This window comes from Setaria italica, chromosome IX (genome assembly GCF_000263155.2).
Source record: "Setaria italica strain Yugu1 chromosome IX, Setaria_italica_v2.0, whole genome shotgun sequence".
NCBI classification, from domain to species: Eukaryota; Viridiplantae; Streptophyta; class Magnoliopsida; order Poales; family Poaceae; genus Setaria; species Setaria italica.
The window spans coordinates 46,297,130-46,353,772 of record NC_028458.1 but is presented as its reverse complement, the minus strand read 5'-3'; the positions used below and the strand labels follow the sequence as shown (position 1 = coordinate 46,353,772).

At 47.0% G+C, this 56,643-nt stretch overlaps 4 protein-coding genes across 6 annotated transcripts; all 4 read right to left on the bottom strand.

The window, feature by feature from the left end:
- Window positions 1-18,160: 18,160 nt before the first annotated feature.
- LOC101756758 (putative F-box/FBD/LRR-repeat protein At4g03220) lies at window positions 18,161-21,914 on the bottom strand. Of its 2 annotated transcripts, none has more exons than XM_004984313.3 (5): window positions 21,477-21,914; window positions 20,898-21,004; window positions 19,057-19,896; window positions 18,814-18,966; window positions 18,161-18,733 (listed from the first exon to the last, which is right to left on the bottom strand). In XM_004984313.3, the coding sequence occupies exons 1-5, from the start codon at window positions 21,526-21,528 to the stop codon at window positions 18,338-18,340; spliced, it is 1,548 nt and encodes a 515-aa protein (XP_004984370.1). In that variant the 5' UTR covers window positions 21,529-21,914; the 3' UTR covers window positions 18,161-18,337. The 2 variants fall into 2 exon arrangements, with proteins under 2 accessions (XP_004984370.1, XP_022679158.1); XM_022823423.1 differs by lacking the exon at window positions 18,161-18,733 and having other exon boundaries at window positions 18,899-18,966; window positions 19,057-19,130; window positions 19,276-19,896.
- Window positions 21,915-31,588: 9,674 nt separating this feature from the next.
- On the bottom strand, window positions 31,589-34,189 carry LOC105913587 (vegetative cell wall protein gp1-like). Its single transcript, XM_022822972.1, has 3 exons — window positions 32,722-34,189; window positions 32,584-32,633; window positions 31,589-31,670 (listed from the first exon to the last, which is right to left on the bottom strand). Exon 1 carries the CDS (start codon window positions 33,854-33,856, stop codon window positions 32,942-32,944), a length of 915 nt encoding a protein of 304 aa, XP_022678707.1. The 5' UTR covers window positions 33,857-34,189; the 3' UTR covers window positions 31,589-31,670; window positions 32,584-32,633; window positions 32,722-32,941.
- Window positions 34,190-34,849: 660 nt separating this feature from the next.
- Window positions 34,850-37,988, bottom strand: LOC101781357 (putative pentatricopeptide repeat-containing protein At3g49142). Its single transcript, XM_022823008.1, has one exon. It carries the CDS (start codon window positions 37,828-37,830, stop codon window positions 36,574-36,576), a length of 1,257 nt encoding a protein of 418 aa, XP_022678743.1. The 5' UTR covers window positions 37,831-37,988; the 3' UTR covers window positions 34,850-36,573.
- Window positions 37,989-44,511: 6,523 nt separating this feature from the next.
- LOC101756082 (putative F-box/FBD/LRR-repeat protein At4g03220) lies at window positions 44,512-48,348 on the bottom strand. 2 transcript variants are annotated; one of them, XM_004984311.4, is made up of 5 exons: window positions 47,828-48,335; window positions 47,246-47,352; window positions 45,408-46,244; window positions 45,165-45,317; window positions 44,512-45,084 (listed from the first exon to the last, which is right to left on the bottom strand). In XM_004984311.4, the coding sequence occupies exons 1-5, from the start codon at window positions 47,877-47,879 to the stop codon at window positions 44,689-44,691; spliced, it is 1,545 nt and encodes a 514-aa protein (XP_004984368.1). In that variant the 5' UTR covers window positions 47,880-48,335; the 3' UTR covers window positions 44,512-44,688. The 2 variants fall into 2 exon arrangements, with proteins under 2 accessions (XP_004984368.1, XP_014660089.1); XM_014804603.2 differs by lacking the exon at window positions 44,512-45,084 and having other exon boundaries at window positions 45,253-45,317; window positions 45,408-45,481; window positions 45,627-46,244; window positions 47,828-48,348.
- Window positions 48,349-56,643: the final 8,295 nt, after the last annotated feature.

The following is a 56,643-nucleotide window of genomic DNA, read 5'->3' as shown; positions in this document are numbered from 1 at the left end:
GGTAATCAGAGAGACCGACCAGCCTCTGCATTCGCATCTGTCGCGTAGACCGGGCCAAACTTGAGCCGGGCATGAAGGTATTGTAGTGGCATAGAGTGCGGCCCTCGTATCAGCATGGCCCGGCATAGCGACCCACTTACTCTAGCGGTCTTCGCCCCCGTTACATAAACCGGGCCCACTCGATTCTTAGCATCAAACAGAATTCCGACACCCTGTGCTACAGTGCTGTAACAGTAATTTGGCACCTCCCAAATTCCCCAACTAAACAAGGCCGAAGATTGATTTCTCTGCATGCAGTTGGGCAGTGTGAGGGAAGTGTTGCTGTCATGCAGCACCAACTGTGCACCTGCTGCATGCAGCCCTGTTTCTGTTCACAGCATGAAACTCTTGTCTGGCCAGGATGTGAGGTGAAATGTTGCTGTCAGTCAGTCACCCTGGATCACTTGCGTATTTGCGCCTGGTGAATTGACAGGACGGGGAGGTTATCTCCTTTGTATGCTAAACTTTGGCAGTATCACGTAGCATGTTCGGATGCTAATTAGGAGGACTACACATGAACTAATTATAAAACTAATTGTAGAATCCTTGTGCTAATTCGCGAGACGAATCTATTAAGCCTAATTAATCCATCATTAGCAAATGGTTACTGTAGCACCATATTATCAAATCATGGACAATTAGGCTTAATAGATTCGTCTCGCGAATTAGACTCCATCTGTGCAGTTAGTTTTGTAATTAGCCTATATTTAATACTCCTAATTTGCATCTAAACACCTAATGTGACAGGTGCTAAACTTTAACAGGGGCTATCCAAACACCCCCTAATCAGGTGAAATCAAATCACAAATGGGGTTATGTCTCCTTACGCTTATTTTAGGCTTTTTACCATTTGCTGCTGGTGCTTCATTGTTCATTTAGCAGCCGGCACCAAACAGTGGGGAGTGGAGCATCATGCGTCCTCACAAGCATGGGGCGTTGTGGGTGGGGCTGCGCACGACTTGGGGAGAGCGTGGGACATCTTCCCGCCGAAGATTGGGCGTGCGCGGGGCCACCCTAGGTTCAGTCGAACCCCTGGTTCGGCCGAGCCCAAAGTAGAGCCTCACTGCTTCCGCCTTTCGTCAGTTGAATGCCAATGATTCCTTGGGTGATTCCCGCGGGGATTGAGTGGATTTGCTCTGATATGCGGGCCCTTCAATCCTAGTGCTTTGCTCTGATTGGTCAAGGGTCCAAGGGGAGGTATCTTCCAAGGAATCTTCCTCCACCGCCTCCAGGAGTCAACCATAGGGCGCCACGTGGAACATAGGATCGAGGAGGCTCAGCCATGGTTCGGCCAACCCCTGGTTGGCCCACCTTAGCACCGCCTTTGGTTGGTGGGCTGCCTAGTGGGCCTTGGCCTTAGTCCTTGAGGGCTTCACCTGATTTGGCCTGTTTTGCCCTGGTGTGTGGGCCCCTTGATGTTCGTGCTTTGCGTAGCGTGTTCTTCAGTGTGTTTCTCTCACGCTTGTGCACATTTTCTCCCATATGCAAGTTTGGGTTCCTGAAAGTAATAATTCACCGAAACTTGTGGAAATGGTTAGGGTAACACCTATCTCTATGTTGGTAAATGTTATTTTAGTCGCTTTGATACAAACGTTGATGGTTAGATTTGGTTTTAAGGACCGTCACCAACACCCCCACACTTAGCCCTTTGCTTGTCCTCGAGGGAAGGTTGAAGGACTAAGATGTATTTCAAGCTTTTCCAATGCCATGTGAACTTTTGAGTGGCTACCAAGCATATCTTGGGTGATTGAAAGATGGAACAATACAAACTTCAGGCTTCATTTCCTCCTGCTTAGAAACTTGTTTTTTTTGAAAAAAAGAATAGACTTGCTCCTCAAATTATTCCCTCAAATCTCTTTTTGTATTTTTGTATCCTCACCAAGGCAAAGGTGTTGCCATCTTTTCTCCTAACATCTATCAGGCTTATGAGGAGCTCAGGATAAGAGTAAAGAGGCATACTTGCTTTGCATATATTGCTAAGTCAAAAACTGGATCCAAGAAGAAACAAGTCATGCAATCCGATCAAGATGTGCAAGTGTGTGGAAATTGTGTGACTTTGGATGAACTCCTCTTTTGTATGACTCTCTCCTTTTGACATTTTAGGCATGGGCTATCTTTCTTTTCTTCTCTCTCTCTCTATTTTTCTTTTTTCTTGGACTTGCATATGTCCAAATCATGCTTTGGGGCATGCTTTTATTTCTCCGTCATCATTCTTTTCTTTTCTTTTTTTTTCTTTTGCGTAGCCCATACCTTTCCTTTGTAAGATACTTGGAGAGAGCCATATTGCACATGGAGTCTTTATTCAAGGGATGGATGGATGGCATATTTTTGCGCGACTTCCAGTGTAGAAGTCGGCATATATCTGTAGGGTGTATGTGATCTTGATCTTGACCATGAATGAAACAGACCCGAATTCCTATTTCTGAGAATCCTAGCCTACGCACCTCCATGATAGTCTCACGTGCGAATCTCTATCTCAGATAGTACAAATCCATACCAACATAGAAATATAAAGTAACAACAGAGTACAAATATCATCGATAACATGAACAACGAGTATATTTCATCGGCACGTGCTGGTACAAGTCCATCTGGACTGAATCAAGAAAGGTAAAACATCTACGCAGTGGAAACAAAAGCTATGGTGAACTCCATCTCCAGAGGTGACTCCAGCGAAGAACCATCCCTAGTCTTCCCATCTGTCGTTGTCGAAGTCGTAGTCGCACTCCGAGCCTGAAAAGCCACCATCTACCCAAGAAGCAGGTATAACATCTGTAAAATTCACCAATCTAAAACACTCGCTAAAAATTGTTTTCAAAATCTTTCGACCGTTGAACTCCCGGAAAATCTAATCTTCCCGGCGATTTTGCCGTCCCGGCATGCACGCCGATCGCCATCATTTCCATCCTCCACTTCCTCCGCCGCGTGCCCGACAAAAGTCTCGCGCGTGCTCCGACCATTTTCCACAATCACCGCCGACTCTCCTTTTCTTTTCTTTCCCTTTTTCCCTTCTCCTTTTCTCTTTTTCTTTTTTTTCCTTCCTTTCTTCTTTCTTCCTTCCTTATTCTTCTTCTTCTTCCTCCTCCTCCTCCTTCTCTCCTCCTCCTCCTTTTCCTGGTTGGTCACGCACGGCCCTTGGCTGTGGCTTCCTTCGGCGCCTGGCCCCCCTCCCCTGCCACGTATTGCGCCTCAGGGCCCCCTTCCCTGCTCCTCCTAGCGTGCAGGGGCCCACCACCAGCGCTCAGCCCCTCCCTGCCGTTGCCTGCCCGCACAACACGCCCGATGCTAGCGCCGGCGTGCCTGCCTGCGACGCCGCCCTCCAGCGCCCCGTCTCCCACCACACAACGCCGCACACCTCCGTCCCCTTCCCCGCCGCAACTCGACCCCTACTCCACCACCGCGCGTCGCTCACCGGCCCCGGCCCCCACACTGCTAGCCGCTCCCCTCCCGTCGGCTATATAAGGGGCGACACCCCCGGCCACCGTCGCCACCACCTCGCCCTCACCTCCCAGACCCCCAGCGCCGCCTCCTCCCGTGCCAAACCGCGACCGTCCCCAACGCCTGAAATGCCGCACCGCCTCCCCTAAGAGCCGCTGGTGCCCTCTTCGCCACAAGCTGCCCCTGCCCAAGGTAAGGGGCAAAACGGGTTCCCCTCGCCCTCCTCTACCTCCCCCACCACTCGGCTCGCCGTCGGCGAGGCTCGGCCGGTCGGTCGCCGCCGTCCATCTCCTCCTCCACCCTCTGTTCCTGAACCAAGGAAGGAGAAGGGAAAAATACCCCCCAATTTTGATCTAACCCCCTGCTATTTCAGGAAGGAGAAGGGAAAAATACCCCCCTCGCCGGTCGGTCGCCGCCGTCCATCTCCTCCCCCACCCTCTGTTCCTGAACCAAGGAAGGAGAAGGGAAAAATACCCCCCAATTTTGATCTAACCCCCTGCTATCTCCTATTCGCAAAATAATCCTCCCACCTCTCTTAAACTCTTTTCACAGATCAGCCCTTCCACCTCCCAAAAATCTTTACAAATAGGTCCCTGGTTCCTCGTAGTTAATCCCCTAAGCCCTGTTTTACCCCCTAAACACACAGTTATCTCGTTATTTTATGCGTCAAACTTCCTCCAATTAATCCCAAATTCAACCCAAGGCATCCTCCAATATACTTCCGCTGAGTCATCTCCAAATTTCATGAAAATACTCATTCCTTCTATTTTCCGTTGGCGTTCTCGGGTCGAGCTCAACGTGTAAAGCGTTAATTTTCTTTTATTTATTGTGTGCCCGATTGCGTGTGCTGTAGATCATGGAGTACCCGAGGAGGAGCACGAGGAGGAGTTTGACCGCGAGCCTGAGCTCGAGAACTGGCACCACGAGCAAGAACTCCCGGCCAACTACAAGGACAACAAGTCCAATCTCACCCTTTGATGCATATTTATTCCAGTTTTTCAAACACAACCTATAGGCTGGTTTGACAAAATTGTATATTGTTTTACTGCTGAAAACACGGTTGGATAGCCACCCCTTGATTGCTATGAACATTCCTTGATTGTCCTATAATTATCTCTAAATATGATTGCTCTGTTTGGATGATAATTACTGCTAGAATGCTTAGGACCTTGTTACTCAATGCAATCATGACTACAATGGTTTATTTAAAGAATAAATGTGTGAGTGTTTTCAAATGAGAAAAATGGGTTTTTGGAAATAAAGAAAAGGAATGCTTACATGAGATGGATGGGTGTTTCTTGTGTGAAATTCCAATAAGTTAGGCTCGTACCTTTATGGTTGAGCAAGGTTGGGAGATATCCATCTTATCACAGTTAAGGACCGAGTTGATGTGCCATCTTGCCTAACCCACTATCGTGCAACCACTCGACCGTTGTGTGGGCGATGACTTAACATAAATCCCACTAGCTGGTCTGTTAGCCATCAGAAGAGCTGGTGAGCAACGGGAGACCATGGAGAAGGACTAAAAACTTTGTGAACTTAGATCCCGGTTAAGACCTCGTTGGAAGGTCATTAACCCCTTGATTGCTTCCGTGTTGGCTAGTCAGTGTTAGCTAAGGTGGGTAATGGCTTTGATAGGATTTGCATGGACACTAAGGTAATCGTGCTGCGGTACCCTACTTGTGGGTAAAGTGTACAACCTCTATAGAGTTAAAACCTATCCGGATAGCTGCGTCCACGACATTGGACGAGTTACGGCTTGGACACATAACTAGTGTTTGGGTGATGGATGGATTTCATGGTGTGAGTTGGATTTTGAAAGGTGTCCGGCAGTTGTGCCGTGAGCTACCGTGGATGGGGAGTCCAGTAGCATTAAAACTTAGATCCTTTGTGTAGGATCAACCCCTCTTATTGATTTGGTTACTAAAGAAAATGTTTTGTAAAAACCCTTTTGAAAATGAACCCTTGCATGTGTTGAAAAATCTAGCTTTGTGGCAAATAAACCTTAGCCTTATCCTTGATATATCATGTGCATACTCTTGATTGTATCCCCCTCCGTGGATGGGGTTGGACTTGTTGAGTACTTTTGTACTCACCCTTGCTTTGTTGCTTCAGAGGAAGACCCGGACTTCGTCGCCGAGGATTTCGAGTAGAAGGTCGCTTCCGCACCCAACGCTGCCTATGGTGGTGGCCTTTGCAGAATGCTTCCGCTATTGTGTAGTCCCGAGTGCTGTCTCTTGACAGTAGCTTGGCTCACTGTTGTTGTTTATTTACTTCTCATTTCGGCGTGGCTTTCACACCCACTCCCTCGGGAGTTGTATGGTTTGTGAATCATCCGTTGAATAAATGTGTTATCAGCCTCCTGGGACTGATGTTTGTATCACATTTAGTCTTCGCTGATGTGGGGATGCTTCGGCGGGTAGGCCATGTCAACTCCCAAAAGCAGCAAGCTAAGAAAATTAGGAAATATACTATATGCATGGGTAAAACCTATATATGGCTGTAGAGGTTTATGCAGCAGCAACATCAATCAAGGAAGCAGCAATGCAACACACCTCCAAGGACAACACCTCAAACAAGGAAGTCGGCACAAATCACTAAATCCTCCACCCAAGGGTCCAGCACCCAAACACACTAGGCGATATGAGAGCTCCATCCCGTCACATCGCACTTTCTGATGATGAGGAGGTTGCTTCACGTCAAGTTACCTTGAGCTCAGTCCCTGATGATGACCGTGCCAAACTTGAGAGCATACGGACCCTCCTCCAAGAAGACATCGGCCGATTGGTGGAGGATGCTTCGCCGATTCGGCAGCTGTTTAGTGACATCAGCGGCCGACTCCCAGAGGAGGCGGAAGAAGCCCTGGTGCCAGCTGCATACATCGAATCGATGCGGATCCCCATATTCAGAGCCTTGCGTCATATGGCCGATCGTGCTAATCTGGCTAAAGCTCGTGAGGAGGAAGACTCTTACAAGCACCGAGCCCAAGAAGTACACCACCGGATTCATTTCCTTGAAAATTCCTGACCGGAAATCGTTGGTGCTATAGATCGCCTCAAGCGTCGAAGGATGGAACTCGCTAAGGAGATGGAGCAGGTGACCAAAGACTTAGCCATTGAAGAGAAGAAACTTCAAGTCCTCCCCTCTGTCATCGCCGATCTGAAGCAAGAAAGGCAACACCTAGCCCACGAGGCAATCAGACTTCATCGCCACATGCCAGAAGTCCCAAGATCGGCCGATGATGACCATTGAGTTCTAAACCTGGCCGATCAAGTTAGGCAACGAGCGATTGCGGCCATAAATGCCCTCCTTGGATGAACTGTAAAAGTGCTGGCTGCTCTTGTAAAAACATTAATGTCTTTTGACCGTTTGACGTACGAATTCAATCTTGACCCGTCCTTCGTGGTGGCCTTTCATTCATTACCCTTTTTACTCCGATGGGACGTGTCTTACCAAGCCTTCGCCCCTCTTCTTTCTATAAGTACAAGACTCCCTGTCGTTTCCAAAGGCATTCGCCTCGCTCATCCTTTTCCCCTCTGGTAGTTCATCCCATCAGGTTATTTGCCAAGATGTCTTCTTCGTCCTCCTCCTTTTCTTCCCCTTCCGTCAACTAGGTACGCGATCTTCCTATGTTCTCCCTTCTCCGGTCTGATCTTTTAACCAGTCTAACGTTGAGCGGTTACATGTTAATCTTTCAGCCGAGACACCTTAGCCCTGAACTAGAACGGGCGATCAAAATCATGCACTCCGATGAACCATTGTTGTAGGAAGACAAAGACTTGATCAGAGCCCATCGTGAAGAACTCAGAGATCATATCCCTACTGAATTCCAGCGGATATGGGATCACATTGATGGCAACTGCCATAGGCGGCCGCCAATCGACAGGAATCATCCACTTCCTCGCCCGGTCGTCCTTGAAGACGCCGCGGCAGGAACGTCTCGATCGCTGCTGGATCGGAGCCATCCTCTTCCATGCCAAATTGAGGCTGAAGCCGCGATGAAAGATCTGGAGGAAAGAAGCACCCACCTCCTGATAGAATTAGGTCGAGTTGAGAGGGAACTTAAGAAAAAGCGTGGTTAATAGATGTACTGGTATTTTTTGTTCTAAGGGCGACTTGTACCGTGTCGGCCATGTACCCTATCGTTCGTACCGAATAATAAATCGGTCGACTTGAACGAATATGTTTTCCTCGAGGCGATTTTGTTTTTGCATCGGCTACATGATTTACCAGGAGCTGGCCGTATCACCTTGATATGCTCCGCGACCACTTATGCATCGACCCATATACTAGGATATTATCTTTTCAGGTATCTCTCGTTCAAAGCTCTTGTGAATTCTTCTCCTTTGATCGTCTCCAGAATGTATGCGCTTCCTGGAGCGCATCGGCCGATTTTATACGACCCTTCCCAAGTGGGCGACCATTTACCGAACTTAGGATCTTTAGACCCAATTAGCAGCACCAACTTCCATACCAGATCCCCTTGGAAGAATTGCTTGACTTTAACCTTCTTGTCGTACCACCTGGCCACTCTCGTTTTATTTTCCTCAATGCTGATCAGGGCCCTCAGTCACTGACCTGCCAAATCGTCAAGTTCCCTTTTCATGAGTGAGGAGTAATCATCGGCCGTCAGCTGATCCTAAAGCGATGTATGTCTTGACCCCGTTCTCAACTCCTAAGGCAATACTGCTTCATGACCATACACCAATTGATAAGGGGATATCTTGGTAGCCCCATGGCAGGCCATCCTGTACGCCCATAAAGCTTCGGTCAAACACAAGTGCCACTTTTTAGGCTGTTGCTCAATCTTTCTTTTGATCAACTTTATTGTCCCCTTATTGGACGATTCTGCCTAGCCATTAGCTTGAGCATAATATGGAGAAGAATTTAGCAATTTGGTTCCCATATTGGCGGTGAATTCCTTGAACTCTCCCGAAGTGAACATCATCCCCTGGTCGGTCGTGATGGTTTGAGGGATACCGAAGCGATAGACAATGTGGTCTCTCACGAAATCGACCATAACGGCCGACGTTACGACCTTTAATGGGATCGCCTCCACCCATTTGGTGAAATAGTCCATGGCTACTAAAATGAACTTATGTCCCTTGCTTGATGGAGGATAAATTTGTCCGATGAGGTCTATTCCCCAACCTCTGAACGGCCATGGCTAGATTATCGGATTCATGGCCGATGCGGGCGCACGTTGCACATTTTTGAATTTCTAACAATCCTGACACCCTTTATAATATTTGAAGCAGTGTTCAAGAACCGTTGGCCAATAATACCCGTTATTCCTAATCATCCACTTCATCTTATGGGCCGATTGGTGAGCTCCGCACACGCCTTTGTGGATTTCCCCTATCAGGATCTTTGCCTCCTCTGTTCCCATGCATTGGAGCAGAACCCCATCAATTGTTCAGTAGAACAAATCATCTTCTAGTAGTACATACTTTGTGGCTTGAAAACGCACTCGCCGATCCACTTTTTTGGATGGATCCTTCAAGTAATCGACAATCTCTTTTCGTCAATCGTTGGCTGCGAGTTCCAGAGTCATGACGCCTTGAATCGGCCGATACCAAGATGCGTGTTGGGCAAGCCTATTAGCCTCCTCGTTATAGTTTCTGGGAATATGCTCAATAACTGCGGACTTGAATTCCTTCAAAAGTTGGAGGCAATCTTCGTAGTAAATTCTCAAAACATCATCTTTACATTCGGACCTCCGTGTCAATTGGTCTACGATGAGCATGGAATCCCCAAAAATTTCTACGGTGTCGGCCTTGATTTCTCTCAATAATTGTATCCCTTTTAGGATGGCTCGGTATTCCGCCTGATTATTGGTCGCTGATGCTTCTATCGGCAGAGAGAAATCATAACTTGCCCCCGCGAGGCGATATGAGAACGATACCGATTCCTGATCCGGCCCCACATGACGAACCATCAAAGTATAGAGTCCACGGAACCGGTTCAACGACAGCGATTTCTGGTCCGCAGTGTTGGGCCACGAAATCGGCCATGAGTTGACCTTTGACTGCTTTAGCCGACTCATATCTTAGGTCGAATTCTGACAAAGCCAAGATCCATTTTCCGATCCGCCCTTTCAAAATCAGCAATGACAGCATGTACTTCACCACATCATCCTTGCATACGACTATGCACTCTGCCGATAACAGGTAGTGCCTGAGTTTGGTACATGATAAGTAAAGACATAGGCACAGTCGCTCTACCGGGGAATATCTTGTCTCGGCGTCCAGAAGTCTTCTGCTAACATAATATATCACCCGTTCCTTTCCTTCGAACTCCTGTACCAGTGCCGATCCGATAGCTCATTTATCAGCCGATAAGTATAGCTTGAACGGCTTGTCAGCTTGCGATGGGACCAGTACAGGTGGCGAGATCAGGTATTGCTTGATGTCTTCCAGTGCCTTTCGTTGTTCTTCTCCCCATACGACCTCTTGGTCGGGTTTCAACATTAGTAATGGCGTGAAGGCTTGAATACGTCCGGACAGGTTGGATATGAATCTTCTGATGAAGTTGACTTTGTCGATTAAGGATTGCAACTCAGTTTTATTCCGTGGGGCCACGACTTTATTGATAGCCGCTATGATTTTCCTGATGACCTCTATCCCATGCTCATGAACCATGAATCCCAAAAACTGCCCGGCGGACACGCCGAATGCGAACTTGTTCGGGTTCATTTTCAACCCATGCTTCCTTATGCATTCCAATACCTCCTGCAAATCGGCCAGATGTTCCTGGTGTCCTTTTGACTTGACCACGACGTCGTCAATGTAGATCTCTACCAGCACACCGATAAGCTTGTGAAATATATAATTCATGGCCCGTTGATATGTAGCACCGGCGTTCTTTAATCCAAAGGTCATTACTACCCACTCGAATAAACCAAGGTGGCCCGGACACCTGAAAGCCGTTTTCAAAATGTCTTCTTCGGCCATTAATATTTGATTGTACCCGGCGTTTCCATCCATAAAACTGATGACTTTATGTCCTGCGGCGGCATCTATTAACACATCGACTATTGGCTTTGGATACCCATCCATCGGTGTAGCCTGATTAAGCTTCCTGAAGTCAATGCACACACGTAGCTTTCCATTTTTCTTATATACATGTACAATATTGGAGATCCACTCGGCATAACGGCACTGCCGAATAAATTTTGCTTCAATTAGTCTTGTAATCTCGGCCTTTATATCAGGTAGAATTTTAGGATTGCACCGTCACGCAGGCTGCTGATATGGCCGATATCCCGACTTTATGGGCAACCGGTGTTCAACAATGGACCGGTCTAAACCAGGCATCTCATGATATTCCTAGGCAAAACAATCTTTAAATTCTTTCAATAAATTTGTCAATTTACACTTGTGTTCTGAATCCAAGCTAGCACTAATATGCGTCGGCCTTGGTTTGGTGCCATCACCTAAATCTATCATTTCTAATGAATCGGCCCACGTAAACCCGTGCCCCAGCTTCCCATCTTCTCGGACGAACTGATCCATCTAATCTGAATCTTCAGAGCCGACTGCTCGGATCGGCTGTAGGCCAAAATCAGACACTTTCAGGAAATCGGTGTCCCAAGTTCTTCCGGATATGCACTTGACGTGTTCGCAGCCCCATTGTTGCGTATCAGACGTGGCAACGCTGTAGGCAGAATCGGCGGTGACTATCTCGATGTTGTCGCCGACCCATTGTACGAGGCATTGATGCATTGTAGACGGGATGCAGCAATTTGCGTGTATCCAATCGCGACCGAGTAACATATTGTAGGACCCTTTGCCATTAATAATAAAGAAAGTAGTAGGGAGGATCTTACTATCGATGGCGAGGTCGACGCAAAGCGCACCGCGGGCGGGAGACACGTTGCCTTTGAAGTCTTTGAGCATCATGTCCGTCTTGGTCAGATCTTCATCGCTTTTACCCAGCTTCTGGAACATGGCGTACGGCATGATGTTGACTGCAGCGCCTCCATCTACTAATAGCCTGGTGACAGGTCAACCGTTGACGTGCCCTTTGAGGAACAGTGCCTTGAGGTGTTGTCGTTTTTCATCTTCGGGTTTCTCAAAAGTGGCTGTCATTGGCTCCAAAGCCAATTGTGCCATCTGCTCCTCCGTCTCCGACGTGTCATAACGATCGGTGGGAGCCATGAACTCCATCGGCAAGATGAACACCATGCTGACGTCGGCTGCCGATTCCTTGTTGCCGTCTTCTTGCTTGTCGTTCCTTTTATGGCGCCAAACCCGAGGTCCGTCATTTTTCTTATCCACCATCTGTTGCTGGTCTTCTTCCTGTTGTTCCCATTGGCGCAGACATTGGATCCTTCATTTTTGGGATTTGGTCAATCCATCAGGGCACCACCTGGGGTTCACCGGTTTGGCCGGCGGTCTGGCGCGCTCCCATTCTGGCTCCCGTCCTTGGGAATTTTCGTCTGACACGCGAACATCGACCATCTCTTCTAGCCGATCGTGTGCGTTTATTCTGCCCCCAGGTCGGCTGTGCTGGTCAGTCCTGCTCCCCAACCTATCGTATCGCTCGCATCTGTCCTTTGGCCGATCATATCAGTCACTTCTGCCCGCCAGCCGATCACGCACTGAAAGGCGCCGATCCTCTTGCTCGCGCCAGTTTCTGCTGATTGGCTCTGACCTTCCGTCTCTGGAGCGAGACCTTCTGAACGGGCGATCGTTGCGATATGGACCGTTGCACTCTGGGCAATTATCAGCCGATGGCAACCTGAGGTTATTTTTCCAGCAATGGATGAAGAACGGGCATCGCCAATGATCTTCGTGTCGTCGCATCATTTCTTCGCGAAATCTTGAACTCTCCTGTTGCCGTTGATATTTGTTGAGCAAGAATTGGGAAGTGATGGGTCTGCGTAGTCCCTCCGATCCTTCGCCTTCATCATCCATCCATCTCTTCCCCTTGACGTCTTTGGCTGTGGCTTGATTTCTGAGGTCCACAACGCCGCTCTTTCTAGCCGATTCTGACGTCAGCACTTTGGTTTGAAGCGCGTTTGTTCCCGTGTCAACCATGTTGGTGGGGAAAGGATGCTGATCAATCTTCATTGGCTTTGCTGGCTTCGTCGGGATGTCGAACTTGAGCCTGCCTTGCTCGATGGCCGATTGTATTTGCTGACGGAAGATTTTGCACTCATTTGTATCGTGGGACGTGGCGTTGTGCCATTTGCAATAGATCTTTTTCAGCTGCTCGGCTGATGGGATCGTATGATAGGGTGAGAGCTTGATCTGCCCTTCTTGGAGGAGTAGGTCGAAAATTTTGTCGGCCTTTGACGTGTCAAAACCGAATGCCTCTGGTTCCTTTTTCCCGAAAGGACACGATATCGGCTTTTTCCCCTTAACCCACTCTGCTAGGCCAATTTTCGCCTCCTCCTCGGACTCAGATCCCTCCAGATATGCCACCTTCTTCTGGAAATTTCTCCACTGATCAAAGGGGCGCGCTTCCTGACCGGACAATCGGTGAACGATTTGACTCATGCTTTCGAACTCCTGGTAAGCGTACTTCTCTTTGATGTGCGGCAGGAGCCCTTGAAGGCAATATCGGCCAGCTACGCATCAGTCAGGACTAGGGTGTAGCACTTGTTTCGGACCTCTCTGAACCTCTGCACATAAGTGGACACTGGCTCGTCGCTTCTCTGCCTGAGGCTGGTCAGATCTGAGAGCTTCATCTCATGCACTCCCGCGTAGAAGTACTTATGGAACTGCTTCTCCAAATCGGCCCAAGTAACTATTGAGTTGGGTGGCAGCGTAGTGAACCACTGGAAAGCCGACTCGGATAGGGATGATGAGAAAAGACGCACTCGCAGGGCATCTTTTGTAGCCGCCTCTCCGTATTGGATGATGAATCTGTTCACGTGCTCCACACTTGAGGTGTCATCGAGCCCCGAGAACTTGGTGAAGTCGGGAACTTTGTACCGATGAGGAAACGGCAGTAGATCGTAGGCTGGCGGGTACGGCGTTCTATACGTGTAATTTTGTACCTTCGTCTTCAACCCGAATTGATCTTGAATCACTTCTGCTATCCTCGCCGTCCAGTCTACTTGCTGCTGATGAATTACTAGCTGGGGAGCCGGCACATGTTGGTAGATCGGCGAGATGACCGGGTGATGAACGAAGGCGTGCGGCGGGTTCTGCGGTAACATGGCCGGCTGAGTGGTTGACATATGGTGTCTCAGCGAACCGGCCGCCTCATCGTATAGTATTATCGGCACAACACCCTGGAGCGCCTCGATAGTATCTGCCCTCCTGCCGACTTCTAACGTGGCCGGTTGATACTGTGGGATTGTCGGCCGAACGGCCGATTGGAAGGGTGCCTGAATCGGAGAGTCTCCATAACTGGCCGATTGATTTTGGACGGCCGCCATCGATGGTGCCCCCCAAGGCACTGAATTTAATGGTAATGATTGCACGGAGGAAATCTGAACAGTTTGAGGTGGTGCTTGTGACTGGAGGCACGGCGCACCGTTGTATCCTAGGTGCACTGGCGGCAAAGAAGTGTCGGATCCTCCATGTTGAGCTTGGATCGGCTGAGGAACCGAGTGAGATGTGCTTGGAAAACTCCTGACCAGGGCCGTAATGGGTGGGGCGTACGCTGGTCCCTGATATCCTTGATATACGCCATTGGCTAGGGAGTTGATGACGGCATTGTATACCATGTTGGTTATCACCGGGGATTGATCGATGAAAGCCTGGTAAACAGATTGTTGAACCATCTCAGACATCTTACCCGAGTCCTCGGCGATTGTGATCTGGCGGGGAGTTGGAAAAGGAGCCTTCTTGATGGTCTCCCCGCTCTTGGTACGATTGAAAGATTGCAGGCATGTTTTCCGGTATTGTTCTATCCGCCTTTCCAACTATTCTTTCTGGTCGTCCTTGAGATCTGCTTCCGTCACTTCGATGACGTTGTCATCGAAGATTTCGGCAGCCTTTGACATGTTGGAGGTTGAAGTGTCCCACCAGGCGTGCCAAAAGTGTGTTGGTGCTAAAAGTCAGTCGATTGACTTTCAGCGTCGGACACACGACCCGGGAGAATCTACTTAGCTCCTGTTCGGGTGATCGCCCTGGTGCGGTTCATGCGGCGTGCCAGCCAATCTGACCTGTTCATTAGCAAGGGAGAAACGTGTCAAATTCCAGGGGTTGCGATCGGCTAAGATTCCGATCTCGAGGAAGCGTATCAGCGAATCGGCCGATTTGCTATAAAAAAGATAATCAGCTATGATACAGCCGACAACCACGTAGCGATTATAAAGAGAACTACTAGAGTAAACTAGATAACGCTACAGGAGCAACACTTGAAATAGATCTAATCGGCTATGTGAAGATAGTGGATGAAAACAACGATAATCAAGCTGACAGTTCTAATCCCAAGCTGGATAACTGGTGATAAAACTAGAACAACAGGTAAAACCTAAAATTCTAGTAAATGTCGATAACTGGTGAATAAATCTAAATGAAACGATAACGATGCGCCCGAAGTTAAAGCTTAGATATTACTCGATAATCGGAACTTACAGAATCGGTCGGAGATCGTGTCGATGCAGCCCTGCCAACCCGTACGAACTCGTGAAAGAAGAAAAGTATTGGCGAAGTCGCCGACTTGAAAGTAAAGTATAACGAAATAGTAGATTGTTGTATTGATTGATGTGTTGTTTATATATCTCTAAAGATGGCTATTTATAGCCTGTTACAACCAATTTCCTAACCGACGAGGGTCTATCTCTAATTTTAAACGAAAACGAATATTTACAAGTACAACTCGTATTGGAGTTGGTTACTACACTCCTACGGGCCAATCCCCCTTTGTCTTCTCTTTCAGATCCACTTTAAGCCCACATTGGCCCAATGGCTCCAGTCTTCCAATCGGCCGATCTCTACCAACTCTGTCCGCAAAAACCCTGCAACACCAATCGGCCGATCTCCAACTGTAGCATCAATCGGCCGATTCCCAACCGTGATTTCTGAACTTGCCGTATCAGCCAATCCTTTCCTCCTTGACGCCGATTCCATACGTGTCAAAATCTGACGTCAACATAGGTAAACAAGAAAAACAGGATAAACAATTATCAAGGCATGGCTAAAACCATTGGCTATTGAATCCATCATCATCAAGCATCATAAATAAAGCGCTAGCAACTATGCATGTATAGGATCTATATAATTAGGAGTGACATGATACCTTGTCCGTAGTCGTTGGGATCTTCCTTGGCATAGTCGGGGTCTTGCGGGTGTTCCGGGTCGTAGCTCGGGTCTGAAAAGAATGAGATATGATGAAACATAAATTAAACAACATTACGTCTAGGCAAAGACTCCAAGGAAGCTAAATTTAGAAAATCCAAGTAAGTCCAAACTAGGTACAAACAGCACAAGCTCGATTTTATGAATTTAATGCAACTGGTTTCATATTTTTGGAGTTAAAATGACTTAATTATGAATTTTTAAAGATTAAAAGATTTATTTCATTATTGAATAATTTCATAAAACATTTATTATTATATTGACATGTGTGCCACATGGTAGCACAAGGGTGTGCCACGTGTCGGCTGATGTCAACGATGACCGGTCAACGATCAGCGTTGACTTGGTCAACATTGATCGGTCAACTATCAACGAGGCCTCACCGGTCAGTCGGTGGGTCCCACAAGTCAGTGGGCCCCTTGGGGCCGGCCCTTTCCACATCAGCGAAGCAGGCGGCGAGGTGGCGTGCGGGGCCCTAGCATCCCGAGCCTGCAGCAGTTGGCAGCCAGGCAAGTGGCGGCGCACACCTGCAAGCGACTTGAAGGCCGGGCACAATGGCAAGGTAGTAAGAGAAATGAGAGGGGGCGAGAAGCCTCACGAGGAAGAGGCGAACACAGCGGTGGCGTCCCACTGGCGGCCTTCCTTCTTCTTCCCCCTTTTCTCTTGCTCTTCTCCCCTGCTCCTGCTCCTCCTCCTCCCACTCTTCTTCCCCTCCTTCTTCCTTCTTTCCTCTGCTCCCCTTTCTCACTGGCGGCAGTGGCGGGAAGAGCCCTAGGTAGCTTGCGGATGGCTTGAAGGGGGCGCCAGGGTCCTATTTATAGCCCGAAGCCGTCTAGGGTTCGCGCGGCGCGGCACCACCGCCGAGCGCAGTCGATCCTCAGCAGGCGCGTTCGAGGTGGCATGGCGCCGTACTAGAGTTTTGGGGCACGGCATCAAGGGAAGCGTGGGCGGAAGCCTCCGAAAGCTCATGGGCGCGATAATGCGCGCTCATGTGGCTGGTAGGCATTGATAATTGGAAGCTGCTACTGGGCCGCGAGGATGCACCATGGTTAGGAAGCCCAACTCCCATGTCGCCGGCCCAAAATGAGTTCACCACTCCTCCCTCCATGTGGGGCTAAACTTGATTTATGTGTTGCTTATTGGGGAACTTTAACATTGACCAAGCGTGTGGGATTTCTACTAAACTCGGAGTGGGATTTCTAAAGCGATCGCAAACCCCTCAGATAGATCTATCTGAGAATAAGGGTGCGTTTGGTTGGGAGACAATGTAGAACGGGACGGTCTCGTTCCAGTTTTTGGGGATGGGATGATCCCATTTCTTGTTTGGTTGAATGGGATGGGTCCGTCCTAATTTTTTGTTTGGTTGGAGAGATCGCTATAGACGGGACGAGCACCGTTTTCTTCTTCTGTTAACACCATTTGTGGGGCCCACCTGTCATACTAACAGGTATCTTCTTCCTCCACCGGCCGGCCGCGGTGGAGCTCGCGCCCGCCGGCCCCGCTCGCCCGCGCCCACCGGCCGCTCGCCCGCGCCAGCCGCTGCCGTGCATGCCCCCGCCCGCCGGCCCTGCTCGCCTGCGCTGGCTGCGGCCGCGCTCGCCCGCGCCGGTCCCTCCGCGCCCGCTGGCTGCGCTCGCCCGCGCCGGCCTCGGTGGAGCTCCCGCCCGCCGGCCGCGGCGGAGCTCGCCCGCGCCGGCCCCTCCGCCGGCGGCTCCCGCCGCCCAAACTCGCCCCCTCCACCGGTGCGGACGGACGGCGCGTGACGGGGGCGAAGTGGGATGCCCCCGTCCGCTCGTTTTGGTGGGATAGGGGCATCCCGCATCTGGAGGGTATATTCCCTCATAGGGATGTCCCCGTCCCACCTGTCCTCCAACCAAACGCGGGATGAAGTGGGATCATCCCGTCCCGTCCCACTTCGTCCTCGCAACCAAACGCACCCTAAAAGTCAGAATTAACTGGAACTGTTGTTTGATGCAATTCATGAGCCTTTTTCTTCGATGGACATGAGCAATCTGAAAGTAAAAAAAGGCTCAAAATCTTTCATATCAGTCCAAATTCTCCCCTGATACTGGAACTCCACTGATACTTATCTAAGTTCCAAAACTCAGAGCCCAGTTCATACAACGAGCTTCCATCAGCTCAAATTCTGTGGTAACTTCTGAGCACAGGTAAGTAGGCGCCATCAGCAGGAAAAAAAAAAGAAACAACCGGAAGCACCGTACCTGCAGCATAATAATTCATCAGAAATGAGCAATTCCTGCAGCAATCTCAGTCTCGAAATCTGACAGTTGTCACAGAGCTGTGACCTTCGTCAGGCCCATGCGCCTGAACAACAATGGCTTCAACCAAGGTCTCATCCAACCTGTTCATGTCCTGTGTCATTATTCTCTCTTATAAAGAGAGAAGGGGACAGCACTCGCAAATTTGCAAACAAAAAAGGTACTCCACTACCGAATTGTGAGAATATAATGTTATAGTACAGAGCTAAACACCGAACAGCACGATGAAGCAGAGATAACAGCACAAGTCGCTGAGGAAACTTATGACAATGTATTTAAGGAGCCATGGCACGTCTAAAAACAAAAACTAATGGTAATCAATTATCCTAAACGTGCAAGTTCAGCAGCATGGCATTGGCGGCAAGGCTCCACAATATTCAACTTTACTTTGGAGGAAACTTTAGGCTCGATGAATGCCCTGATGGCGAAGAGTGCCCGTTCAGCTTCCATGAGAACATCAATGGGCAGTGGAGAGCACTTGCGACAGTTGTGAGCAGGCACAGAACACCTAACAGTACTCTGATGGGCCTCCAATGTAAGTAGCTCAAGAGATGTAATATTCTCAACAACATGGCATGTTAGCTCAACCAGGCTCTTTGAAGACGTGAATCCAAGTATCTTCACACTCTTGATTTTGTGGTGGTGCTGTCCTCGCAAATGTCTCAGACCTGATGGATCTCCAAGAATTGAGACGTGCTCCATCTTTCGCTGTGAGACCTAGGATTAAAAAAAAATTATAGTCATTGTTTCACTGTGATAGCTATTAATATCATGCAATATGAATCACGACAACTTACATCCAACAAGAAAATCTCCAACGAGGGACAGGCATCAAAAAAGGAGGCCAGAGAAAAATAATCATAGGTCGGAGGAAATGTAAAAGCTCTGAGAGCAATACTTAGATTCTTGAGGTGGGCGTATTTGCTATGCAGCATTGGTGTATCAACTATCTGCATAAAGATGCCAAATTATTTAATACTCCAAGGTATGACTCCTGTAGTGTATGGACATCGGTAGTCAACTCAAAATTAAGAGTATACCTCACTTCCCGAATATATGGTAGCAGTTTCAAGGTTTGGCATGCTGGATGGAAGTTCAACACGAGCGTAATGGACTGCGCCAGAGAAGTACATGTGTAGGTTATTCATTTGCAATGCTTCTCCAAGTGATAATTTAACTCTATGATCTCCAGTAAAGGAAAATCTTGATATATTTGGAGCTTTGCTGTCTATCACTCGAAGCGTGCGGCATTCAAATACCTTTAGGTCGCTGAGACGCTGCAGCAAGCAAGGTACCTTCAGGCAAACAATCCCATCACAATACATGATTTCCAATTGCTCCAAAGTCAAAGAACTAGAAAGAAGGGACCCTAACTCGCCCCCCTTGATACAGACATCACGAAGATGCAGTCTTGTTAGGGTCCTTAACCCACCAAGTTCAGATGTGGGACGGAAGGAACAACCGGCAAGATGAAGAGATCGTATTGAGTCTCCACTCCCATTAGATAAGAGTGAGTATGGGAAGTTATATTTTGCTCTCCATGACAGTGCTAGTACAAGATCTTCAATTCCTGGTATAACAGCAATCTGAAGCCAACTGTCCAGATAACATGAATCCTTTGCATTGCAAAATTTGGGCATATGAATCTTGAGTTTCTTCACACCAATGCCTGAGTGCTTTCTCAGAATGTGGTCAACTTTACTAGAGAAATCTCTGGCGACCTCACCATTTCCATATGTTTTTTTATTCGATCCCAATGTTTTCTTACTGAAATCAAGGTTGGGATGGCTTCTCCAGGAATGTAGAAAAGCGCGAGACACACAGGCAGCTTGGGCAGCATCTCTCATTGGCATCAGGGAGTGTATATGGCACAAGATATCCTGCAGGCAGAGGCCATGAGAGAGAAGCTCAGTATTAGTTAGAACTGTAAAGGCAAACGATTATTTCAGATGCAAGAGGGAAAGAACAAAATATGAAGAAACAATGTAACTCACCTGATATGTGCATTGTTACATAAAGTGTTTTTGGTGGTTACTTAAAAAACACTATCGGCAACCAGAGCTGATTAGCTGCTACAAAATTCATTCACACCTCATTTTTACTACTAGAATGTGTTACTACCCAAATCAGACATGTAATGCCCAACAATACTGATTTCTTTGCATTTGTGCCAACTAAGATGGATGGGATGATGTTTCGTTGTACACTACCATGCTAGTTGATGGTAGATTGGACAGAAAGAGCATGCACTTCTGGACAGGGTAACAATGCATCTGAATATTTGAACAGCAAATGCAGTCGTATAGTAGAGTTGAACAGCTTTGAAAGCTAAAAGAATGTGCCATAAATCTTAATAAACTGATCAGATGGAAACATGCCGTTCTCCTAGGATATGCAGCCCTAAGTTACAATGTATTGTCTGCAATGGTTGAATGCAGATATAAAAAAGTCACTTAATAGACTTCATGGGAAGTAGCACTACAAAGACATGACCTATGACCAGCCTAGAAATCAATATTTTTTTGTAGTTATACATTCAAAGGAACTTATAGATGATATGGAGATTAACTGTAAGTCCTCATCATTGATGGTAATTTTACAAACTCTAAGTTTAAGAAATTCAAGCTTTTATGTGCATTGAAGGACAGAAGAGGGTTGCAACATTATTATGCTTAGGAGAACCATGTGCACTGGAAAATTAATTATGCACAGTTGGAAAAAAGTGAAGTTATCGATGCAGCAGGACTGAAGGAGATCACAGAACTAAAATATCAGACCATAATCAATTTAGTGAGCATGGGTTAAGTGATTTGTCAGTTCAAGCAGTAATCACTAAATATACTTGTAGAAGGTCTCCCATTATCAAAATGTCATGTCATACCTCTGGAAGGCTTGGTCCTGAATATATTTGTATTTCACCACTCTGAGAATCATCATCTTGCAAGCAGGGTGAGCCCTTACTTTTAGCCCGTGAAGTAATCAACCCATCTACAGGATAACATGCATGGTTATGAAAGGCACAAAGCAGCATAACAAGCACACCTACGTATGAACCCCCCGACCTTGTCAATCTAGTTCAAGCCAAGGGAACAAAGCGGTGGAAACCATCAGTCAAAGCGATCAACACACCCTAGATAATCGCCTCTGATCTTGTCGCTCCCAAGGCTCATCTCAGGTCTTACTTACATGACGGCAAAAGGAAGACCTTTTTTTTCAGATTCACATTGAAACAACAAGGAGATTGGTAGATAGCTTTAGCCACTCAAACAATTAGTAATTATCATTGGCTAATCCATCCATCCAAACCGCTAGAGACACCCGTTAAAAAAGACTTCCTTTTGGTTCTCCATATGGATTGATTGTTGGCTAAGAGATTAAGACTGCAACAAGCCGCTGCGGCTGGGCATGCACAGAAATAACACATGCTAAGGAGGAGGAGGAGGAGGACGAGGCTGCTAACCAGGGGCTTGGACTTGCCGACGCCAGCGGTCCGGCTGCCGCTCCATGGACATGTGGCGGATGAGATCCAGGAGGCCGATGCCTGTCTTAGGTCAAGGGGGCAGAAACGAGACGATAAATCAAGCAAGCATACCTCCCTAGTCCTTCCGGAATCAGATCTGCTCTTGCAACAATCAATCTCCCGGTGTTCTCTCCGCCTCCCCCTCCGTATATTTGTTGGGGGTGGAGGGTGAGGCCGTGAGGGTTTCAGGGGATTGATTTGGGATTTGGAAACCTAAACGAGCTCAGTTCATCCCTTCCTGAATTTCGACTGGAATCCAATCCAAATTCCAACACGGTTGAACGGCTGAACGCGGAAGAGAGGGAGGAAGAAACCGCGTCGGCACTGCCAGCAAACTCCACGAAACAGCTACCATTATCATTATTGGTATTATTATTACCAAACATCTAGGCTTTGACCCTGGTTACCCCTCCTAAAAACAAACTTTAGGAGCTAAAATCTAGATAAAATTTGCCTAAAAAACCAAACACACCCCTAAAAGCTTCTAAGGGCCTGTTTGGATGCAGGCACGTGTCATGTCGGATGTTTGGATGCTAATTAGGAGTATTAAACATAGTCTAATTACAAAACTAACTGTACAGATGGAGTTTAATTCGTGAGACGAATCTATTAAATCTAATTAGTCCATATTTTGACAATGTGGTGCTACAGTAACCATTTGCTAAAGATGGATTAATTAGGTTTAATAGATTCGTATCACGAATTAGCACAAGGTTATGCAATTAGTTTTATAATTACCTTATGTTTAGTCCTCCTAATTAGCATCGGAACATTCGATGTGACACTACTAAACTTTAGCACATGGTATCCAAACGTCCCCTAAAGACTTTAAAAGGGGTCAAAAAATTTAGGAGCTCCACCCTCTCCTAAAGGCTCCTAAAGTCCTTCACTACCCCTCCTTTATTGCCCTGCCCTTTCTCTCTTTCCCACCCTCCCTCCCGCCCAGCCGCTCGCCGCCATTCCACCCGCTACCGGCGCACTTCCGCCCAGCCCCCACCGCACTTCCGCCCCACTCCCGCCACCCACCGCCGCACCAGTGGAGGACTCAGCCGCGACCGGATCCCCGCCGCCGCTCGCTCCGCCAGCGGTGGAGGACTCAGCCGCGGTCCGATCCGCCGCCCCCAGCCCCAGGCCGCCCTCCCGCTCCCCCGACGCTGGCAACCGCTTGCTCCCCCGGACGCCGCCCGCTGCTCCCCACCCCGATCCCGGAGCTCCGCCCCGTCCCCACGCGACTCACTGTGATGACCACTAGTTTCTGTTTGCCTACACATTGCTTGGGGGTTTGAGGGATATGGGTACCCCATGAGCCCCCACCGACCATGATACTAGCCGGACCTAACAAGTGGGCCCGCCTGACCAGGACGTGTGGGCTGAGGACATGGAGTTACTTGAAGTATACGTCAAGGCAACTAGATAGTACAAATTTACCCGGATATTATGGGACGCGTGTTGTAAGTCGACTTAGATTACCTTCCATGTAGCTACCAAGTAGATTAAGTTCAAACGGACTTGTAACTTTTGATCGTCAGCAGCGACCAAGGAGTCTCCCGAGGCAATCGAACCATTGAGCAATATAAATCATCAAGCATACATGACGTAGGGTATTACTCTCCGGAGGCATGTCCCCTTAGTGTTCTCACGATCACCTTCGAGTTCTTGTTTCGCAATCGTCCTCACCTACAAATCAACCACTTGGGTAACCCCGTGGTGGACTGTCGAGCTTATAAATCCGACACTAAGTTTATTCTAGCTTCTTTTTTCTACAGAGTGCCAAAATTGTTAAATGATGCAAAATTCTTCTTTCTGAGGATTTTTTTTAATTATCCCATGTTTAGACTGAGTATTGATATTTTGGAGGATAACAATACTGTTGGCACATTGGCTGCTAGGAGACATGGACAACGATGTAGGGCACTGATACAAAAACAGCATATGTGGAGTAGAAGAGCACCACCAGTTATAATCACGGTGGATGTAAGTGGTAAGGTGTTGGCCACTTTAGTTGGCAACAAGCTCAGAGGAATCCTGATCGCTACAGGTAAGACTACTATCCGTTGAGGTTACTTGGACCCTGGTCGGTGTACTCATGATTTGTAGACTAAAAACCCTATCCTATGTGTTGATTATTTGATTCCATGCTATTATCACCGATATAAATCTTTAGGTTTTCTTTTCATTTCCTGTTTAAATTTGCACACCTTTCCTTCATCTCTACTAGAATATGGGCAAGATAAATGTATTATGTGCTCTCTAGCCAGCAAACTATGTAACAGTGAGTTCTAATTGAAATCGAACTGATTGAAGGTAGTAAAAGCACATACATAGATTCTAACTTGAACCTGAAAGTTTAGTCCAATGGTTTTATGATGTGTTACCGACTATTTGTCTTTTCCTGTCTTCTATTCAGATGCTGAGTATCAACCAAAGATCTTGCTTGACGGGCCGCAAGGTTGTGCTTCTTCCTGTTTCAGTGATTGTGGTGTATGTAATTAATGTGTGTTTTGAGATGCTCGAAAACAGCAGTAAAGATGGTTTGCATTATTCCACTATTGAGTTGCTATGGTCCGAAGATAATGCGATCCGCATATTCTGTATTCCCTATTGCTTTCTGCCTTAACTGTGATGTATCTTTACCCCACAGTTGAGAATGTGGATAAGCTGGGAGTATTATATATATATATATATATATATATATATATATATATATATATATATATCTTCTAATAGATGATGAGACGGTTGGTAGGTCGAGCATGCTAAATTTTCTAGTATATAAAAAGAGTAAATATCTTAGGAAAATTCTGCCATGCATCATAGTAAGTTGTAACACGACACTTTTGTTTTCAATATGCATCGCAGCCTAAAATTTAAACTATAATCACCTGACTTGAGAGGAAATCAGCTTATTCTGCTATGTTTCGTAGCAGGGCTATGCTTTCACTATCCAAAATTGCTGGCCTTTTTACTAGCACTAATGGCATCACATATTCAACTCTTACTATTGTTTAATGGAAATTCTCATCAGAGAAGAACACGTTCATTGTCCACGATTACTTGTTCTGTACATTCAAATGGATGAGTCGCTATAAACTAAAAGATGTTCGATTTCATGCCCATGACTCGAATCTGAACGAATTGAGAATTCAAGTTGAACAATAAAGTTCGATCAAAGCAACTGAAAGACATTGCCTATTCAAGATGGCCCAGTCGTAATATACTAAGACGGATCAAAGCATATGAATGGCATACCCAAATTCAAGGTTCTAGTGGTAAGATCAATGAAAGTATCTGAATGACATGTGGCTTTGATTAACACTGACCAGAGTTTCACAATTTGTGATGTTTTGAAATGTCAACATATGGCTCAGCATTAGAAATTTAATTTGGTAGTAACACATGCCACCAGGCTAGAATTTGAATGCAAGCAAAACGACACAATAATGAAATTGGTCGATTATGTTACATGCAGGGACTTCAACATCTCAGGCCTCATGCTTGTCTTCGGTGAAACTCTAGGATTCAAGTTTTAACACGACCAGATTAGTTAATGAGATTTATGCATAGCTTCTATCTTGCTACCAGCAGTATGTATGGAAACTTCTTGCTGTGGATGGCTGCTGTGAGAACTTTCTTGTGGAGGAGGGCTGCTCTGTTATGGTGATTGTTTCCTTTGGAAGTTAATCTTCGTGTCAGGCCTTGATGATTTGCCCCAGTGATGAAATGGTCGTCTTGGAGTGATGACACCATTATCATATTTATCTCCTGATGAAGTCAAAACATACACATAGTATGAATTTCTACCATGTACTAGATGCAGTAAATAAATTTAGAAACTTTAGCATGCGCTTAAATAAATTTAGGAAAATTCTGAAACTAAATTTTAATAAAGGCACAGTTATAAACTCAATAAAATGAATGGACTGCTTATTTACCCGCGGGATACAAGGAAACAAAAGTATCGGAAGTTAATAAATGGTAGATTCAGTAAAGAGAAAAGAGTGGGACGACCTACCTCCAAATTCCTTTGTCTCTAGATATAGATACACATCAGGCAAAATGAAAACCACCTCAGGCAACCCTGATGAAAATACCAAAACAGGCAGGTAAGAACAGGCAGGCAAGGCAAACTTGAATTCAGTAATCCTATGCACTCACCGTGGAATTTTAATGACATTTCCTCCGTCACTAAAGCCTAAAAACCATTATAAATTGTCGTACTAAAAGCATACATGCTCCTCTTAGCCTCCTCATAACTACAAGATGCTCAGAGGTCACGAAATGAGGCAAATTATATGTCGCAGTTGCTTGTATTTAATTGACTATCTTAAATATAACCTCCCTATGCAAGAGCAACAAGTCAACAGCTGAACTGGTTCGTTGCAAGCTATACCACCAAATAATTATATTTTTGGCATCACAGAACAATAAATTGACAAGTTTTAGAAAAAACAAACAATAACTGCATGGTGGACCATTCACCAAACATAGATCACTGGAACAAAGATTCCAGCTAGTAAAAACATAGTATAGTATGGGAAGCATAACTTTAGTTGGTGTGATCCTTTTTACTGAAAAGGTAATTTGACAATGCATGAATGTACAACTTCTGTTAATTGAATTTTTATGATACCAAAAAATCAAGTTAGTAATTACTAATCCTCCAAAGTTAAATCCTTTGTTTCCCTTCCAGCATATATTTTATGTTAACACAAGAACACAATAAAGCGGGAGCAATGTAATATTTCAGAGCTTCGCCATATTAGTATTAGGACCCTGAGATACTAATTTTATTTCTACATTTGTTCTCATGTGAACCTTGGCTAAATTATGCCCCAAACTAAAAGCAGGATCGCCCACCCTTTGAAATGTTTATATTAACCATGCCAAAAACTCCAATATATACCGAACCAAGCTGGCTCTGTCAGAGAAACAATAAAAAACTGTGAAATGGTGTTGGAGTTAGATGGTTTTGATACTATGGTGCAGCAACTTGCTAATCCCTCATTAACAAAAAATAATATGTACATGAAACCAATTCAGATGACCAAACTTCCACTAAAATACTAGCCAAAACATGCATTTATATTACTCAAATCACATGACACTCAATATGCATTTTTGTCGTCTCTACTCCAATTTGAGCCAGCACAACTACCACTTCCGCATGAGAACTAAATGGCAGCATTATACATTCTAGAGCCACCATTTGAAAAAGGGAAAAGATTTTATATCATTGACAACAACAACACTTGATCTCAATCACAACAGAGTTTCAATGACACACCAGAAGTAGAACCTATTTGCCACTTTATTACATAAAGGCAAGTTGGTGGCATAATTTACATCCACACATACCAAACATGAATTACTCATACACTTAAAAGTTATCATATTCAAAACAAATACCCAATATCCACAAGTATGCAACGCTATCAGAAAATTCATATTAGTACCAAACATTTCCCGTGAGAGAACCCTCCTGATTTTTCAAGGACAGCTCTCAACACCACAAACAAGTACTTTTTTGTGAATAGGTATCTAAAAAAGATACTGACCACTTATTACATCCTTCCTCCGGTTCCCTTTACAGGACATATTAGGTTTTAAAAGGACAAACTTCATACATTTTAACTAATAATTAGTCAAATTATATGTATGCTTAGTGTACAAAATTTGCGTCAATAGATTTGTATTTCACAGGTCTTTAAATACTATATTAATTAAGTATATTGTAAGATAGTCAAAATATGTTTGTCTATACTTCTCGAAATCTTAATGCGCGCTATAGAAAGAAACATGATATTATTACTTTTTTTTCAAGATCAAATTGCTCGTATTACTCATTTTTATATGATATAGCAAATCAAAACCGAAGTTGGAATAACTTGACTGCCTGCATTCTGTATTAACTACTGGAGTTAGTACATACTAGTGTCAAGATCCAAACTAATTTTTTTTAAAAAAAAGAACACCAGCACCACAACAAAACCAATGTACAGTATTTTCGACCAAACAACCGACTCATCCCATATACTACTCAGACCAACACATCAAGATGATGTATACAATACATTATTACATACTAACTACAGGAAATGATCCATCGCTACACCAAGCCCAATTGCCTAGGAAGCCAAACATTTTTTTTTATAGAAAACCAACACTCCTACAGGAAATGGCTCGAATTTCATTATACCTTCTGACGACCTTGGTGAGGGACTGGAGGTAGGTCTCGATCATCTCCTCGCGGGAGGCCTTGGGATCCGGGAATCTCATAATGATAAGCCAGTGATTCTTGTCAAGCAGGCTATCGTGGAGCGAGACCTTGCTATTGTCCGCGATGGCCCCATAGCCCCTTCGCCCCACCGCCGCGGACCGAAACCCGCCAGCAGCACCGGGAAGCAGCCACGGCCGCGGGAGCGGCAGCGGAACGAACGGAGCAAGCGGGATGTGCTGGGAGGTTGAGGCGAGTGCGTCCAGGCGGAGGCGGTGACGACAGCCCGCCGGAGGCGCAAAGTGAGGGCCATAGTGGGCTAGGGTTTCGAAGGGGGCAGGTGGTTTTATTTTTTTTGGGGTGGGAGGATCTTCTGGGTTCGTGCCTTCGTGGGTTCCAGGCTTCCAGCACCTCAAGTGAAGTATTGTATAAATTAGTTTCACTGGTCGGTGTGGGTCGAGAAAAGCCTGATGCAGCAAAACCTAGAGTAATTTTTTATTTTTTTAAAAAAATAAAAACCTAATTAGAGTATTAGTCACCTAATGATTCTTATTTGACTTCTTATGCGATGTATTGGGGAGTTCAAAAGAAATGCGATGTATTGATCCAGACCCCAATCTAAACTGGAGCTAGCTAGTTCGTGCGCACACGAGTTACAGGATCGTGAACCATGTACGATGGAAGAGTGCGTGTCTATTTGGATGCAAGTCATACCTTGCTCTGTTTTGATCGTTAGAGCTGCCAAACAGGCCTGGACTTCTGCACACAATGCATGCATCATGCTAAGCCATCACAATCTTATTCTGTAGTCGATGATTGTTGGTAAGACCACAACGGGATTGCTGCATCAGAGTGCACGATTTAATATCTCTTGTCTGGGATGGTCCATATTAAGGTCCCGTTTGGATACACCTGCTAAAGTTTAGCACCTATCATATCATATCGGATGTTTGGATACTAATTAGGAGTATTAAATATAGACTAGTTAAAAAACTAATTGCACAGATGGAGTCTAATTCGCGAGACGAATCTATTAAACCTAATTAGTCCATGATTTGATAATGTGGTGCTACAGTAACCATTTGCTAATGATGAATTAATTAGGCTTAATAGATTCGTCTCGGGGATTAGCACAGGGTTCTGCAATTAGTTTTATAATTAACTCATGTTTAATCCTTCTAATTAGCATCCGAACATCCGATGTGATACTGCTAAAGTTTAGCACCTATTATCAAACGCCGCTAAGGTTGGAGCGGGGGCGCGCAAGGAGAGCCTCAAGAAATTGCCTTCCGTCCGATCACGCAGGGGCACGTGGACGGCCGATGTTCTTCTTGGGCAGACGGGGCAGCGCCTTGCGTCACCACCGCAGCATGGGAGGCCACGTTTTATGTGAGGCTTCCGTCACCTCAGAGGCCATGGTATCAGGCGCAGGTGCAGCTTGGCTTCCTTCCGATAGAAGCCAACCACGACCTGCCACCCGCAATTAACGCAGAGTGCAGAGAGGGGTTGCAGCGGCAGAAAGGCCAAACAAGACAACGGCGCGATGGAGAGGCTGCGAGAGGTCATGGTGCGGTGGAGTGGGAGATCCATCGGCCTCCGGCTCCGGCTCCGGCACCACGTGAGGCGTGGCGTTGCCGCCGCTGTCACGCTCCGGTGCCTCTCTCTTCCCTGGACCTGCACACGCACAGGGCACAGCACAGGCAACAACTCTCCTACCTCTACTTCATTCCTCACCCCTCTGTTCTACAGCTGTTGGTGCCGCCGCCTCCAAATCCACCTCTGGCAACGGCGGACCTCTCCACCGGGCACTCCCGTGCTGCTCTCCATGCTACACCGGTCCTATCTATGCCGATTTCCCCTCCGATTTGGGCTCTTAGTGCTCTCTATTTTGGGACCCTAGCTTCTATGCTTGCCGAGGTAATAGGCCTTGCCGGCGCTGCTCCAAGTGACGGAACCGGGCTCAGGGCCTATACCACTTCGATTTTTTTCTGACAAACTTACCTATGTATTACTTCTTTCTAACAGCGACCACAAGGTTTGTTAGGTGGTTCCTTGATAATGGTATCCACACCACCATCTGAAGTGAGGCTGTGTGAAGAGATTCATCAGTTGTACGATGGATATGTGAATGGGCTATTTAACTAAATTTTATAATTTTGTGGTTCTTATGTATGATGTTTTGATTTAAGCATAATAAGGACTCATATTCCAGTATATATAAACCATCTTGCAGTCAGTGTTGAACCGTTGATACATTTATTCCTAGTGAACTAGAGGAGAATGGTTATAAAAATTTAGTATGTAGTTTAGCAAAGCAGGTGCTTCTGTTACTTTTTACACTACCTGCCCAGCCCAATTTAGTGCAATACACAGTACCTTTGATTTGGATGTGCTTATGATATATGCATTTTTCTTTTCCTTTTCCAACGCCCATATGTGCACTGATGTTAATTTATTATGCAGCATTGGCTTTTTATCACCTAGATAAGATGGTCCTGAGAAGAAAGAGTGGAACAACACATTAAAGAATGAATGCATGTGTAGATCAGAATGCTAAGTATTACAATTTTCAGTAGTAATGATGAGTTGATGACTCAAAGGGTAGCTATGGGAATGGGTAACAAAGCTGAGAAGAAGCTCTACATATACAGATAGGGGGGAGTGTACTCAAGAAATAGTGACTCAATTCTATTTATTTCTTATACAATATAGTTTGTGAAATTTAGGTTTCTTAGATAATTTTAGGAAACCCAAATATTGAACCTACTGCGTCTTTTTCTAGAAAATGAATTTCATAATATATTGGGACGCCCGGTTAGTGAATTGCTAGCTGATCTTTTCTTTTCCTGAAAAATATTTAGCACATGCCCTTTGTAAAATCAACTTTTGGAGATTTTTTCCCTAATCACCAGCTACCTTTCACGACACGCGCAATGGTCAGGCGCATTCACCAGATGGCGGCGGCGCGCAAGTGCGTGCCCCCAGCCACTAGTAGATTGTCACACCTTGTTTTTAAAACAAAATCAAGTATTAACTATATGTATGCCAGGATCAAATTTTATACATACAGTGACGTCATAAGTGAATAACAGCAACAGTATCACGTAAAAAGATACAAAAAGACTTACAAGACTATCAAAAAAACACAGCTTAAACCCTGAAAACAATGGCTCCAAACTTCACAGGCACTCGGCTGGGGGTTGCGTATGCCTAGAACTCAGCATCATCTTCACAACTTCACAACAGCTTCTTCTTCTGAGCAGCAGTAAGTAAGGGTGAGTACACTTATGGTTGGTACTCAGCAAGGTCATAAGAACTAACCGGAATTAATGATTTAATCCATCTTCAAGTTTAATTAATCATGTGAGGGTCCAAGCCACTCATAACCGTGAGCACGGCTGATATATCAGTTTACACTCTGCAGAGGTTGTACACTTTACCCACAACTCGTGGTCCCCCATGTCACCCAGGTTTGCAAAGCTCTTAAACACTTCCTTTGGCGAGTGGTTGGGGGGTCCACTATGAAGCCTTTACAAAGACACATAGCCAACTAGTAGCCCGCTAGAGATTCGGTAGCGATGTGGGTCACAACCTGTTGTAATGAGTTAGCACCTTAGAAGGCTACTGCTCCGGGTCATACCCCCGACACCTTCCCCCTCCTTGCCCTTCCGGTAAGGCCACTAGTCAACCATATGCCTAATTAGTCGACTAAGATCAGAGCCATGTAATATTGTGGTTGTACTGTTTTCTTATGTGGTTCTCCATGTTCCAATTAACATTCTCATGGTATTGTGAATAAAGCATAGGTAGAAGGATGGTTAGGGACACTTGCCTTTCTCCAACGAAAAGTTACTCTTACTACTCTTCAGACCCTGCTTTCTTAAAACTGTTAACCTTCAAAGCTTCGAACAGCGATCCTTCTAATCGAAGCAAACATTGGCAACAAACAAACAACAAGAGCAACTAAGAATAATACACCAAAACAAAAGGAAAGGTTTAAAAGAGCATACTAAAGGACAAGACTCGATCTAAAGATCACACAAATGCTTAAAACGAGATATTTGATTCACGAAAGAAAAGACAAGAGCTACTTGCTGCATTTATTTTAGTTGAGAAAACAATTTAAAGATATTTCAAAGAAATACCTTTATTTGGAATTAATCAAGTCATATTTGTATTTATGTGAAAGACGATGTAGAGCCTAGTCAAATTTTATTTATAAATATAAGTACAATTTATGCAAATTAAACATTTAATTTGGAAATAAAGCATAGATGAATATCTAAGCGCATAGCTTTATATTTCGAATTCAACTAAACATATTACATTAAAAACACGTTTATATTTATATTAGCCAAGTTAACATTTGATTATGAAAATTCGAGATATAACCTATGTAGCTTTTATTTAGAAGACAAATTGAATACATATTAGTCAAATTTAAATTTAATTTAAGAAAAGCAGAGGTTTAACTCTAAATAGCTTTTAATTGTAAGAATTATTCAAATAAGTGTTAATCAAACTATCTTTGGTTTATGAAAAACCGGTGTACATCCTAATTGGCTTTTATTAGAAAGACTATGAAGTAGTCATTAATCATATTGATATTTATCTAGAGAAACACATGTTCATTAGGCATTATTCAAATTGATATTAAATTTATTTTTAAAGGCATGAAATGTAGGATGACAACAACACTAACGTATATTTTATGATGTTATGAACGCAACGCAACTCGAACGGATTAAAACGGAGCTAAAACGCGAAAACTACAGGTTCTAAGGAATTAAACGCGATTAACTATAGACTTCGAGGGTTAGCAGAGAAGTTTACCGAGACTCAGAGAACAGAACCCGCGAAAAGGTGGAACTTCAGGGTTAGATCTGGAAAAGGGTAAGGATCGGATTAGAATGCAAGGACATGAAGAGTACAGGGTGTTTTCTGTGAAAGGTACAAGACACAAGAATTAACCATAGAGTTTCTGAGGTCTTCAGGGGCTGAAACGCAAAACGGCCACCTTATCTCCTTCTTCCAGTGTTCACGCGCACGCTTGCGCAGGAGCTCTGTCCGGCGGCCTCGCCGGCGCTTCGGCGCGGCGGACTCCGGGCAAAAGGTGCAGAAGGTGGAGATGGGCGAGAGGAGGACGCGGAAGGGGCTTCACCGGCAAAACTTCCACTTCTTATCCTCTTCTTCAATCCTTCGGTTCGTCACTGACTTCTTCCGTCCGCTCACAGTGGTGACCGGGAGGGTGCTTCCGGCCGGCGGCGGCCAGGCTGGCAGCGACGGCGGCCGGGCCAGGGAGGCAGGGCGCGCGCGGCTGATGCGGTTGAGGCGCGCCGGGCTTGGGAAGCGGCGCGAGGCAACGGTGGCCGGAGATGCGGCGGCGGTTGGACGGCGTGGTGCAGGGGCGCGGTCCGGCGGCGCTGGTGGCGATTGGTGGCGGAAAAGGGGAGGGGGGGGGGGGGCTCTGGTGGCGGAGGTGCGTTTTATAGGAGCTAGGTGGCAGCTGAGGTGGCGCCAGAGGAGAGGAAGAGCTTCGGCCGGCCATTAATGGCGGCTTGGTGGAGGGCCGTTCGTTTCGCGGGAGGGGAAGCGGAGGAGACGCAGCGGCGGCGCGCGGGAGAAGGAGCGGCGCAGGGAGAAGCCGGAGGGAAGGAGCGGAGACAGCGCCAAGGGAGGAGTAACGGCCGGTGGTGGCCATTATTGGCGACGGAGGAGGAGCGGCCGTTACTGGCTCTTGAAGAGGGGGCGCTGGCGGCGCGTGCGCGTGGAGGGAGGCGGAGGGGCGCGAGGAACCGGAGCGGCGCCGGCAGACGGGGCGGCGCGATTGGAGCAGGGGAACGAGCGGGCGCCTGGCCGGAGGTGAGGGACGATCCCGACAGGTGGGCCCCACCTGTCGGTGAGAGGGAGAGAGGGGGAGCTGATGGGCCGGCCTGGCGTGGAGGCGTGGTGATGGGCCGGCGGAAAAAGAAAAGGAGAGAGGGAGTTGAGTCGGGCCGGTGGAAAAAGGGAGGTGGGCCGCGGTTGGGAGAAGAAGAGGCCGGCCTGCTGGGCCGATGTGGGCCGGGCTTAAGGAAAAGGATAGATTTAGAATTTCCATAAACATTTCCAGTGTAAAAACAAATCTAGAAATTCTAGATAATGTTATTAGAGCATGAAAAATATTTAGAAAATTCTAAAATTCCGGGAAAAATCCCAGAGACAGATTGGGACACAAGGAATCCAAATAAAATATTTGGAGCTCATGAAAAGGATTTTAGAACCATCCAAAAAAAATTGGATTAAGCTCAAGGAAAAGGAGAATAAATTCCAGAAAAAGTTGGAAAATTCTCAGAAGAACTTGGACAACGTCTAAACGTATTTTTGAAACTTTTTCACTCATAAAACTCCAAAATACATCGGCGTGAATGCACAGACATAGAACCACATTATTTAATTCGAAAAATCAAACAATTATTTTTCTTATGCTAAATTTCCTGTAAAGAAAATAAATGTTGGTAAAATTTTAAAATTATGAGAAAATCATTATTTAATTATTCCTTTTAATCACATCCTGAAAGTCGAAAATTTCAGGGTGTGACATAGACTGTAGATTATAGAACAAATAGAAAATGCCATTTTTCACTCCTTCAAATACTGTAATACTTCTGCAGTTTGTCAGTTCATGTTACATTTCAGTGTATCCTACGATGAAACAAAGGTATCAATATTCAAAACTGATGGTCTGGTTTTGACATATCTTCCTGATGGCACCGTGTCCATCTACATGTGAGTCATCTGAGCTGGTTGCTATCAGGTGCAGCCTATAAGTAAAGATCAAAAGAGATATGTTAAAACCCAGGGGTCTAATCATGAGTAATCATGAGTAGTTCACAAATTCGTGCATACCTTTAGGGGGAATCAAACCAATTTCATCTGCAATAGCCAGCTTCTTTTTCACATAATCATAATGGATCATCAGTTTAGGAACCTGAAAGCACATTTAGCTTTGACATAAGAAAAATAATGCCAGTTCAGACATGCATGAAAAGACAAACCATATACTGTCTCCAAAAGAAACACAAGAAACTATCATATTTTTTAATGGCCTCATACCTCAATGCAACAAGTAATCTTTATCTTCTGGAACCTACTGTCAGAAAAAAAAATCACATGAATGTGATGGATATTCTAGTTGGACTTGGGATCTCAGACAAACCAAGCTTACCTTCTGATCAATGTGAGCAGTGTAATCATACTGGACAAATCAAGCACGGTTGTCAACTGCATCTGTTGGAGCCACAAGTGCTAAGCGGAGATCAGCTGGAGAGGTTTCCGCTGTTTCGGTGTCGGGAGGGATGTGATCTGCGTCCTTGCAGCAATAGAGCTTCAAAGTTTATGCAGCTAATGATGCTGGTTAGTGTTTACTGTTCACATCATTGACCATATAAGAAGATACACTTCCAGTTTTTCACCTTAATCCCACACTACCTTTGTTTGTTGACCTGGTACAAACCACCTTTTTCATATGCCCTTTTTTAGCCATTAGACACTCAATATTTTTTAAGGCCACAAATTAAAATAAATTAACGCATGGATGATCACAGAAAGTATAGTGCCCAGAAAATTACCTTTTTTTGGAAATGTATTGCTGAAAAGTACTGCTAAATATATATTCCCGTGCATTTATTCATGGGACATGAATTTTGTAAGTTAAATTCACATAATAAAGGTACTGAAAGATATGCTGTGATTTTTTTTTGTACTTCATCGTGGAATGCTAAATGAGCATGATTTGCAAGCTGACATGAACACACAACTGCAATCATGACAAACTCAAATGACCACAACAAAGTAGTGATAGAAAAGAGAAGTGCATGCCTTGGATTCCTGCCGCAGACAACATGATAGAAATCCTTTTTAGTTTTCACTCCTAGAACTGCTTGCCTGTCCTGACTATCTAATAGGAATATAGGATGCATTATTGCGAAATGGACTGCCATGTATATAGTGTGATTTTCTTGGGAGCGAATAGAGGAGAGCTGCGTGGGAAGCTGATTGACAGTCATGTAACTTCTTAACATGAGCCAAGGGGTAATAGCTTCTGTGACTGTTGTTCCTAAGATTTGTTGGGACGGTAGAAACTGACACTTTAAAGAAGTAGTGGCATATCATTGCTTGCAAGCTTCCTGAACATCTCTGTTCCACAGGTTCTTGTTCAGTTGGAAGATGATAGGCAGGTATAATTGAGCAGACAAATGCTGAATGTTCTCTTATAAGTTAGTGCTTGATGTCCACCCGTTATACGCATCTGCTTCACAAAAGTTGAATAACAATTGAAAGCTGATAATTGATTTATGTACTTCTGTTTAGTCTTTCTGATAGATTTCTTTTGCAAGTGCTCACGCCTAGATAGGCTTTTATTTTCTTTTTGACTGTTAGAACCCAGATGCTGCAATTCTGTGACAGATTCGATCCACATAGCTATCATCCTTTCAATCCAATCAGGCACAAGTTGACGACAGGTGAATTGAAAGAGCAAAGATCCTTTCTCTTCAACAGTCACGCTTGACTCAACAGCCCGTGTATTTGATAATCCTAAATCCTCTACCAATAATCCCCACATGAGAAAGCTCCTTGTACTATATGGTGGATCCTATTGGTGTCTTTGAGGACAATCTCTCTACCGGTGATTGTTGAGATCAGCTTTGCAGCAAAATGTCAATCACCACATGTTCTGAGATTCATAGTTACCCTGATAGGTGTCCCTGGACTAGTGTTTATTAGGAGAAATGCAATAGCCAATTTCTCACTGTGAACTGAAAGATGACCCTCCTTGTCTTCTTAACCATTATGAAGTGTGGCCTCCACCTCTGGGTTATAACCCATTCCCCTGATTCTTCCCAATAGCTCATCCAATTTCTGATAGATCATTTCAGATTGCGGGTGATATCTATCACCAATATGAAATGTGTGAAGCCGATCCCCTAGCTCAACAATGCTAGCACCAGGCAATTTCTTGATACCCTTGTTTGCCATGACACTTCTCACCGAGGTAACATCAGCCCATCTCCCAGCCCTAGCATACATATTAGATAATAGCACATAATATCCTGTTTGCTCAGGTACCAATCGGAATAAACTGTCTGCTGCCACAACCCCAATGTCCATACTAGAGTGAATTCGACAAGCTTGTAATAAGGCTCCCCAGACTCTTTCATTTGGCTCAATAGGCATTGTCGTGATGAAATCATATGCCTCACTTATACAACCAGCGCGGCCAAGAAGGTCCACCATGCAAGTATAGTGCTCTGCTTTAGGAGCTATGTGATACCTGGACGTCATAGAACCGAAGTAGCATTTTCCAACATCCAAAAGACCAGCATGGCTGCATGCTGCGAGAACAGCAACGAAGGCAATAGAGTCAGGTTCCGGACCCTGTCCTAGCATCTTCTCAAAAGGATCAACAGCCTCTCTTCCATGACCATGCTTGCCATCAGCAGATATGATTGAAGTCCACGGTATCACATCCCGTGCACTCATGGAATCAAAGACCTCCGAAGCATCCTTCAAACATCCACAGTTAGCACACATGTCCAAGAGAGCATTTTCAAGCAACAAGTTAGGGAGCATCATTTTCCTCTTGATATTCTCATGGATCCGTTTTCCCACCGAAAATGCTGAGAGCTCCCCACATGGAGGAAGAACTGTTGCCAGAGTCACTGAATCAGGTTTGACCCCAATCCCATCCTCTTCCATCCTCAAGAACAGTTCAACAGCCTTAACATGGTACCCATATATAGCGAGCATTGCATTCCAAGAAATAAGTTGTTTAAACTGCATCTCGTCAAACGCTTTCCTGACGAATAATATGTCCTCTGCCTTGGCATTCCCCGTAGCTGGCAAGATGCTTGCCATTGTACCGGCATCGGGGATTGAACACTGCAGTGCCACAAACTCCTTGAAAACCTCCACCGCACGTTCAAACAAACCCGCGCGCGCGAACCCAGAGATCATGGCGTTCCAGGAGACGACGTCCCGGTGCTGCATTCCGTCGAACACCCTGTACGCGTCCTCCGGGCGGCCGCACCGTGCGTACATGCTGATCGCCGAGTGCGCCACGTAGCGGTTCGCGTCGAGGCCGAGCTAGCACTAGAAATGGATTGGAAAAAGATGCTGTGCTCTGCCATTTGACAGCATGGTAGCTTGAATCAGCATGGTGAGCGGGCGCGCGGCAGGCGGCCACGAGGCGGAGGAGGGCGTCGGCGGCGCCAGTCGCGGGCAGGTGGCTCCGCGACGCGTGCATCGGATCGTCTCTTGCGCGGGCAGCAATTTTTGATCTGGGTGCGGGTGCGGCGCTGCTGGTGACTTGGTGAGTGGTGTGTTAGGCAAGTCCAACAATAGAACGAACAGAGTACATAGCGAGCATCGAACACTGCAGACGTAAGATCGAATAGTATTCTCTGTTTGAACCGCGTTGAATAAAAAATTCAGCTGCACAGACACAGACGGAAGTTGTGCAATAGAGAGATGCATGTTTTTGTTGAAGTCCGGATCCCACACATCGATTCAACACTGCAGCCATCAAGTTGTGTTCGGAACTTCAGGTTCCATGGATAGCATGAGTCGAACCGGCACTGGAGCTGCCCTTAGCAGATACTCCATTTGTTCTAAATTGCAGGTCGTTTTGACTTTTCTAGATTCATGGATATAATTATGCAATTAGACATACACTATATCCAGATGTATAATAATATCCATGAACCTAAAAAAAGCTAAAACGACCTACAATTTGAAATAGAGGGACATATAGATTAGAAATTTAAAATCTCTAGAAGGTCTAGAGATAGGATACGGGTTAAACTCCTAACTTGTATCTCAAGTAACCCTCCTGGATTTGATAAGGGTCGAGTCATATCATGTAGATAGACTTGTTAAGCTATTAGGATTCTTGTAAGTTGTAACAGATAGCTTGACCTCTCGGTCTCTCCAGCAGGTTGCGCCCTATGTCAAGGTCACGGATGGGGCTGTTCTGTCCAGCTAATCAACATGCATCGGTGGTGACCCAAGTTAGGGTGCCGCCGTTACCTCCACCGCGCCTCTAAATTTTATAAGAAGAGTTTGATGTGCCTCATATAACATGGAACATGTGGCGAGCCGAGTTAGGTAGCTAACAGTTTACCAAATATTTCATGGTAATCAGAACCCTCTTCTCCTATATCCATCTACTGCCATGGCATCTTCTTCCTCTAGCACTACACCAGCACCTTTTGGTCCCCAAGCTACATGTCCTGTGCAAGGCACAAGTTCTTCTTGCAATTAGAGGAGCTCAACTCATGAGGATCCTAGATGAGTCCTCCAAAGCGTCGACGCAGATCTTAGAGATTGTCAAGGAAGACAAATCCAAGGAGGTTCTCTCCAATCCGTCTTACTCCGTGAGGCTTGCACAAGATCAGCAGGTACTGGACTACTTGTTTAACTCAATATTCAAGGAAGTGTTAGGCCAGGTTGCAACGCTTGAGTCTACATCAGAGGTGTGGACAAAGGTCACGACTATGTTCTCAGCTCAATGCGTGCTAGGGTAACAAATCTACGTATGCAGCTCTAGCTCTCAACCCTGAAGAACGGGAGCATGGCTACAGCTGTCTACTTTGACAAGATGAAAACACTTGGTGATGAACTAGTGGCCAGGGGTGGAGCCAGGATTTGATATTAGGGGGGCCAAGAAGAATTATATGGATGATACGTAGTAAACTTAAGTATAGAAAATCATTGACTCATGTATTGTAAATTAATTCATTTAGTCATGAGAGCTACTCATATTTTGTTAAAATCTAATACTACTCTATAAGTTAATAGAAAAAGTGCATAATTTAGTTAACTAAATGTGCAAATTCTACCGCCCAATCTAGTGTTGGCAAGAAAGTTGAAGATGATGAGTTGGTGTCTTTCATCCACACCGGCTTGGATTCTGACTGCAATCCCATAGTCACATTGGTAATGGGCTATGTTGATCCTATCGTATCATTCCGCACCGGCAAGCATCGCTCCCAGTGTGCCCACGTGCTCTCATGTTGTGCACTCAGGGGGCTTGGGGCTCTCGATTGCTGCCGATGGCGATTCCACCAGGATACCGGTTGCGATTCCACTTTTCAGCTACAAGCCTGCAATGGAAGCATGCTCACAGCTGTTGGTGGCAAGGTATGGTGAGAAGAGTGACGGTGAACGATGCAGAAGTTCCTGGATCAGTGGTGGTCCGGCCAGAGCGGAAGCTAGACCATGCTTGTATATATGGTATTGGTGAAGGACGTCACAGGTATGCAAAGCCCTGGTCTTGTCGAGGTTGCGCATAAAAGGAGGCATGAGCACCTTTCATCTCTCGTAGCTGTAAGGAAGGCAAGGAGAAGATCTGCATATTGTCCTTCTGGTTACTCTTTATGATGAGGTTGCTAATAAGGGTGGGTAAAGCAGTCCCAATGCTTTTTCCCTCGGTAAGGAACACTTATGGCATCTAAGGTACACAATTTCTTGTGTTCGCGTTTATCTCCTTGAACAACTTTGTATCATTCGATACCACTAAGCAGCGGTTAATCGGACATTCCAGAGAGTGAGAGTTCCTTCGGGAAAGAAGAAGCCTGGCCAAACATCGAAATAAGAGTGCCGTAGAGAGAGATCATTTAGTGATTTGATCATCTAAGATGAAATCACATAGTATACGGTATAATCTTGCTTCTTTTGCATTCAACAAGAAAGAGAATTGGTAGTCCACCGTCATAGTAGTCTTCTTGTTTTTGAGAAAGTGCTCTAGACATCGGTTCATCCCGAGCACCACATAGTTTCCAGATGCAGCCATGTAAGATGAGTGAATGTGTTAGTCCTGCCATCTGTATTAGACTTCCGACCTTGCTGGTCGTAACGGACTTTGTGTCCAAACTTATGTTTGAAGTGACCTGTTTTTCTTGGTTTACAAGCATATAGTAACACGGATGCACTTATATAATGCTAATTTTAGAACTGGCAAAGGAAATGATGATGGTTGTCCCCTCCAACTCCCTGGCATTGTATGATTGGCTTTCACTGTAAATATGGGGGCCTTGTTTAGTTGGCCAAATTGGCAGGTGCCAAATTATTGAGCTGGCACTGTAGCACACTGTAGCGTTTCGTTTGTATTTGTGAATTATTGTCCAAACATTGACTAATTTGGCTCAAAAGATTCGTCTCGCAAAGTACAACAAAATTGTGCAATTAGTTTTTAATTTCATATACATTTAGTACTCCATGCATGTACCGCAAATTTGATGTGATGGGGAATCTTCTTTTTGCATAGTGCCAAAGTTGGGAGTTGGGGGTGAAGTAAACATTCCCCCAGTGATACCTTCCCTGTTCGTTTTAGCTTATTATTATTGAATGAAACAAATTGATCCGGCCCACGACCAGCAGCGATCCGGCCCAAGAAGGCCCCGCTCGCTTCCCGTCGGGCGCCAGATCGGCTCCCGGCAGGCGCCAGCTAAGCTCGCGGCGCCCGGGCGTCCGCGCTCCCATCCCCGTCTGCAACCGATCTGGACCGCTCGTTTGAGGCGGTTCGGAGCGATCGGACGGTGCAGGGCGGGGGTCACGCGGATTCACCCCTCCAGTTTCCCGCCCGATTCCGCTCGGCTATAAAATCCAGGAGCGGCGCCCGGCGGATCCCCCACCCACTCCTTCGCCGGCTATCCACATCGGATCCGATCCACCTTCCTCCCGCGACCACCTCCCTCCCCGCGCTCCAGCTCCGATGGCGCTCCCATTCGCCCAGGTGCAGCTGCTGGCGGATGCCGAGAACCTCCGCCACGTCGTCGACCCCCACTACGTCAAGCTTGTGGGCGTCGAGCGACTCTGCGACGCACCCGCCATGGAGAGCGTGTTTCTGGAGAAGAGCATGGAGGGGACCGGGTGGGAGGTGCTGGGGATGGACCAACTCCGACACGCCTCCCGCCTCGACATGCGCCTCCGCACCGTCCGGTACGAAATCATCCCCGCGCTGCTCCGCAACCCCGCTGATGACTCCGCCCTTCGCCGCCTCTCCGGCCAGGCGCAAGGGATTCGCCGCATCGCCAAGAGGTCCTCCGGCTACCTTCGCACCCTGGCGGCCTGGATCGAAAACCGCTTCCGCTCGGTCGCCGAGAAGGTCCTCAAGTCGAAGCGTCCACCGTCTTGGTTGGCAGATCGCCTCTACGGGCTCGAGGTGATCTCGAAGAAGGTGCACAAGAGACGTTACATCCTACTTTAGAGTAGTACAGGGGTTCCGATTCTGATCTAGTCTCGGGTGGTGCTGATCTAGTCTCGGGTGGTGCTGATCTAGTCTCGGGTGGTGCTCTACATACTGCAAATACATAGAAGTTCCGGTGGGGTCGAATTTTGTTTGTGTTTGAGGAGTAGTTCGTTCCATTTCGCCCTGAGAAATCGTAGTTAATCTTCCTGTTTGTAGTATAAGATGCATACATCTGTTAATGTCGTCGTCAGAACATGTCTGTTGCTACTACTGTGAGTCTGGAATGAAAGCTGTTGATCTCTCTAGAAGCTTGGCCTTCTCATCCGAATCTACCTGCTCACTTTGTGTTATGCCTGATTTAAATTCCCTGCCCTTGTTTCTGTTTTTTTCCAAGTGCAAACTTGTTTAGAATGTTGTGAACTCTTCTCAACTTTAGAATGTTGCCTTACACCCTCATGCACATGTGCATGAGGAGGTTCTGTGACTGTTGTTCCTAGGATTTGTTGGGACGGTAGAAACTGACACTTTAAAGAAGTAGTGGCATATCATTGCTTGCAAGCTTCCTGAACATCTCTGTTCCACAGGTTCTTGTTCAGTTGGAAGATGATAGGCAGGTATAATTGAGCAGACAAATGCTGAATGTTCTCTTATAAGTTAGTGCTTGATGTCCACCCGTTATACGCATCTGCTTCACAAAAGTTGAATAACAACTGAAAGCTGATACTTGATTTATGTACTTCTGTTTAGTCTTTCTGATAGATTTCTTTTGCAAGTGCTCACGCCTAGATAGGCTTTTATTTTCTTTTTGACTGTTAGAACCCAGATGCTGCAATTCTGTGACAGATTCGATCCACATAGCTATCATCCTTTCAATCCAATCAGGCACAAGTTGACGACAGGTGAATTGAGGCTTTGTGCTTGAAAGAGCAAAGATCCTTTCTCTTCAACAGTCACGCTTGACTCAACAGCCCGTGTATATGATAATCCTAAATCCTCTACCAATAATCCCCACATGAGAAAGCTCCTTGTACTATATGGTGGATCCTATTGGTGTCTTTGAGGACAATCTCTCTACCGGCGATTGTTGAGATCAGCTTTGCAGCAAAATGTCAATCACCACATGTTCTGAGATTCATAGTTACCCTGATAGGTGTCCCTGGACTAGTGTTTGCTTTTGATGAAACCATAATTACTGTATGATGTTGTTATCTTACTTTTGTAGCCTGATAATGACCAGTTAACATGGGGCTGGAAGCTGTATCTGCTTTTTTAACTGTCGGCGGTAAAGGATGGGAAATTTTGGGCAACTAGTAATGCATAAATATGATTTACAAAACAGAACTGCTACGTGGGCCTTTGTGAGGGATTTTGGTTGCACTTTGATGCCATCTTTTGGCGTGTTGGGTCATGTGTAGCAGAGTAGCAGCTAGCGGACTCTTAACTCAACCAATGAACCAAATCACGTGGAGTCGTGAACCATGCCGCCTAATACTTGTCCTATTCACCCTTGCTAATACGACATGGCCGCCAAATCTTGTGGGGTGGATTGATAATTGAGAATGCAGAAACGATATGCGTCGGTGATTTTCAACTTGACTAGCTATAGTTAGACATCTAAAATTGGAGGGTTATTTTACTATTCCCTTATTATACATTTGCACATCTTGACTTTGATGTTAGGACCCGGATCACTAAAATTTCTCAAAATATTTATCGAACCAAAGTGGTGGACACGGTAATTTCAACGTTTGAATTTGTTAGTACCAGGCCATCAGAGAATCGCTGGTGTTCTCAAGCTGTTAAAGTTGAAGCTGATAGTTAGGAAGCTGCTGCTGGGCCGCGAGGATGCACCATGGTTAGGAAGCCCAACTCCCGTGTCGCCGGCCCAAAATGAGTTCACCACTCCTCCCTCCACGTGGGGCTAAACTTGATTTATGTGTTGCTTATTGGGGAACTTTAACCTTGACCAAGCTTGTGGGATTTCTACTAAACTCGGAGTGGGATTTCTAAAGCGATCGCAAACCCCTCAGATAGATCTATCTGAGAGTAAAAGTCAGAATTAACTGGAACTGTTGTTTGATGCAATTCATGAGCCTTTTTCTTCGATGGACATGAGCAATCTGAAACTAAAAAAAGGCTCAAAATCTTTCATATCAGTCCAAATTCTCCCCTGATACTGGAACTCCACTGATACTTATCTAAGTTCCAAAACTCAGAGCCCAGTTCATACAACGAGCTTCCATCAGCTCAAATTCTGTGGTGACTTCTGAGCACAGGTAAGTAGGCGCCATCAGCAGAAGAAAAAAAAGAAACAACCGGAAGCACCGTACCTGCAGCATAATAATTCATCAGAAATGAGCAATTCCTGCAGCAATCTCAGTCTCGAAATCTGACAGTTGTCACAGAGCTGTGACCTTCGTCAGGCCCATGCGCCTGAACAACAATGGCTTCAACCAAGGTCTCATCCAACCTGTTCATGTCCTGTGTCATTATTCTCTCTTATAAAGAGAGAAGGGGACAGCACTCGCAAATTTGCAAACAAAAAAGGTACTCCACTACCGAATTGTGAGAATATAATGTTATAGTACAGAGCTAAACACCGAACAGCACGATGAAGCAGAGATAACAGCACAAGTCGCGGAGGAAACTTATGACAATGTATTTAAGGAGCCATGGCACGTCTAAAAACAAAAACTAATGGTAATCAATTATCCTAAACGTGCAAGTTCAGCAGCATGGCATTGGCGGCAAGGCTCCACAATATTCAACTTTACTTTGGAGGAAACTTTAGGCTCGATGAATGCCCTGATGGCGAAGAGTGCCCGTTCAGCTTCCATGAGAACATCAATGGGCAGTGGAGAGCACTTGCGACAGTTGTGAGCAGGCACAGAACACCTAACAGTACTCTGATGGGCCTCCAATGTAAGTAGCTCAAGAGATGTAATATTCTCAACAACATGGCATGTTAGCTCAACCAGGCTCTTTGAAGACGTGAATCCAAGTATCTTCACACTCTTGATTTTGTGGTGGTGCTGTCCTCGCAAATGTCTCAGACCTGATGGATCTCCAAGAATTGAGACGTGCTCCATCTTTCGCTGTGAGACCTAGGATTAAAAAAAAATTATAGTCATTGTTTCACTGTGATAGCTATTAATATCATGCAATATGAATCACGACAACTTACATCCAACAAGAAAATCTCCAACGAGGGACAGGCATCAAAAAAGGAGGCCAGAGAAAAATAATCATAGGTCGGAGGAAATGTTAGAGCTATGAGAGCAATACTTAGATTCTTGAGGTGGGCGTATTTGCTATGCAGCATTGGTGTATCAACTATCTGCATAAAGATGCCAAATTATTTAATACTCCAAGGTATGACTCCTGTAGTGTATGGACATCGGTAGTCAACTCAAAATTAAGAGTATACCTCACTTCCCGAATATATGGTAGCAGTTTCAAGGTTTGGCATGCTGGATGGAAGTTCAACACGAGCGTAATGGACTGCGCCAGAGAAGCACATGAATAGGTTATTCATTTGCAATGCTTCTCCAAGTGATAATTTAACTCTATGATCTCCAGTAAAGGAAAATCTTGATATATTTGGAGCTTTGCTGTCTATCACTCGAAGCGTGCGGCATTCAAATACCTTTAGGTTGCTGAGACGCTGCAGCAAGCAAGGTACCTTCAGGCAAACAATCCCATCACAATTCATGATTTCCAATTGCTCCAAAGTCAAAGAACTAGAAAGAAGGGACCCTAACTCGCCCCCCTTGATACAGACATCACGAAGATGCAGTCTTGTTAGGGTTCTTAACCCACCAAGTTCAGATGTGGGACGGAAGGAACAACCGGCAAGATGAAGAGATCGTATTGAGTCTCCACTCCCATTAGATAAGAGTGAGTATGGGAAGTTATATTTTGCTTTCCACAGTGCTAGTACAAGATCTTCAATTCCTGGTATAACAGCAATCTGAAGCCAACTGTCCAGATAACAGGAGTCCTTTGCATTGCAAAATTCGGGCATATGAATCTTGAGTTTCTTCACACCAATGCCTGAGTGCTTTCTCAGAATGTGGTCAACTTTACTAGAGAAATCTCTGGCGACCTCACCATTTCCATATGTTTTTTTATTCGATCCCAATGTTTTCTTACTGAAATCAAGGTTGGGATGGCTTCTCCAGGAATGTAGAAAAGCGCGAGACACACAGGCAGCTTGGGCAGCATCTCTCATTGGCATCAGGGAGTGTATATGGCACAAGATATCCTGCAGGCAGAGGCCATGAGAGAGAAGCTCAGTATTAGTTAGAACTGTAAAGGCAAACGATTATTTCAGATGCAAGAGGGAAAGAACAAAATATGAAGAAACAATGTAACTCACCTGATATGTGCATTGTTACATAAAGTGTTTTTGGTGGTTACTTAAAAAACACTATCGGCAACCAGAGCTGATTAGCTGCTACAAAATTCATTCACACCTCATTTTTACTACTAGAATGTGTTACTACCCAAATCAGACATGTAATGCCCAACAATACTGATTTCTTTGCATTTGTGCCAACTAAGATGGATGGGATGATGTTTTGTTGTACACTACCATGCTAGTTGATGGTAGATTGGACAGAAAGAGCATGCACTTCTGGACAGGGTAACAATGCATCTGAATATTTGAACAGCAAATGCAGTCGTATAGTAGAGTTGAACAGCTTTGAAAGCTAAAAGAATGTGCCATAAATCTTAATAAACTGATCAGATGGAAACATGCCGTTCTCCTAGGATATGCAGCCCTAAGTTACAATGTATTGTCTGCAATGGTTGAATGCAGATATAAAAAAGTCACTTAATAGACTTCATGGGAAGTAGCACTACAAAGACATGACCTATGACCAGCTTAGAAATCAATATTTTTTTGTAGTTATACATTCAAAGGAACTTATAGATGATATGGAGATTAACTGTAAGTCCTCATCATTGATGGTAATTTTACAAACTCTAAGTTTAAGAAATTCAAGCTTTTATGTGCATTGAAGGACAGAAGAGGGTTGCAACATTATTATGCTTAGGAGAACCATGTGCACTGGAAAATTAATTATGCACAGTTGGAAAAAAGTGAAGTTATCGATGCAGCAGGACTGAAGGAGATCACAGAACTAAAATATCAGACCATAATCAATTTAGTGAGCATGGGTTAAGTGATTTGTCAGTTCAAGCAGTAATCACTAAATATACTTGTAGAAGGTCTCCCATTATCAAAATGTCATGTCATACCTCTGGAAGGCTTGGTCCTGAATATATTTGTATTTCACCACTCTGAGAATCATCATCTTGCAAGCAGGGTGAGCCCTTACTTTTAGCCCGTGAAGTAATCAACCCATCTACAGGATAACATGCATGGTTATGAAAGGCACAAAGCAGCATAACAAGCACACCTACGTATGAACCCCCCGACCTTGTCAATCTAGTTCAAGCCAAGGGAACAAAGCGGTGGAAACCATCAGTCAAAGCGATCAACACACCCTAGATAATCGCCTCTGATCTTGTCGCTCCCAAGGCTCATCTCAGGTCTTACTTACATGACGGCAAAAGGAAGACCTTTTTTTTCAGATTCACATTGAAACAACAAGGAGATTGGTAGATAGCTTTAGCCACTCAAACAATTAGTAATTATCATTGGCTAATCCATCCATCCAAACCGCTAGAGACACCCGTTAAAAAAGACTTCCTTTTGGTTCTCCATATGGATTGATTGTTGGCTAAGAGATTAAGACTGCAACAAGCCGCTGCGGCTGGGCATGCACAGAAATAACACATGCTAAGGAGGAGGAGGAGGAGGAGGACGAGGCTGCTAACCAGGGGCTTGGACTTGCCGACGCCAGCGGTCCGGCTGCCGCTCCATGGACATGTGGCGGATGAGATCCAGGAGGCCGATGCCTGTCTTAGGTCAAGGGGGCAGAAACGAGACGATAAATCAAGCAAGCATACCTCCCTAGTCCTTCCGGAATCAGATCTGCTCTTGCAACAATCAATCTCCCGGTGTTCTCTCTGCCTCCCCCTCCGTATATTTGTTGGGGGTGGAGGGTGAGGCCGTGAGGGTTTCAGGGGATTGATTTGGGATTTGGAAACCTAAACGAGCTCAGTTCATCCCTTCCTGAATTTCGACTGGAATCCAATCCAAATTCCAACACGGTTGAACGGCTGAACGCGGAAGAGAGGGAGGAAGAAACCGCGTCGGCACTGCCAGCAAACTCCACGAAACAGCTACCATTATCATTATTGGTATTATTATTACCAAACATCCTAGGCTTTGACCCTGGTTACCCTCCTAAAAACTTTGCATGGCATGGCGGGGCGGCACTTTGCATTGCGTGGATAGGGCGTGGCGAGCTACAATCCTGGGTTGATTTGAGCATCTTCCTTTATCCGTTCCACCTTCCCTGAGCCCATACCGAGCGGGCGTCCCCGGTCGGTCGTCCTGATCGGTCCCGACCGTGTCGGTCGGGAGGGAGCGATGTGCGCCGGTCCGACCAAGAGCACATCACCGGTCGAGGAAACTTTGTCAGAGTCGGGTTGTGGTCCTAGCCCCGACCGGGCCTTCTGGTCGGGGTGACGACCAGGCCTCCTGGTCGGGGGTGTCGGTCGGTGGCTGGATCGTAGTCACGGCCTGGCGTCGCGTATCTGAGTCGGCCCATGCGCGCATTGTCACTGCGCCGCCTGTTGGGCCAAGCATTGTCGAAAAGCGGGCCCATTGGGGACCCCGGGTAGTCAGTAGCCCCCGAGCCCCTTTGGGGCTTTTTAAAGCTGTGAAGGGGCTATTTAGTTTTGATCGGTAGGTCGTCTTCTGTCGGGTTCGCACGAGCGCACCCGGTGGGTCTAGCCCTCGAGCCTACAGAGTAGGGGGAAGCCAAGGATGATTTTATCCTTCATCGTATGCTTCCCCAGCGGTCGGTCAAGTCAGAATTGAGTACTTTCATATTTTTTCAAGAGTCGCGACTCATGTGTCCCCACCGATCGATATGAGACGGTCCTTATCGCGAGTTGGGGCGTTCGCCCGTGTGTGTTCCCGACTGCGACCTGTGTCTCCAGTCGGACTTCCGAGTTGGGATCTGGCGGCCCGAGCCCCCGTGCCCCTAGGGGTCAGTTGGGGAGGTCGGTCGCGACTTTTCTTTGCGCCACCCCATTTGTGGTTTATCTAACCAGAGGGGTCGAGCTGACGTCGCTTGCCTCGATGGCCCGAGCGACGGGCTCGGTGAGCTATGAATGGGTGCATCCAAGCCAGGGTGTTTGCCAGCGTGTGTTCCAGGTCGTGACCTGTGTCACTGGTCGGACTCCCAAGTCGGGATCTAGCGGCTCGAGACCCCGAGCCCTTGTTCTTTGGAGGGACCGGTCGGGATCGGTCGCGTCTTTTTCTGCGTCACCCCGTCCGCAGTTCCCGCAACTGTAGGGGTTGAGCTGACGCCACTTGCCTTGATGGCTCAAGTGGCGGGCTCGGTGAGCTCCTAATGGGTATGTTCGAGTGGAATCCGGGTCCGTCGTTCGTGACGGGGTCGGCATAGCCCTCATGTGGTATTCCACTGCTCCTTGACCCGCCTCCCGGCAGATGCCCGAGCTGTCCGACCGACTCGGGTGGCCCGCTGGCCTCTCCTCGATGGAGATTCTGTGGGCATCGCTCGAGGTCAGAATCGAACAAGAAATTGAGATGACCCTATCCGCTTCTGAGGGGGTCAAGCAGAGGTCACTGGGGCTCATCTGTTTTTCCCCTGGCTCCGTTTGACGCGAGGCGGCCTTGAGTCCTTTGCGGACCGGCCTTCAAACCTCGGTCGGTTGCGGGTCATTTCAATGAGCTGACTTTTTCTTTATGACTCAACGCAAAGCAATGTGATGCGATGATTGTATGTATGAGATGAATGAATGGATGAATGTATGCATGCATGAGATGAATGAACGCATGCATGAAAAGCTCTTGCAATGGGAAAGAAAACGTATTTTCCTTTCAAACCTGCCCGTTGACCGTAGGCTGCAACCTTTAGAACCCGAGCGTGGCCCGCGAGGCTCGGCTGCTCGTGATCGTAGGTCGTGGCGGGGTTTGATCGGTCGGGAGGCTAGAGCGTAAGCTACTTAGGGTAGTCAGAGTAACAGAACGCCCTTTCGATTGGGTGAAGTGCGTGATTGCACGAAAGTAAATAGGGGGTGGTATCACACCCTCGTGGAGCCCCCAAGCAACCCAGGCCAACAGTGTTCGGGCAGGGGTACTGTAGGAGCAAGCGTTGAATGGAAATGACCATTAAAATCGAGCTAGAGAAAGAAATGATGTAATTATTCAATGTTCAATGAGTTGGTGAGGATGTTGCCGTCGTTGTCCTTCAGTCGGTAGGATGCCGGTCCTTCTCATTCTTCTTGCCCTACCGTACGGAGGGGTCCTCGTCCTAGACCTCATGCTTGGCCTTGCCCTTGTCCCGACCATCGCTGAAGGCCACCCTGAACGCCTCCTCGCTGGAGGCGTGGTTTGTGGCGATGTCGAGTAGGCCACGGGTGGTACGGGGCTTTAGGCAGCCGAGGTTGTGGACCAGGGTCTTGCAGGTTGTTCCGGAGAGGAACGCGCTAATGACATCTGCGTTGATGACATTAGGAAGGGAGTTGCACTGCCTTGAAAACCTGCGGATGTAATCTTGCAGGGACTTGTTGGGCTCCTGCTTGCAGCTCTTGAGGTCCCAAGAATTCCCGAGACAGACATACATCCCCTGAAAGTTCCCGACAATGACCTTCGTGAGGGCTGCCCAGTCGTGGATGCTGTTGGGGGTAGAAATTCGAGCCATGCCCGAACAAACTCCCCTCCGCAGATGCAGAGGTACTGGATGATGAAGTAGCCATCATCCGCTCCACTGGCTCAACAGGCGAGCCAGAAGTCTTCGAGCCACACATTGGGGTTCGTCTCCATAGTGTACTTGGCAATGTTGGTAGGCGGTCAGAAGCGCTGCAGGAGTGGTGCTTTCTGGATGCGGCGACCGAAGACCCGTGGTCCCGGGCCATCCAGTCTGGGGCTCCAGTTGCCGTACCGGTCGTTCAGTCGCCTGCCACGCCTAGGGTGCGTCTCTTTGTACTCCTCGTTAGGTCGGCTGGGGCCCGCATCGACCGCGCTCGCCGCCACTCGGTCGACGTCGGTGTCGTGCCGAGCCTGGCGTCGCGTGTTGATGACACTGCGAGTGTCACAGGTTGGCTTGAGCCGCTCGCGCACACATGGACGTCGTGGAGCAGGAGCCGGGTTGGGCTGTGGCGCGACCGTGACGCCCTGCCCTGCTCGAGGCGGCTGCTGTGGTGGGCGAACAGAATGATTTGGCAAGTGCGGCCCCAATGCCCCGGTCGGGCAAGAGGCCGCATGTCGCTGTCGCGATGTGGAGCTATCCGTCTGCTAAACGGCGACGGTCTCCACCAGTTCCCGGAGGGTCCGGTGAATCGCCTGCTCCTGAGGGTCGATGGGCTTGGGTAGGCTGCGCAGAAGCATCGTCGTGGTAGCGATGTTCTGGCCAGCCCGAGTGAACTGAGGAGGATTGTCTCCTCCAACCAAGATGTTGCGCTGGACCTGGCAGGCGTGGCCTCGAGCGCTGCCCGTCGGGTTGCGCGCGCGCGGCTCAAAGCGCTGCGTGGGGCACGCCGACGCAGGTGGCTGCCAGCTCAGCCTCCGCTGTCGCAACTCGTCACCATGCGGCTGTGCACACGCCAGGGCCTCCGCATGAGGATCCGCCAAGTGAAGCGTCCCCACATAAGTAGAGACTAAATGTGATACAAATATCAGTCCCAGGAGGCTGATAACACATTTATTCGACAGATAATTCAGTTACCGTACAACTCCCGAGGGAGTGTGCGTGAAAGCCACGCAGCGATAAAGAGTAAATAAATAACGGCGGCTAACCAAGCGACTGCCAAAAGACAGCACTCGGGACTACACGGCAGCAGCAGCATCTTGGGCAGGCCAACACCACAGGGAGCGTAGGGTGCGGACACAACCTCTATTCAGGGTCCATGGGCGAAGAAGTCGGGGTCCTCCTCTGTAGCAATGAAGCAAGGGTGAGTACTAACGTACTCAACATGTCCAACCCCATCCACGAAGGGGATACAAGCATGTTTATGCACAAGTATAACAGGGATAGGCTAGGGTTTATTTGCGAAAAAGCTAGATTTTAACACATGCAGGGGGTTGTTCCAAAAGGGGTTTTCGTAAAGTTTTCCTTTAATACCCAGAACATTGAGTGGGGTTGATCCTACACAAGGATCCAAGTTTTTATCGCTATCGGACTCCCCGTCCGTCATAGCGCACGGCACAACTGCCGGACTCTTCCAAAATCCCCCCCCCCCACACACACACATGACAACCTTGCCCAATTGCTAGTTATGTGACCAAGCCGTAACTCGTCCAATGCCGTGGACACGGCTACCCGGATAGGTTTTAACTCTGCAGAGGGTGTACACTTTTCCCACAAGTAGGGTACCGTAGCACGATCACCTTGGTGACGGTACGGATCCTAACTAAGCCATTACCCACCTTAGCTAAGATGGGCTAGCTCCCGCGGAAGCACCAAGGGGTTCACGGCTCATCCATGAGACCGTAACCGGGACCTAAGTCTTGGAGATCTTACTCCTTTTTCATGGGCTCTGTTGCTCACCAGCACCCCTGAGGACTAACCATCCAGCTAGTGGGATTTATGCTAAGCCGTTGCCCATACAACGGTCGAGTGGTTGCACGATAGGGGAATTAGGCAAGATGACACATCAACTCGGTCCTTAATCATGACAAGATGGATATCTCCCGACATTGCTCAACCACCAAGGTACGAGCACAACAACAGGGCATTCCACACAAGGAACACCCATCCATCCCGTCTACACATCCTCTTTTCCCGAACCCAAAAGCCATTTCTCTTACTTGGACACACACACACATTTATTTTCCGAATACGCTATTGTAATAATGGTTGCAGTTGAGTAACAAATTCCTAAGCGTTCTAGCAGTGGCTATCATCTAAACAGAGCGAGTCATATTTAGAGATAAGCATAGGACAACAAGGAAGGTTCATAGCAATCAAGGGGTGGCTATCCAACCATGTCTTGCGATAAAATAATATGCATTTTGTAAAACAGGCCAATAGGTTGTGCTTGAAAAAAACTAGGTATTAAGTATGCATCAAAGGGTGAGATTGGACTTGCCGTCTTCAAAGCCTTCCGGGAGTTCCGGCTCGCGGTACTGGTCCTCGGGCTCGGGCTCGCGGTCAAACTCTTCCTCGGGCTCCTCCTCGGTCAACCCGCGATCTACGGCACACACAAACAGACACACAAATAAATAAAAGAGGAAACGATTTTTAACCGTGAGCTCCGAACAGAAAATGTGAACGGAAAATAGGTAGAAGGATTATTTTTGGGAAATTTGGATATAGATCGGCGAAAGTATTCTGGAGGATGACGTGGTAAAATTTGGGATTAATTGGAGGGAGTTTGGCGCATGAAATGACGGGTTAAACATGGATTAGGGGCTTAAATGGAGGCTTAAGGGCTGATTTATAGTAACCAGGGACCTATTTGTAAATAATTTTGGAGGTGGAGGGGCTTATCCGCGAATAGCTTTATGAGAGTGGTGGGAGGACCTGCTCGTAATTTAGGAGGAAGTGAGGGTTAGATCAAAATTTTGGGAAATCTTCCCTTTCTTCTTCCAGGAAGAAAGAGAGAAGGTGAGGAATGGGGGTGTGCGGCGGCGGCCGGCCGGCCGGGCTGCGCCGGCGACGGCCGAGGGCCGGGGCGGCGGAGGATGGGGTGGAGGCCCTATTTTGCCTCACCTCGGGCGGTGTCGTCGGAGGAGGGGGGCGGGGCACCGGCGCCCGTGCGGGAGGTGGCGGCGGCAGGAATGCGGCGGCGGCGGCAAGGATGCGGCGGCGGCGGCGGTTGTGCTGGTGACGGGGAGGGGAATGCAGTGGGTTGTGGTGGTGGTGGCCGGGGCGTTCGCCCCCTTTTTATAGGCCGGCGAGGGCGGGTCCAAGGCATGCGGGAGGTGGGGGTCCGGGCGGCGGCCGGCGATGGCCGGCACGGCACCGGTGCCGTGCCGAGCGAGAGATGGGGGGTAGGGGCCGGCAGCGGGAGGTGTGGCGCGGGGCCGAAAAGGCCGGCGTGGAAGGGATGGCGCGCGGGGCCGGGGTGGCCGGACGCCAGAGCGGCGGCGCAGGCGACCCGGGGCCGGGTCGGGCGCACGGCCCGAGGGGGCGGCGTGGTGGCGCTAGCCGGGCGGCAGGCCCCTGGCGTGCGAGGCCGGGCGGCGTGCCCCTGGCGCGCGAGGCCGGGCGGAGTGGCGCTAGTAGCGCCGGGGAGTTAAGGAGCTGGGGCCGGACGGGTGGCGCCAGGAAGAAGGAAGAGAAGGAGAGAGAAGAAGGAAGAAGGAAGAAAGAAGAAAGAGGAAGAAGGAGGAAGGAAAAAGAAAAGGAAAAAGGGGAGGGGAAAAGAGAAAGAAAAAGAGAGGGACCGGTGGCGATCGCGGCACGCGGTCGGAGCACGCGCGCGGCGTCTGATACGGCATGCGGCGAGATTTACGGGCACGGATAAAAAGGCAGGTGGGGGTCGGCATGGGTACCGGGACGGCGAAATCGCCGGGGAGGTTTCCGATTTCCGGGAGCTCAGCGGTAAAAAGATTTTAAAGGCAGTTTTTAACGGGTGGTTTTAGTTGGTGATTTCTGCGGGCGTTACACCAAGCGGGGGCGTGGGGAACTCCAGCGAGCCCAAGAGAATCGTATCACTCGAGCTCGCCATGCTGAGAATGGCGGGAAGGTGAGCCATCTGATGACCGAAGACGCGAACGCAAGGCGGGTTCCCACATATGGCGCCAAACTGTTGGTGCGGAATATGGCCGACAGGTGAATGTACGTAGTTTGCCACGCGTTAGATCGGATATGGCCAAGCACACAATGACTCAGGATTTATACTGGTTCGGGCAACGGGCCCTACGTCCAATCAGGGGTCAATCGGTCAATTGTATTCCTGAGCTCAGGTGCTCAAAGTTTGCAGTGGGGGTACAAATGAGCGAGGAGTGGAGAAGGGGGTGTTCACGGCCCAGTCATTATTTGGTCCAAGTGGAGGAGAGTGATGGGAGCTCGAATGTGCGCTAAGTGTTGGAGAGAGTGTTCGAGTGCGTATGAGCCAGAGAGTCCTGTGATAGAGAGAGAGCGCCCCCTTTATAGTTCAAGGGGACGGCCTTACAAGTTAGAGAGAGAGAGAGAGAGAAAAGGTGCATGGGCGCTGCCTAATCTTGTCAGTACCCACGTCGTCGGGTACGGGATGGCCATCGCCCTCCATCCCTGTTCATCTCATCTCGTCACTCCGTCGTGACGGATAGGTATCATAGTGTCCGCCTAGCATGGCGGGGCGGCACTGTGCATTGCGTGTGCAGGGCGTGGCAAGCTACAGTCCTCTGTACGGCTGTTGACCTGAGCATCTTCCTTTATTCGTTCCACCTGCTCCCCAGGCCCATACCGAGCGGGCGTCCCCGATCGGTCCTGACCGTGTCGGTCGGGAGGGATCGATGTGCGCCGGTCCGACCAAGGGCACATCGCCAGTTGAGGGAACTTTGCCGGAGTCGGGTTGTAGTCCTAGCCCCGACCAGGCCTCCTAGTCGGGGGTGCCGGTCGGTGGCCAGATCATAGTCACGGACTGGTGTCACGTATCTGGGCTGACCCAGGCGCACATTGTTGCTGCGCCGCCTGTTGGGCCGAGCGTTGTGGAAAAGTGGGCCCATTAGGGACCCAGGTCTATGGACCCGTCACTATTAATTCTGAATAAAGTTTAGATGTCTAAATTTTAGCTGGCTAAAATTGGTCTATCATGTTTGAAATCAGAGCTAATTTTTAGTTCATTCATTGATCTAAGGTCATTATATCTTTTTTTAAGCGAATCAGCAGGGAGTCCCTACCTCTTTTTTATATAAAACGAGTTTATGTACAAGAGAGTTACATAGGCATTAAGCCTAAAAATTGAAAAAAGGAGGGAATTTAAAGACTACTCAACCAAATAATGATCCTATCTCAAGTGGCTGGTTTAACTTTAAAGTGGCCAGCTTCATTTCCTTCTCCAAAAAGCTTCTCCAGGCTGCCAATGAGAGAGAAGCACCATCAAAGATTATATTGTTTCTGTGACACCAAATTGTCCAGGAAGCTACGATAACAATTTCCCTGAAAATGATCTTACCAAAATCTTGTATGGCATTGAGGATCATCTGCCCAGATTCTAGGGAGGTATCCCAGTTGATTCCCATGAAAATTCAGCACGCCTGGTGAAAGGGCCATTATATCCTTGAGGGGTAAGGGAGAAAAAAATGATAAGATTTTTTATGGGAGGGTATTCTGTTTTCTTTTTGCCATTTATGTTTAAAATTAGCTCTTATTAGTTGGGGTTAGAGTAAACTTAAGAATGGTTAATTTTTAGTCCTCCCTATTTGGATCACCAATGGTTGATTCTAGCAGACTAAAGTTTGCCCCGTGGATCCAAATATGGGACTTTAGCTTTATGAAGGTAGCTAGCTGGATAGTTGTTAGTTGGAAGGTAGTTAAACCTATCTAATTCAGGGCATTTGGTTCCCTTTGCTTATTTTTAGCACGTGTCACATCGAATGTTTAGATACTAATTAGGAGTATTTAAAC

Coding starts and splice junctions, on each gene's coding strand:
- LOC101756758 (XM_004984313.3), bottom strand. CDS start 21,528: ATGTCCATGGAGCGGCAGCCGGACCGCTGGCGTCGGCAAGTCCAAGCC. Junction 19,897..20,897: donor CAGGACCAAGCCTTCCAGAG/GTATGACATGAC, acceptor CTCTGCCTGCAG/GATATCTTGTGCCATATACA. Junction 18,734..18,813: donor TGGAGATTTTCTTGTTGGAT/GTAAGTTGTCGT, acceptor TTTTAATCCTAG/GTCTCACAGCGAAAGATGGA.
- LOC105913587 (XM_022822972.1), bottom strand. CDS start 33,856: ATGTTTATGGAAATTCTAAATCTATCCTTTTCCTTAAGCCCGGCCCAC.
- LOC101781357 (XM_022823008.1), bottom strand. CDS start 37,830: ATGTACGCACGGTGCGGCCGCCCGGAGGACGCGTACAGGGTGTTCGAC.
- LOC101756082 (XM_004984311.4), bottom strand. CDS start 47,879: ATGTCCATGGAGCGGCAGCCGGACCGCTGGCGTCGGCAAGTCCAAGCC. Junction 45,318..45,407: donor CCATATATTCGGGAAGTGAG/GTATACTCTTAA, acceptor ATCTTTATGCAG/ATAGTTGATACACCAATGCT. Junction 45,085..45,164: donor TGGAGATTTTCTTGTTGGAT/GTAAGTTGTCGT, acceptor TTTTAATCCTAG/GTCTCACAGCGAAAGATGGA.